Here is a 54,038-nt window from a genome sequence, read left to right on the forward strand (position 1 = left end):
AGATAAGACTCGTGTAGAAACAGTAGGAATGAGAGGCACTTTTGTCTGCAGTCTCCTTGACACAGAATTTGAAATAAGGTGACATCTTCAAGATGGAGGGCTAGGAGGTCCCAACACTTGTATCCCTCACAAAAACAACAAAAATAATAAATGAACAAGTACAAACCAATGTAAATTATTTGGGGAAAGTTCTATTATAATGATGAAGGAGTAGAAACCCTGAAGAGGGCAAAGCAAAAACTGAAGATGTCCATGTAAAAAACCATGGGAATGATTTTACATACATAGCAACATCCTTCAGTTCAGACCAGCTTGGCAGCATTAAGGATCCCTCCATCAGGATCTTCCCCATGGAGACAAAGAGAGCAGGAGAATTCCAAAGAGCATCACCTCTGTAAGCATCTGCAGCCTTTGTTACTGAGGACTTCCATAGTCTTCACCAGCGCTGATTTCATTTGACAGAACTGCCAAGAGTTCCTGATGCTGTGTCTTTCCTGAAGCTGGAAATGTCACTGTGGTGAAACCTGAGCTTGGGGCCCCATCACTCCTGTACCCTGCTTTCCTTGGTTGAGATGTTACAGTGCCTTGCCATCTATGAGACTGGAGCTGCTGCTCTGTGTTCTGGCCCCAGGTTCTAAGTCAGTGCTTTTTTTTGCCATAACTAGGGCCACTCTGCTGTTTCCTTGGCCATCACTCTGTATTCCTGAGGGTTCCTGGGTAGTGCTAGTGGTAAAGAACCCATCTGTCAATGCAGATTATATATAAGAAACTCAGGTTCTATCCCTGAGTCTGGAAGATGCCCTGGGGAAGTCCACGACAACCCACTCCAGTATTCTTGCCTGGAGAGCCCCATGGACAGAAGAGCCTGGTAGGCTACAGTCCATGGGGTCACACATAGTTGTACATGACAGAAACAACTTAGTACAGCACTCTGTATTCTTAATCATGACTTTGACTGGACATACCTAGGCTGAGCTGCTGCTGGTCGACATAGCCTCTCTGTATCCTAAGCCACAGCTTTAATCTATCATGCTGTACCACTGCAGCAACAGCTCCCCATCTAATATTAATATATTAACTACATTGTAATGTGCTTAACAATATAACTATATGCTTGATTTGCATGCTTGCATTTTATATTTGTTAAGGGAAGAAAGGAGAAGAAATGTGTGTTTGCTGTTGTTCAGTCACTCAGTCATATCCGACTCTTTGTGACCAGATGGACTGTGTCATGCCAGGCTTCCCTGTCCTTCACTATCTCTGAGAGTTTGCTCATATTCATGTCCATTGAGCCAGTGATGCCATCTCTTCCTCTGTCGTCCCCTTCTCCTTCTGCCTTCAATCTTTCCCAGCATCAGGGTCTTTTCCGATGATTCAGCTCTTCAGTCAGGTAGCCAAAGTACTGGAGGTTCAGCTTTAGCATCAGTCCTTCCAATGACTATTCAGGATTGATTTCCTTCAGGATTGACCGGTTTGATCTCCATGCAGTCCAAGGGACTCTCAAGAGTCTTCTCCAGAACCACAGTGTGTTTGTATTGTCTTGTATAATTCTTTAGTTATCTTCACCAGTGCTCTTTGGTTGATTATGGTGATTAGAATTGTAGTCTGGGTTTATTTTCTTGAAAACCTGAAAACCTCTGAAAACCTCTCTTTGGCTTTTCCTGTATGTCAGAATTCATAGCAAAGAATTCTTTCTGGGGTGGGGTATAGAGAAATGTATGTATTTTGCCCTCAGTTTTGAAAGATAGCTTTGTTTGACAGAATTTTTGGCTGACAGTTTTGACTTTGAGCACTTTGAACATGACATCCCATTGCCATAGAGCATCCATTGTTTCTGATGAAAAATAAGTAGTATCTTTTTGGAGTTTGCTTTTATGGATGAATAATTTTTCTCAATGCTTCAAGATTTTCTGTCCTTAGCTTTCAACATTTCACTAATGTCTTTATATGGCTCTCCTGTGTTTATCCTACTTGAAATTGGTTGAGCAAATGCAGTGTGTAGATTAATAGTTTTCATCATAATTGGGATGTTTTCAGGCATTATTTTTTGAAGATTTTACTTTACATTTTTCTTCTGGCACTCCCCTTTTTGAGTGTTATTGTTGTTGTATTAGTCACTGAGTCATGTCAGGCTCCTCTGTCCATGGGATGTTCCAGGCAAGAATACTGGAGTTGGTTGCCATTTCCTTCTCCAGGGGGCCTTCCAGAGACTGAACCTATGGCTTCTTTTGTATGTCCTGCATTACAGGCAGATTTTTTCCTACCGAGTCACAGGGTCAACCCCTTGTGTATGTATTGTGCTTAATTATGTTCCACAATTATCTACCCCTCTGTTTATTTTTCTTTACTCTTTTTTTCTCTCTGTTCTTTGGATTATATTGTTGATCTATCTTAAGTTTTCTGGCTTTTTCATCAGTTCTTCAAATCTACTTGTTAAATACCTCCCACCTTAGTGAATTTTTTGTTTCAGATATTTCAATTTTCTACTTCAAAATTTTCATTTGTTACTTCATAAAATATGGTTTCTATCTATTATTTATAGACTCTATTAGGTGGGACATTTTTATTATATGTTTCTTCTTTAAGCATAGTTTCCTGAGGGTAGGTTGTATACTTTCAAGAATGTATCCATTTCTTCTAAATTCTCCACATTGTAGGAATAATACTATTTCCAATAGTTTCTTATGATCATTTATATTTTTTATTTTAGCTTCTTATTTTATATATTTCAGTGTTTTGTCTTTTTTGGTGGTTTCCTTTGGGTCATTGAGCCCATTGAGATTAGCTAATTTTGAAGTTTTTCCTGTTAAAGCCAACCATTAGTACCTCTAACAGGCAGTTTCTTTTGCCTGTTTTTTTCTCCATATAGGTCACATATTCATACTTTTTTATATATATGTTGTGAAGTTATTGTTAAACTTTGCGTTTAGACAATAGAGTGTAGCTACTCTGGATACTGGCCCTTTCCAGCTCCATGTATTGTTACTGGTATTTGTTTAGTGACTACATGGACTATTTTAGTGAAGTCTTTTTCCCCTACTGTGTTAAGGCTCTGACATGGTTTCTTGGAGGGTGCAGCCTCGGGGATATTCACATTACTGGGCAGCAGTGATTTTAGTAGGGTGCTCATTTTAACTGCCTCTTTTCTTACTTTTAGCTTTCACTGATTGCTGGGTGATGAGTAATATTTTCTGATAATATATTGGGAGCATAAATTGCCTCAGAATCTGATCCCAGAAAGTTTAGGCTCTTTTGTGGGCATACTCTTTGAAATCAGCATCTCAGGTGGATTTTTACCTCAGGAAGGCTCTTCAATAGCTGTATCCTTGATAAACTTGTTTGTCAATGGTTTGACCTGTATCTATTATGAGACAACCAGATTTCTTTTAATTGCTTACCAAATTATCTTTCATAGTTTGTTGGCGTTCTTAGATTTGAACTTCCCACAGAAATTTTGAAATAAAGTGAGTTTCTTATGGAATAGCTTAGAGCTCTGTGTTTATGTCCTGAGTCTCCATCTGGTCAAATTCTCTGAACCTTGGCTTCCAGAGCTGGGGAATAATAGTGGCATGCTTCTTTCCGAGTGGCATCCCCACTTTAGCAGTCAGACCATGGCCTCTCTTTTTAGTTTGCCTGTTTCCTCATGGAAACTCCATCCTTTGAATGACCTGGGGAAATGAGTATTTGGAATTTGGTATTCTCAATATGTTGTGCATTAATGGAGCTTCTTCCTATCACTGGGGCTCAGGGAATAAGGGAGATCCCTCTCAGCAACATTTGTCTGAACTTTGCCTCTGTAACACATAACTGTGTGTGTGAGAGAGATATAGAAAGTCAAGCAGCTTGACCCTTCCAAGAAGATACCACGGCACTCAAAAGGGAGCTGTGGGGAGTGAGAACTCCGTGCTCTTTCTGAATCTACCTGGAATAGAGTCTCTCACTCTGAGTAGAGAGGGTGAGAGAGGGAGTAAGTTGAGGTTCAAATGCCACAGGCTATCACTCATTTTGCTGTTAGTGTATTTCTGGAACAAATGTATCTTTATTTGCTGTATGTCTTTAGGATAATTTCTTTAAAAGACACTTTAAATAGTTGTCTTAAAAATATTTTTCACTTGTGATGCTTGTTTCATGTGGGAGCTAGTCTGTGGAACATGCCATACTGCCATTCAGAAATTGGGAGGTTCAAAGTGTTCTTGAAAAGTTTCTCTATATTCTAACGCTTTGACACATTCTGTGTTCTTGTATACATTCAATAAAAGAACAATCAAGGAATTAATAGTAAATTTTAATTCATCAGATAATTTTAATTTAGGAACCAAGAAAATACGTGAAAAGTACAGAAAGAAGCCTGGTTAAAGTTTTAGTCTTGCATTTCTTTTGTTTGTTTTCTGGTATTACTTAAATGCTGCACAGTGATGAAAGCACAAGGCTTACTTGCTAGGGCCTGGGAGTGGGTGAACGGGAAATAACTATCTAAAGGCTATAGAGTTTAAATACTCTGGATCCAGATACAGGTGACAGTTGCACATCATTGTACATTCATTAACTTAACACAGAATTATACAGTTTATTACAGTTAAAAACGTGAATTTCCTGTAACATGAATTTTAACTCAATGGAAAAACACAAATGGCTACCAAGAGTTAGGTCAGAGGCCATGGTTTTGCAGCCCTTAATTTGTACATATATATATTTGCTTGCTTATTTATGTTAGTTGATTTATAATTTTTTGTTAGTTTCACATGTTCAGTAAAACGATTCAGTATTTTTATAGATTATATTTCATTATAGTTTATTATTAGATATTTGGTACAATTCCCCTTGTAAGTGAGTGAAAGTCGCTCAGTCGTGTCTGACTCTTTGTGACCCCGTGGACTACACGGTCCATGGAATTCTTCAGGCTTGAATACTGGAGTGGGGAGCCGTTCTCTTCTTCAGGGGATCTTCCCAACCCAGGGATTAAACCAGGGTCTCCTGCATTGCAGGTGGATTTTTTTACCAGCTGAGCTATCAGGGAAGCCCATAATTCTCCTTGCTATTCGGTAGATACTTGTTTCTTTTATGTAGTTTGTTTTGGTTATACTGTATTCTTAATTTGTCCTTCCCCCTTTCCCAGGTAACCATAAATTTATTATCTATGTCTGTAAGTCTGTTTCTACTTTGTATATAGATTCAATTTGTGTTAATTTTTAGATTCAATGTATAATTTATATCTTACAGTATGTGTCTCTCTCTGACTGATTTATATCACTTAGCACAATATTCTCTAGGCCCATCCATATTGCCACAAATAACATTATTTCATTCTTGCTTATGACTAATATTTCACTGTACACATATCCCACATCTTTCTAAGACAGTCATCTGTTGCTGGGCACTTAAGTGACTTCTGTGTTTTGGCTATTGTACTGCTATGAATATCAGGGTGGATGTATCATTTTGAATTACAGTTTTCTATTTTTTTGGATATATACCTAGGCATGGAATTTCTAGATATTGTGGTAATTCTATTATTACTTTTTAAGGAACCTCTATACTGTTTACCATAATGGTTACTTCAATTTATATTTCCAGCAATAGTATATGAAAGTTCCCTTTCTCCACATCTTCTTCAGCATTTATTATTTATAGACTTTTTGATGTTAGTCGTTCTAAGCAGTGTGAAGTGACACCTCATTGTGGTTTTGATTTCCATTTCTCTGATAATTCAATGTTGAACATCTTGTCATGTGTTGGTTAGACATCCGTATGTCCTCTTTGGAAAAGAAGATCTTTTCTTTGGGTGTTCTGCCCATTTTTTGATTAGGTTCTTTGCTTTTTGATATTGAGTTGTATGAGCTGTTTGTATATTTGGGATGTTAACCCCTTGTATTTTCTTTTTTTCTGCTAAATTTGGTCTTTCTTTGTTCTTTTTTTTTCTTTTCTCTAATTGTTTTGTAAGGTAGGTTACATTTGAAATCTTTCTTGTTTCTTGAGGAAGGCTTGCATCATTATGACCTTCCTTCTTAAAATTGTTTTTGCTACATCCCATAGATTTTGTAGAACTGTGTTTTCATTTTCAATTGCTTGTGGTGTTTTCTTTTTTTTAAATTATTATTGTTGACTAACCAGTAGATTAAAATGTGCTAAATTGTAAGAATTCACAAGTATTCATGACATAAAATATATTTTTCAAAGGTCATATTTCTTTTCAGTGTTCCATATTCAAACTGACTAAAAGTTTTTTTAATATAAATTTATTTACTTTAATTGGAGGTTAATTACTTTACAATATTGTCTTGGTTTTGCCATACAAAACAATTTTTGTTTTCTCATTTATTCTTTGATTTCACTGTTGACCCATTGTTTTCTTTATAAGCATGTTGAATAGTGTTAATGTGTTAATTCTTTCCATCTTTTTCTTTTTTGTAGGGGATTTCTAGTTTCATACCATTGTGATTTAAAAGATGCTTCATATATTTCTAGTTTTTGCATGTCTGAGAAATTCTTTTCTTTCCTTCTTTTCCAAATGATAATCTTGCTGGTCAGAGTATCCTAGGTTTCAGGGTTTTCCCATTCAGGACTTTGTCTATAGTAGCACTCTCTGTATGGCTTGCAAAATTTGTTCCAAGAAATCAGCTGATAGACTTATGAGGGTTCTTTTGAAAATATATTTTTTTTCTTGCTTCCTTAAATTCTGTCTTTATCGTTAACTTTTGCATATTAATTATATGTTTTTTTGTGTCTATTTGGGTTTATTTTGTTTTTTACCCTTTGTGTTTCCTGTGCCTGGAAATCTGTTTCCTTTTCTAGGTTTGGAAAGTTTCCATCCATAATTTTTCAAATACATTTTTGATCCATTTCTCTATCTATTCTTCTTCTACAACCTTTATAATGCATAAATTGGCATGTTTTATATCATCCCCTGGGTCTCCTATTTGCCTTCATTTTTCAAAAATTTCTTTTTCTGTTTGCTGTTCTGATTAAGTCATTTCCATTATTCTGTCTTCCAGATCACTTATTCATTTTTCTGTGTCATTTAGTCAACTATTCATTGCTTCTGGATTGTTCTTTGTCTCAGAAATCGTTCCTTTTTGATCAGTTGAACTTTAAAATGTTTAATTCCTTGTTACAGTGATCTGTGTTTATGTCTATAATTTTTCTTAATTCAGTTAGTATATTTATTACCGCCTTTTTGAACTCAGTGTCTGATAGACAGGTGTCTGTGTTTCTTTCTTTATTCTTTCAGGGGATGTCTCTTGCTCTTCTATTAGGGAATATTTTCTCTAGCTTTCTATTTCACTGAACTTTTTTGTCTCCATGAATTTAGGAGAAATAGTCTTATCATGGTCATGAAATGGCATTTTTATGTGGGAGTGTCCTGGTATAGACTGCCTGTTTCCAGTGTGTTTTTGTTGTGAGCAGTGGTTTAGAAATGAATGTCAGTCACAAGTTTTATCAGTGTGCACTGGGCATTATCACCTTGATAGGGGATGCTGTTGTGGTCAGAGTGTCTAAAGACTGTGCAGGTTGGGAGGCAGGACTTCCTCTCTGCTACATGGCTTTCTGAACTGAACTGAACAGGGCTTTCACTGCCCTGTCAGAGGTAGGGTCTGATCTTTGCTTTTTTGGAGTAGAAGCCCTGGGGTCAGACTCAGTTCAGTCACTCAGTCATGTCCAACTCTTTCTGACCACATGGACTACAGCACCCCACGCCTCCCTGTCCATCACCAACTCCCAGAGCTTGTTCAAACTTATGTCCATCAAGTGGGTAATGCCATCCAACCATCTCATTCTCTATTATCCCCTTCTCCTCTTGCCTTCAATCTTTCCCAGCATCAGTAAATAGTGAGAGTGGGTCTGGTAAGAATTTTACAACCTTGAGACATTCTTTTGATTTACTGTATTTTTTTTTTAAATGATGCAGCAAAGATTGTAATTGGAAGAGTAATAATATCATTTACAGAAATTAGAAAGACTTGAAAAGAAGCAGATTGACCATTCTTCTAGTTGGCCACGACTTTTTTTTTTTTAACTTTGAAGATATTTACTGTAATAACCAGTTGAAAAAGTATATAGCTCCCTTGCTAAGATTAGCAAGGGGGGTGCTCTCTGTCCCCCTTCTGATATCAATGTCAGAAGCTTTCTCTGTCCTTTTTCACTTTAATAAAACTCTGCTACACAAAAGCTCTTGAGTGATCAAGCTTGGTCCCTGATCCCAAAGCTAAACCTTCTTCGGATATCATGAATCCTACATCATTCACCATAAGCTATCATTGTGTTCCTTGCCCTAAGGGTGGGGAGTGCTGAAGCAATGAGGTCCGTGTGCTCACAGATGTCCTATATACAACCTGTGTAGGCATCTGTGGCTCTGCTTACATGCAACTTGAGTTCAATTCGTGTTACTTCCTTTATTGTGGTTGTCCCAGACGTAATGCAAGGCTATGATATGAAGTAGGTGGGGCCACAGTCTTTGGTAGATGGACCATGGTATGCTGGTAGTGGTGACTCTTGAAACACTGCCTAATAAGTGCCAGTATTGACATGACTTCCCACCTGGACCATACCCAAAACCCCCAGATTTCTCTGTATAGTCAGTCTGAGTCTTTTCCCAGCTGATATGTGAAATGAACAGGCCTGGGATGTTTGTGCTGCTTGGATTCAGGAGAATGGCAAAGTGACAGCTGCTGGTGTGGAGCTTCTCCTTACTGTCTGTTAATAAGCCAGCCACTTCTGCACTTTTTGAGAGCAGCACCTAGGCATTTGCAACCCTGATGTTTGTTTCAGTGGTTTCCCAGCAGCCATATTGGACCCCAGGATGGGCTGTCTGATCAGCAGTTCTGCTTGATAGCTCTCCAGGATGAGGGTCCACCTGTGAGGGAGTTCTCTTTTTATTCAGATCTCTCTCAGGGGCTGAGGTTCCAGTTCTATGCCTTTTTTTCTGTCCTACTCGATTACAAGGCTTCCTGGGTAACTCAGCTGGTAAAGAATCTGTCTGGAATGCAGGAGACCCCTGTTTGATTCCTGGGTCAGGAAGTTCCCCTGGAATAGGGATCAGCTACCCACTCCAGTATTTTGGGACTTCCCTGGTGACTGAGATGATAAAGAATCCACCTGCAGTGCAGGAGACCTGGATTCAATCCCTGAGTTCGGAACATCTCCTGGAGGAGGGGATGGCAACCCACTCCAGTATTGTTGCTTGGAGAATTCGCATCGACAGAGGAGCATGGCGGGCCTACAATCCATGGGGTCACAAACAGTAAGACATGACCAAATGACTAAGCACTTGATCACAAGGAAATGTTTCCTGCAGCTATATTTTTATAGGAGTTTTGCCAGTTTCCAGTTAGTTTTCTCTGAATTGTTACACATGAAGATGTATTTTTGATGTGTTTGCAGGGAGAAGGGGTTTGAGATCCTTATACACCATCATCTTGTCAGATTCCAAACCATAAGTTTAATTCCTACATATTTCTCAGGAAATTATCATTTTGTTTTTGTTGTTGTTCAGTCACTAAGTCATGTCTGACTCTTTGCAACCTCATGGACTGCAGCATGCCAGGCTTCCCTGTCCTTTACTATTTCTCAGAGTTTACTCAAATTCATGTCCACTAAGTTGGTGATGCTATCCAACCATCTCATCTTCTACCCCTCCCCCCCTTTTCCTTTTGCCTTCAATCTTTCCCAGCATCAGGGTTTTTTCCAGTGAGTCAGCTCTTTGCATCAGGTGGCCAAAGTATTGAAGCTTTAGCTCAGCATCAATCATTCCAATGAATATTCAAGGTTGATTTCCTTTAGGATTGACTGATTTGATCTTATTGTTATTTACATGTTACATTAAAATATATTAGGTCAATGTGAAGACTAAAGTCATTGTGGAAATTTTCTATGTATTTAAATGAGAATGTGCTTAATTGTTCAGTCGTGTCCAACTCTTTGCAACCCAATGGACTGTAGCCCACCAGGCTCCTCTGTCCGTGGGGATTCTCCAGGCAAGAATACTGGAGTGGGTTGCCATGCCTTCCTCCAGGGGATGTTCCCAACCCAAGGATAGATTCTAGGTCTCCTGCATTGCAGACGGATTCTTTTCCATCTGAGCCACCAGGGAATAGTCAATGCAAATTACATTTTACTATATACAGCAACTATTCAGTTGTATATATTTTTTGTATATATTTGTATGCTGTATAAAATTTACAATATTAATATATTTAGACTTTTAACAACCTATGAAGTAGGTTATACTGTTACTTTATCTGCATTCCATTGATGAGGCAGAAGAGGCATAGGGAGGTTGAGCATCTGGTCCAAATCCATGTAACTCTGTGGTTGTTTCATGGTGACTTATGGATATACTCTGTTTAAACTGCAGTCTCTTAAACAGTATGGTATGGTGGCTCCCCTTTCTGTGTTATAGTTACCTTAAAAATGAAATATTAAGTTTCCCATTAAGATATGTCATAATTGTAATATTATTCAGTTCAGTTCAGTTCAGTTGCTCAGTCGTGTCTGACTCTTTGTGACCCCATGAATCGCAGCACACCAGGCCTCCCTGTCCATCACCAACTCTTGGAGTTCACTCAGACTCACATCCATTGAGTCAGTGATGCCGTCCAGCCATCTCATCCTCTGGCGTCCCCTTTTCCTCCTGCCCCCAATCCCTCCCAGCATCAAAGTCTTTTCCAATGAGTCAACTCTTCGCATGAGGCCTTCATCAAGAGGCTTTTTAGTTCCTCTTCACTTTCTACCATAAGGGTGGTGTCATTTGCATATCTGAGGTTATTGATTATTACAGAAGTATAATTATTGTTCAGTTATATATTAGTGCACAAAAACTGCCCTTAAATGAAAGGACTTAGAACTCATAGTTCTGGGTGTTGCTGGGATCAGCTAAGTGGTTCTTATAGGAAGTTTCTCAGGCAGTTACTGTTTTGTGGTGGCTGGGGTTGTAATCATCTGAACATACCTGGTGATTGGTTTATGAAGACTCAAACTGCTGGGGGGCTGGAACTAGGAGGAATTGTTCAGTTCAGTTCAGTTCACTAGGCTTCCCTGTCCATCACCAACTCCCAGAGTCCACCCAAACCCATGTACATTGTGTCGGTGATGCCATCCAACCATCTCATTTCTCTGTCGTCCCCTTCTCCTTCCGCCCTCAATCTTTCCCAGCATTAGGGTCTTTTCAAATAAGTCAGCTCTCTGCATGAGGTGGCCAAAGTATTGGAGTTTCAGCTTCAACATCAGTCCCTCCAATGAACACCCAGGACTCATCTCCTTTAGGATGGACTGGTTGGATTTCCTTGCAGTCTAAGAGATTTTCAAGGGTCTTCTCCAACCACAGTTCAAAAGCATCAATTCTTTGGCGCTCAGCTTTCTTTATAGTCCAACTCTCACATCCATACATGACTACTGGAAAAACCATAGCCTTGACTAGACAGACCTTTGTTGGCAAAGTAATGTCTCTGCTTTTCAATATGCTGTCTAGGTTGGTCATAACTTTCCTTTCAAGGAGCAAGCATCTTTTAATTTCATGGATGCAATCACCATCTACAGTGATTTTGGAGCCCAGAAAAATAAAGTCAGCCACTGTTTCCACTGTTTTCCCATCTATTTGTGATGAAGTGATGGGACCAGATGCCATGATCTTAGTTTTCTGAATGTTGAGCTTTTATGCATATCTATTTTGTTGTTTAGTCACTCAGTCATATCTGACTCTTTGTGACCCCATGGACTTCAGCATGCCAGGCCTCCCTATCCCTCACTGTCTCCCAAAGTTTGTCCAAGTTCATGTCCATTGCATTGGTGATACCATCCAGCCTTCTCATCCTCTGATGCTGTCTTCTCTTTCTGCCCTCAATCTTTACTAGCATCAGGGACTTTTCCAATAAGTCACATTAGATGACCAAAATTCTGGAGCTTCAACTTCAGCATCAGTCCTTCAAATGAGTATTCAGTGTTGGTTTCTCTTAAGATTAACTGATTTGATGTCCTTGCTGTCCAAGGTGCCCTCAGGAGTCCTCTCCAGCACCACAATTCAAAGTACTGCCTTCTTGATGGTCCAGCTCTCACAACCATATGTGACCACTGGGAAAACCATATGTCTACAAATGGTCTTTAATCACAGAGACTTTCCATATAGTACAGGGCTCCATAGTGAGTAGAGAGATAGAGAGATGATGGAGTGATACACACACAGAAGAAATACAGATACAGAATGTGTTGAATTTTCTAACTGAGCCTTGAAGGTGAAGCCAAAACATTTTTGAGATGGCAGCAAGACTTACTAAACTTCAAAAGAGGAAATTACTTGGTGGGCTGCTGCTGCTGCTAAGTTGTTTCAGTCGTGTCCAACTCTGTGCAACCCCATAGACAGCAGCCCACCAGGCTCCACCCTCTCTGGAATTCTCCAGGTAAGAACACTGGAGTAGGTTGCCATTTCCTTCTCCAATGTATGAAAGCAAAAAGTGAAAGTGAAGTCACTCAGTCATGTCTGACTCTTCAAGACCGCATGGACTGCAGCCTACCAGGCTCCTCCATCCACGGGATTTTCCAGGCAAGAGTACTGGAGTGGGGTGCCATTGCCTTCTCTGACTTGGTGGGAAAGCTGTCAAAATACTTGTCATGTCTCAAAAGGACTACAGATATTTGAAATAAGCCAATAGAGGTCCTCAAGCTCTTGTAAAATTCATTAACTATTGATATTAAAACCACAGTAAAGTCATTAAAATTTTGTGATTTAATTTTTGAAGCTATTTAAATATTGAAGCTATTGTAAATATATGTTGTAATATATTTACTTATAATATTTGAAACATAAAGTAAATATCCTAAAAAAGTCTATCATTTGATATATTGGGTAGTATGTCAGGTTTTTCCAGTCAAATGTTCTGAATGAAACTAATACATTGATTACATCGTATGAACATCTTAGAATTTAATATATGGAATCAATTAATTTTTTTCACTAATTATTTTTTAAACCACAAAATTAATAAATGAAAAAATTATTGTTAAAGGTCAAATAATAAAGAAATATATAGAATAAAAATTTTAATTCTCACCATTGGAAATTAGGTGTATTCTTTAAGATCATTTCTTCTGTGGCATACAAATTTACATATATTTCATTTTATTTTGGAAGAAGAGAGTCATGCTTATTTTTTATAATTTCTGAAACTTGATTTTTATTTAGCAATGTGACATGGCAGTATTTGCCAACATTGCCCATAATCTATTTTCTCTCCTACTATCCCATACTTATGTTGTAGGTGAGTGTGTTCCTTAGCTGAGAGCCATATAAGTGCTACTGGGAATGTTTAGATTATAGTTATGAACATGTGCAAGTCTTTCTGCATGGCAGATTTCTAATGTAGGTGGCAATATCAGCATTGTGTTTAAATTTTCTTAAAAAGGTATTTCCACATTATACTTCCAGAAAAATAGTCCTCCCATACAATTTGTTTTACAAATCATCTATAGCAAAGTAGTTCATTGACTTAAGTTCCACTTCATAAAGAATCAGTGACCATTGACACCTTTTATATGTCACTGGCCAGTTAACTTCTGTGAATTTCCTGTTCATATACTTCATATATTCATATTCATATTGGGCTGGTTGACTTTTCTTTGGAGATTTGTAGTAGTTCTCATTGTACAGTGGACTACCAGTCCTTTTTCTGTTACATGTGTTGCAGGATGGATTTGAGAAAAATTATTTAAACCTATATGTGTGATTGAACAATACTATCTACTATGGCACCATATTAGTTCTGTTTTTCTTTAAAAATGTGTCAATTATTTAGGCAGCTTTCATGGAAAATTCAGTGGTAAATTTTTCTTATAATTCTCCCAGTGTCAGTGTTTTATTTTATTTTTGAAATAAATTATGCCTCAGGTTGATAAATGTTTGCCATATGACATGGACAGTGATCCTCTTGACCAATAAGACAAGTATGCTTTCCTCAGCTGGACCACTTTCATTGTACACTGCTTTCCTGATGTTCAGTTTTCAGGAATGTCTTAAGATTGCTTTCATTTGATTTATCAATTTCCATGAAATTTATGTAATTTTTGTATCCTGCTCATTGTTATTATGTCAGTCATAATGTGCCTAGGTTTATATACATATATATTCGTGTGCATTTTGAGAAAATGAAAATTCAATAAGACCATTTATTATATTATCTTAATATACAGTTGAGACCTACATCCATTATTGAAGGCTGAATATCGATGCGAAAGAGATAAGGTGATTATTTTTAAAGGTGATGAGGAAAAAATAATTAAGTCAAAATATCAAAGATTATCCCAAATATCTCAGTTGTTTTTTTTTTTTTTAAATAGGAAGCAGGTAGCAGAGGCTATATTTATAATTCCACAAACATTCCACTGGGAAATGAGTTAAACTGGATGAAGACAAATGTTACATCATGGCTTTAGGTAAGAAGTAATGGTGAAGCTGGATGCACAGTTAAAAAGCAAGAAGAAGAAGTGTTATTGGTCTCACAAATGAAACAAAAAGGTGAATCAACACAATTCTGATTATTGTACAGTTTCTGTAGCAAGATAAAACTATAAAATTCTGCATCAAAATGAAATTAAAATATTCTGGATATCTACAAAATAACATGGATACTAGGAATAAACTTGTTGCTGTGCACAATATGTGAAACATTGTTATATTCAATAATTTTTTGTATAACATTTGAATTAAAATCAAAATGAATAAAATAAAAATATGAATTTCAATATATAGTCATATAGTTTTATTTTTATTTAACATGACACATTTCTACTCTTAAGCATAGAAAATCCCTTAAAAACTAATTTTGATCTAAGGTGCTAAACTGTGACTAGCCATTTTGTCACAGGAGGATGGGAGCCTTAACTCCTTCCTGTTGGAATTAGCTAGAAGAGTTCCAGCTATGGGGCATATTTGCTTCAGGCCTCACATCCAGCTACTCCCTCTTCTTCTTTCCTGTTTTAAGAAACTTTCGGTAACAAAATAGGTAACATTTTGTGATGACAAACGCAGCAGTTGCCACACATGCTAGCAGGAACCCAATCACATCCAGAGAGTGGTACTGGTACCAGGTGAGATCGTGGGCAGCTGGCCGAAGGTGCTTAGCTCCTTTGTGGCGCATGACAAACTCAATCCAGAAGACTGCTCGGTCAAGGGGCTTCATAGGCTGATCACGTTGAATGCTTGATAACCACATCACATTCTTTTTATATCTGAGGAAAAATCAAATAGACATCAGTTTATAGAATGAACTAGAAAAGATAAGTATGTAACAGTTTCATACAGATGGTAAAATTGAATGCTTCATAGAGTGGAAGAAATACAGATTATTTCCCTCAGAGTTGATTAGACATCACAGCTTATGTAATACAATTTATTAAATGCATAGGATTTCAAGCTATGAAAAAAGAGAAAATTGGAAAGAGAAGCATTTGTAATTTAAAGAATGAATGAATTAAATCCCAAAGGCCAGAAGAGAGAAAGGAAATACGTATTTTGAGTGTTCAAAGTTCAAGCTATCCAGGAAGGAGTTGGTAATAGATTCTGGTGGATAGATTTTAAAATACTATTATAATCCAGAAATAGGAGACCTATCCATGATGAGATTCAGGGACATGTCCAGGCAGTGCTGGTCAGGAGTTAATGTTGACATCATATTAGTGGAGTAATATTTAGAAGTGTGGACGTGAAGTGCCTTGGTTTGAATCTTAATTCTGATTGCCTGCTTTTTTCATTGTCAAATGGAATGTTAGGAATAGCATCTTTTCTGATTATCTGGAGGAATAATACATTTATTCTTAGGGGTATTCTTGGGCTTCCCTCATAGCTCAGTTGGTAAAGAGTCTGCCCTGGTTCGATTCCTGGGTCAAGAAGATCCTCTGGAGAAAGGATAGGCTACCCACTCCAGTATTCTACCCACTCCAGTATTCTTGGGCTTCCCATGTGGCTCAGCTGGTAAAGAATCTGCCTGCAAAGTGGGAGACCTGGATTCGATCCCTGGGTTGAGAAGATCCCCTGAATAAGGGAAAGGCTATAGGGAGCCTGGAGTGTGAAATCAAATGGGCCTTAGGAAGCATTACTATGAACAAAGTTAGTGGAGGTAATAGAATTTCAGCTGAACTATTTCAAATCCTAAAAGATGATGCTGTTAAAGTGCTGCACTCAATATGTCAACAGATTTTGGAAACTCAGCAGTGGCCACAGGACAGAAAAAGTCAGTTTTCTTTCCAATTCCAAAGAAGAGCAATGCCAAAGAATGTTCAAGCTACCATACAGGTGTGCTTATTTCATATATTAGCAAGGTTATAACCAAAATCTTTCAAGCTGGACTTCAGCAATGTGAACCAAAACTTCAAGATGTACAATCTGGGTTTAGAAAAGATAGAGGAAACAGAGATCAAATTGCCAACATTTGCTTGATCATGGAGAAAGCAAGTGAATTCCACCAAAACATCTAGTTCTACTTAATTGACTACGCTAAAGCCTTTGACTGTGTGGATCACAAGAAAATATGCAAAATTCTTAAAGAGATGGGAGTACCAGACTACCTTACCTATCTCCTAAGAAACCTGTATGCAGGTCAAGAAGAAATAGTTAGAACCAGACATGGAAAAATGGACTACTTCAAAATTGGGAAAGGAGTATCTCAAGGCTCTATATTGTCACCCTGCTTTCTTAACTTCTATGCTGAGAACATCACGTGAATTAACAGACTAGATGAATCACAAGCTGGAATCAAGATTGTCAGGAGAAACATCAACAACTTCATATATGCAGATGAGGTTACCACTCTAAGGGCAGAAAGAGAAGAGGAACTAAAGAGCCTCTTGATGAGGGTAAAAGAGAATGAAAAATCTGATTTAAAACTCAGCATTCAAGAAACTAAGATCCATCACTTCAAGTCAAATAGAAGGGGAGAAATTGAAAGCAGTGACTTTAAAAAAGCAGATTTTATTTCCTTGGGCTCCAAATTCACTGTGGATGGTGACTGCAACCACAGAATTAAAAGATGTTTGCTCCTTGGAAGAGAAGCTATGACAAACTTAGACAGCATTTTAAAAAGCAGAGATATCACTTTGCCAACAAAGGTCTGTGTAGTCAAAGCTATGGTTTTCCCAGTAGTCATGTACAAATGTGAGAGTTGGACCATAAAGAAGACTGAAGGCCAAAAAAATTTATGTTTTTGAATTGTGGTGCTTGAGGAGACTCTTGAGAGTCCCTTGGACTGCAAGGAGATCAAGCCAGCCAATCTTAAAGGACATCAACCCTGAATATTCACTGGAAGGACTGATGCTGAAGTTGAAGCTTCAATACTTTGATCACCTGATGTGAAGGGCAGACTCATTAAAGACCCTGATGCTGGGAAAGATTGAAGGCCTGTTCTGTAAAAAAGCACAGTGGAAACACTGTATTTTTGAGAAGAGGGCAGGGATTCAGAAATATTTTTGTAATACAATAGGGAAAGACTATACAGAAGTGCAAAGTGCAAGTGTTAGTTGTTCAGTCATGTCTGACTCTGTGTGACCCCACCAACTGTAGCCCACCAGGCTCCTCTGTCCATGGAATTCTCCAGGCAAGAATATTGGAGTGGGCTGCTATTTACTTCTTCAGGGGATCTTCCTGACTCAGGGATTGAACCCAGGTCTCATATAAACCTTGCATTGCAAGCAGATTCTTTATTTTCTGAGCTACCTGGAAAGTCCTAATGTAATGGGAATTTGAGACGAATTATGTCACTGTGATTTACTAAAATTAAACCGTCTTAGAAGAATTTAAAACATTTGTGGATTTTACATGCTGAAAGAAAGTATGCAGATGAGTCCTCATAGCATTCATGGTTCCCTACTTTAGCTTTGTTCTCAATTCTTCCTCTTCATCCTTGTTACCTTTGAGGGATTCTTCACAATCTAATAAGTTCTTTCAAAATTTATCCACCATCCTTGAGCCTTTGACAAACCTTTTCCCTACAACCATGGAAAAAACTTAAGGTGACACAATAGGCTATTGTTGACTGTTTTCAAAACATTGAGCAAGTCTTACTCCTCTGTTTTTATGTGACAACCCCTTCCTGCCTCCCATGTCTTCCCAAGAGAACACCTCTAGAAATAGTATATAGTAATATGTATACACATGTACATATACATATATATATATACTCACGAAGGATTATTAATGACTTCATTCAATGCATTAAGCAAATCTCTTGTTGACATTGTTTCCAAGTCCAAACTGACAGCTGCTCCCTTGGCCTTCATATGAGCGATGTTATCAGGTTGATCAGCAAACAAAGGAATGCCCACCATAGGGATCCCATGGTAGATGGCCTCGTAAATGCCATTGGTTCCACCATGAGTTAAAAAGGCTTTGGTTTTTGGATGACCTAGGATTGAATGAATTTTAGTAAAATTATTAATTGAGTCTTAGAAATAAAATGAGTACTAGAAGGCACTGAAAGAAACAGTGTATTTTAGATAGATGATTATACACAGGAAACTTCATTTAAATTGCTATCGGAACTCTTAGCAAGAATCCACTAATTCTGCTGGAGAGGTTAAGTGAAGGCTTCTTAAAAGAAGAGCTTTGTCACTTGAACTTCATAAATTCAAGATTGGCAGGTAAACAAATTGAAAGAACATTCTGGGTAAAAGAAACCACATCAACATCAATCACATCAAAACAAACAAACAGGGAGGGCATGTCAGAAATATAGTCTATAAAGAAATTCTGAAGACATTTAGTTTGATAGAAAGGGTGTCAAGTGCAAAGGAAGGGTAATACTAGTGGTACTGGAATCCAAGGAAGGAAAATCTGTATTTTATCATAAAATGTGTAATTTTTCAAGAAAAATATTGTGATAAAAATTAAGTTATTTGTTTAATAGGAACAGACTCACAGATTTAGAGAATGAATTCATTCTTATCAGGGATGGGGTGGGGAGGGCCAGACGGGGTTTTGGATTGACAGGTACACACTTCTATATTTAAAATAGGTAACCAAAAAGACTCTACTATAAAACAAGATTATATATAAGAGAACTACTGGTAATAAAAGATGAACTGTTATGTTTTCAGTTCAATTCAGTCCCTCAATTGTGTCCAACTCTGTGACCCCATGAATCACAGCACGCCAGACCTCCCTGTCCATCACCAACTCCCGGAGTTCACTCAAACTCGTCCATCGAGTTGGTGATGTCATCCAGCCATCTTATCCTCTGTCGTTCCCTTCTCCTCCTGCCCCCAATCCCTCCCAACATCAGAGTCTTTTCCAATGAGTCAACTCTTCGCATGAGGTGACCAAGGTATTGGAGTTTCAGCTTCAGCATCAGTCCTTCCAACGAACACCCAGGACTGATCTCCTTTAGGATGGACTGGTTGGATCTCCTTGCAGTCCAAGGGATGCTCAAGAGTCTTCTCCAACACCACAGTTCAAAAGCATCAATTCTTTGGGGCTCAGCTTTCTTCACAGTCCAACTCTCATATCCATACATGACCACTGGAAAAACCATAGCCTTGACTAGACGGACTGTTGTTGACAAAGTAATATCTCTGCTTTTCGATGTGTTATCTAGGTTGGTCATAACTTTCCTTCCAAGGAGTAAGCATCTTTTAATTTCATGGCTGCAATCACCATCTGCAGTGCTTTCGGAGCCCAAAAAAATAGTCTGACACTGTTTCCACTGTTTCCCCATCTATTTCCCATGAAGTGATGGGACCAGATGCCATGATCTCATTTTCTGCATGTTGAGCTTTAAGACAACTTTTTCACTCTCCTCTTTCACTTTCATCAAGAGGCTTTTTAGTCCTTCTTCACTTTCTGCCATAAGGGTGGTGTCATCTGCATATCTGAGGTTATTGATATTTCTCCCAGCAATCTTGTTTCCAGCTTGTGCTTCTTCCAGCCCAGCATTTCTCATGATGTACTCTGCATATAAGTTAAATAAGCAGGGTGACAATATACAGCCTTGACGTATGCCTTTTCCTATTTGGAACCAGTCTGTTGTTCCATGTCCAGTTCTAACTGTTGCTTCCTGACCTGCATATAGGTTTCTCAAGAGGCAGGTCAGTTGGTCTGGTATTCCCATCTCTTTCAGAATTTTCCACAGTTTATTGTGATCCACACAGTCAAAGGCTTTGGTATAGTCAATAAAGAAGAAATAGATGTTTTTTTATGGAACTCTCTTGCTTTTTCCATGATCCAGCGGATGTTGGCAATTTGATCTCTTGTTCCTCTGCCTTTTCTAAAACCAGCTTGAACATCAGGAAGTTCACGGTTCACGTATTGCTGAAGCCTGGCTTGGAGAATTTTAAGCATTACTTTACTAGCATGTGAGATGGTAGGTGTTGTGAGAGGGCTTCAGAGGGCAGACACACTGAAACCATAATCACAGAAAACTAGCCAATCTGATCACACAGACAACAGCCTTGTCTAACTCAATGAAATTAAGCCATTCTGTGTGGGGCCACCCAAGACGGGAGGGTCATGGTGGAGAGGTCTGACAGAATGTGGTCCACTGGAAAAGGGAATGGCAAACCACTTCAGTATTCTTGCCTTGGGAACCCCATGAATGGTATGAAAAGGCAAAATGATAGGATACTGAAAGGGGAACTCCCCAGGTCGGTAGGTGCCCAATATGCTACTGGAGATCAGTAGAGAAATAACTCCAGAAAGAATGAAGGGATGGAGCCAAAGCAAAAACAATACCCAGTTGTGGATGTGACTGGTGATAGAAGCAAGGTCTGATGCTATAAAGAGCAATATTGCAGAGGAACCTGGAATGTCAGGTCCATGAATCAAGGCAAATTGGAAGTGGTTAAACAGGAGATGGCAAGAGTGAACGTCGACATTCTAGGAATCAGCGAACTAAAATGGACTGGAATGGGTGAATTTAACTCAGATGACCATTATATCTACTACTGTGGGCAAGAATCCCTTAGAAGAAATGGAGTAGCCATCATGGTCAACAAAAGAGTCCAAAATGCAGTACTTTGATGCAATCTCAAAAATGACAGAATGGTCTCTGTTCATTTCCAAGGCAAACCATTCAATATCACAGTAATCCAAGTCTATGCCCCAACCAGTAACACTGAAGAAGCTGAAGTTGAACGGTTCTATGAAGACCTACAAGACCTTTTAGAACTAACACCCCAAAAGGTGTCCTTTTCATTATAGGGGACTGGAATGTAAAAGTAGCAAGTCAAGAAACACCTGGAGTAACAGGCAAATTTGGCTTTGGAGTACAGAATGAAGCAGGGCAAAGGCTAATAGATTTCTGCCAAGAGAATGCACTGGTCATAGCACACACCCTCTTCCAACAACACAAGAGAAGACTCTACACATGGACATCACCAGATGGTCAACATCGAAATCAGATTGATTATATTCTTTGCAGCCAAAGATGGAGAAGCTCTATACAGTCAGGAAAAACAAGAGTGGGAGCTGACTGTGGCTCAGATCATGAACTCCTTATTGCCAAATTCAGACTTAAATTGAAGAAAGTAGGGAAAACCACTAGACCATTCAGGTATGACCTAAATCAAATCCCTTGTGATTATGCAGTGGAAGTGAGAAATAGATTTAAGGGACTAGATCTGATAGAGTGCCTGATGAACTATGGATGAAGGTTTGTGACATTGTACAGGAGACAGGGATCAAGACCATCCCCATGGAAAAGTAAGCAAAATAGCAAAATGGCTGTCTGAGGTGGCCTTACAAATAGCTGTGAAAAGAAGAGAAGTGAAAAGCAAAGGAGAAAAGGAAAGATATAAGCATCTGAATGTAAGTTCCAAAGAATAGCCAGGAGAGATAAGAAAGCCATCCTCAGCGATCAATGCAAAGAAATGAGGAAAACAACAGAATGGGAAAGACTAGGGATCTCTTCAAGAAAATTAGAGATACCAAGGGAGCATTTAATACAAAGATGGGCTCAATAAAGGTCAGAAATGGTATGGACCTAACAGAAGCAGAAGATATTAAGAAGAGATGGCAAGAATACACAGAAGAACTGTACAAAAAAGAGCTTCATGACCCAGATAATCACAATGGTGTGATCACTGACCTAGAACCAGACATCCTGGAATGTGAAGTCAAGTGGGCCTTAAAAAGCATCACTACGAAGAAAGCTAGTGGAGGTGATGGAATTCCAGTTGAGCTATTTCAAATCCTGAAAGATGATGTTGTGAAAGTGCTGCACTCAATATGCCAGCAAATTTGGAAAAGTCAGCAGTGGCCACAGGACTGGAAAAGGTCAGTTTTCATTCCAATCCCAAAGAAAGGCAATGGCAAAGAATATTATGTTTTAGTAACATTTAAAATATCCTAATAGAGCAGACAAGTGTAAAGAAAGAGTTCAGAGACAGAACAACAGTCCACAAAGTTATTTACAAGTTCACTGTCAGAAGCAATTACAGTTAAAATAAAGGTTTTTCATTTGGGCCCTAAAAAATGTATTGTGTATAATGACATGAGAATTTTTTCATTTTCTTTTTTTTTTTTTTTCACCTAAGGCTGGAAATAACAATGAGGAAGTAACTTTTTCTTTTTGAGTTTTTCAATAATAAATACTCAATAAATTTGTTTTGTGTTGAAGTACTATCGGTCTGCTCCTCTGTTATTCTTGTTTTCAATACTTGTTCTATCAAGTCTCACCAAGAAGGTCATTCTGGGGGATCCAGTCATACAGCCGAGTATTGGGTCCTAAGGTGTCTGGTTTTTTGCCACTGTATCTCCATAACACCTGTTAGAGTAAAGTAAATACCTTATTCCATAACTTAAATTTCACAGTTTTAGCATTAGAATTTTGTACAGGTTTAAAGATATCTAGATAAATGTCTTGTGTATGACAATAAGGAAATAAGGATCAGAGATTTTAAGTAAAAACTACTAATGCATTGGCCTGAACAGGAACACACACATTTTACATACTTAATTGTTATGTTAAATAAGTATGGCTGGCAATCAGATTTCACACATGATGCCACAGACAAATAAGATTTTCCTTGACAAATTTAACTAAGAAATTTTTAGGTGGTCTTGATTCTATGGTGAAAATATTAGTGGCAAATTACTAATAATCTACATGTTTATTTTGAGATAAGTTGGAACTATCATAATAGTTTATTTTTCTTGCAGGATATATTTGTAATCAGATCTTTTACATTATTTAAGAGACCCATTAAATAGTTGACACTTTTAAATTACTATATGTACCTTTTGTGGAATCTGGGCAAGGGCTGATGCAATTGTATTGGCTCTTTCTTCTGTCATGTTAGTGATCATTGACCCCAAAGTAAACACCACGATACCATTTTCTCCAGAGCTCTGGACAAACTCTTCTATTTCCTATAAAAAATAATTAGCTCCATCACAAAAGAGCAACAACATAGCAAACATTACTTAAAGGATGCCTACAAACAGCTAAAGAGAGAAATCTAATTTTTCAAAGAATTATAAGAGTAGTGGCTTTATAAAAAGTGTAGTAAAATACACGTAAGATAAATTTGCCATCTTAATCACTCCTAAATGATTCAGTCAAGTCAAGTCAAGTGTTAGTCAAGTGTTAATCACTCAGTCATGTCTGACTGTGACCCCATGGGCTGTATCCCACCAGGTTCCTCTGTCCATGGAATTCTCCAGGCAAGAATATTGAAGTGGGTTGCCATTTCATTCTCCAGGGGGATCTTCCTGACCCAGGGATTGAACCCAGGTCTCCTTCATTGCAGGCAGATTCTTTATCAGATGAGCTACCAGGGAATCCCTTATGGTTCAGTAGTGTTAAGTATATTCATGTTGTGCAACCAGTCTCCAGAAGTCTTCATCTTGAAAGACTGGAAATCTGATCCCACTAAGAAACGCCATTTTCCTCTTTCTCCAGCCTCTGGCAAACTTCAGTCCTCTCTATGTTTCTACAAATTTGTTTAGTCTAGATACCTCATATAAGTTGAATTATTTAGTATTTGACTTTTTGGACTGTCTTATTTCATTTAAAGTTCACCCATGGTGTGCCATGTGTCATATTTCCTTTTAGTGGCTGAATAATGTTTTATTGTTTGTGAATACCACATTTTGTTTATGGATTTATCTGCTGATGGACACGAGTTGCTTCAGTCCTTTGGCTCTAGTGGATAGTGCTTTCATGCGCATGGTGTGCAAATATCTCATTGGGATCCTCATTTCAATTCTTTTTGGATATATGCCCAGAAGAGGAATTGCTGGATCATTCGGTCATTTATTTTTTGAGGAAACTCCGTAATGTTTTAAGTAACTGGTTTTTTTTTTTTTTCACCAGACCTAATTTTCGAGGTCCTTTGGAAGGAGATGTGTCATATGAGGTCAGTTATTTCTATTGTGTGTATTTGTGCACTTGTGTGTATGTACAAGTGAGAAATGAGATAGAGCCAGTACACAGTAGTGATGAGGTGTGCTTAGTCACTTCAGTTGTGTCTGACTCTGCAATTCTATGGACTGTAGCCCACCAGGCTCCTCTGTCCATGGGGATTCCCCAGGCCAGAATACTGGAGTGGTTTGCCATACCCTCCTCCAAAGGATATTCCCAACCCAGGGATTGAACTCAGGTCTCCAGCATTGCAGGTGGATTTTTTACCATCTTAGCCACCAGTGATGAGGAGATACTGTTAAACAATTGCTGTTTAGACTAAGACTACTGTTAGACTCAAACTCTTCATCTATAATGTTGTTAATTACCAACATAAATTCTTGGAAGAAAGATACATTCCAGGATTTTTCTCACTCTTATTTTTTATTATAGTTCTACTAAATTGTCTTTTTCCAGGCAGAATTATTTTAGCATAGTCATTCATATTTCATTTCCATGGCTATTAGCACTGAAAAAAAATTATGATTAGATTTATTTTATGTCTGTCATTCTATACCTCTATAATCCTTGTTCCTTATCTTAAACTTTGTCACAATTTTCCTGACTCTCTCTATATATTACTTATCAGTGACAGTGAGGAGTCTGGTATTGTAGTTTGAAGTTTCTGTGAAACAGTCTGATGAGGACTATTTATAATCCAACAGTTTCATACTATGAGATCTTTTATAACCCAGATGTGTACTTGTGTACTCACATATTTGAATAACCTTATCGCTGGTTTTGTCTACATATGACATCCTTTGCCATGAACTCATTTTGTGTAATTGATGTCATAGTAGGATGTGCTATGTGCAACAGCTTTGAGGGACCATCATCATCATCACCTTACTGAGTTTCCCAGTGAGCACCTTTCCCACAGTGCGAGAAGTGCCTCAGGGCTTTCTGCAGCAGAGATGTGGTCACTTTTTGAGTAGTCCACATCAAACTAAACACAGCTCCTGGAGAAGCTGTATTTACTTAGAATTGTTTCCTAATTATTTTGTCACTTTTTCCTTCATACTTTTCCAAGTAAAAAATCATTACTCTGTACACTAAAATAATTCCACATCATTCGGTGCACTTTATTATAAAAAAAAAAAATGTAGAGGCAAAATTTTCCAGGATATTTGGTCAAAATCATATATTCATTTTTTAAATTTCTCTTTTCTGTTTCAAACTCATTATTCTTTTCTTTCTGGAAAACAATGACCCAACTCTTTCACCATAAAATATTTATTGTCTGAGTATAACTATTGTCATTAAACTTCTTTTAAAAAGTATTTTTTACAAAAAGAATAAGATTTTTTTCAAACTTTAACCTTGCTGACTATATTGTGTAGTACATTCTTTGAAAGTATAATGTCATCCTGATATCAGTTTCAATATTAAGTTTACTGAACTTTCCTATGATTTAACATGGTCCATTCAGGTATTGTGTGTATTTCCAGGGACCTGTATTCAGGTCCTGTTACCTGTATTCATTGTTTTGTCTCATTCTCTTACTACCCAAAGCTGCTTATCTTTTCCATGGAAAATGGATCCCTATCATATTATTGGAGAAGTTCCTTTATTTAATGATCAATTACTGCTATGGACTGTTTATTCTCACTTTTTGACATCTTTATGAAAATAATATGACTTCATGGTGAAAAAGTATTAAAAATACAAAAAAATTATAAAAATAAAGATGTACTCACTTTCACTGTCAAGAAATAGTTTAAAATTCATATGCTCTCTTTAAAGACAAAAAAGATTTTTTACATTTTACATAAAACATATTAATGTGTATAATATATTGATTTGATGCATTTATATATTGTAATAGAATCATCATTTTCATGATATTTTGTGCCTCTATCATGCTGCATAATTATCATTTCTATGATTGGAATAATTAATTAAGATGTAGTCTCTTAGCAAATTTGATAATTATAATCTAATATTGTTGTCTATATTCACTGTTCTCTATCTTAGATCTTCAGGATTTATTTTTCTATGAGAGGCAAGTTTGCACTCTTGAAAGACATCTCTCCTATTCTCCTACCCCACAGATCCTGGAACCATTGTATTAATATTACTCTCTGTTTTTAAAAGTTTGAATTTTTTTAAATTTAAATTTATTTATTTTTAATTAGAGGCAAATTACTTTACAATATTGTATTGGTTTTGCCATACATCAACATGAATCTGCTACGGGTGTACACGTGTTCCCAATCCTGAACCCCCCTCCCACCTGCCTCCCCATACCATCCTTCTGGGTCATCCCAGTGCACCAGCCCCAAGCATCAAGATTCCACATATAAGGGATATCATATAGTATTTGGATCTCTCTGTCTTTTCAAAAAATAAACAAAAATACCAAACTTTAGCTAGACTAACAAAAGAAAGAAAAAAACTCATATAAATAAAATTAGAAATGAAAGTGGAGACATTGCAGCTGTTATTACAACTACATAGGCTCTTAAGAAATTATTGTGTAGAATTATATACCAACAAATTACATTACCAAGAAGAATGAATAAATTTCTAGAAACACATAGTCTATCAAGACTGAATTAGGAAGAACTAGAAAATCTTGACAGCCATAATAGCTAAAGATATTCACTTAGTTTCAAGACCCTCCCAAAGGAGGACCTCAATAGCTTCACTGACAAATTAGATGAAATATTAAAAAAAAAATTAATGCCAGTTCTTCAAAAACTCTTCCAAAAAATTAAAGAGAAGGAACACTTCTGAAACTCATTCTACAAGACCAGTATTACCTTTATACCAAATCAATAAGGATATGAATATAGATGTAAAAATTCTCATCCAAATATCTGCAAGTCAAATTCAAGAACACATCGAAAGGATTACATACGGTGACCAGATGAGATTTATTCCTGGGATGCAAAGGATGGCTCAATGTACCCAAATCAATTAATGTAATATATTCCATTAATAAAATGAAATTTAAAATAATTTGTCCATGCTAATTGATATAGAATAATATTTGACAAGATGCAACATTCTTTCCTGATAAAAACCCTCAACACTGTGACTATGGATGGAAGATATTTCAACATAAGTCATATATAACAAACTCAAAGTTAGCATCATGTTTAATAGTGAAAATTTGAAAGCTTTTCCTCTAATATCAGGAACAAGACAAGGATGCCCACTCTCACACTCATTACATATATTATAGTATTAGAAGTCCTGGCTAGAGTAACTAGGCAAGACAAAGAAATAAGACATCCAAGTCAGGAAGGAAGAATTAAAACCATTTCTTTTGCAAATAATATATATATATATATATATATATATATATATATATATATATATATACACATACATATATTTTAATACAGAAAATCCCAGAGATTCAGCCAAAAATCTGAACTAATTGTCAACTTCAGTAAAGTTGTGGGATAGAAAATTAGCATAAGGAAATTAGGTGTATTAGAGTTCACATTATAAGGACTTCCCTGGAGGTCCAGTGATTAAGAATCCATCCACCAATGCAATGTACATGGATTTGATCCCTCATCTGGGAACTAAGACCCCATATGCCACAAGGCCTTTAAGTTCATGCACCAAAATGACTGAGCCTTCAAGCACAATGTACTTAAATACCACTGAATATTATATGCTTTTAGCAATTTTGTTAAATGTGATGTTTGAAACATATTTTAATTTGCATTTCCATGATTAACAGTGAGGTTGAAAAAATGTCAGTTGGATTTCTAATAATAATAATGAAACGTCTGAAAAAAACCTATCCCATTCACAATTGGATCAAAAACTAGAAAATAACTAGAAATAAGTTTAACCAATGAGGTGAAAGATCTGTATAGTGATAACTATAAGACTTTGTAGAAAGAAATAGAATAAAGCACAAATAAATTGAAATTTATCTTGTGTTCATGATCTCAAGAGGTAATATTTTAAAAATATTGACACTACCCAAAGCCAAAGGCATCATACCTCACAATTTCAAATAGTACAAAACTATGATTTTTAAAATAATATGGCACAGGGATAAAAAAGACAAATAGATCAGTGGAACAGAATACAGGTTCCAGAATTAAAACCCTGCATTTATAGGGAAAGCCTTGACAAAATTCAACATTCATTTATGATAAAAACACTCCAAAAAGCAGGCATAGAAGGAACATGCCTCAACATAATGAAAACCATATATTATAAACACACAGCAAACATTATCCTCAATGGTTAAAAATTTAAAGCATTTCCCCTAAAATAAGGAACAAGACAAGGGTGCCCAGTCTCACCACTACTATTCAACATAGTTTTGGAAGTCCTAGCCATAGCAATCAGAGAAGAAAAAGAAATGAATCCAGATTGAAAAAGAAGTAAAACTCTCACTGTTTACAGATGACATGATCCTCTACATAGAAAACCCTAAAGACTCCACCAGAAGATTACTAGAGCTAATTAATGAATATAGTAAAGTTGCAGGATATAAAATTAATATGCAGAAATCCCTTGCATTCCTATACACTAACAATGAGAGAACAGAAAGAAAATTAAGGAAACAATTCCATTCACCATTGCAATGAAAAGAATAAAATACTTAGGAATAAATCTATCTAAAGAAACAAAAGACCTATATATAGGAGACTAAAAAACACTGGTGAAAGAAGTCAAAGATGACAAAAATAGATGGAGAAATATACCATGTTCATGGATCAGAAGAATCAATATAGTGAAAATTAGTATACTATCTCAAAGCAGTTTATAGATTTAATGCAGTCCCTTTAAAGCTACTAAGAGTATTTTTCACAGAAATAGAACAAATAATTTCATAATTTGTATGCCCCAAATAGCCAAAGCAATCTTGAGAAAGAAGAATGGAACTGGAGGAATCAACCTGCCTGATTTCAAACTATACTACAAAGCTACAGTCATCAAGACAGTATGGTACTGGCACAAAGACAGAAATATAGACCAATGGAACAAAATAGAAAGCCCAGAGATAAATCCACATACCTATGGACACCATATCTTTGATAAAGGAAGCAAGAATATACAATGGAGAAAAGACAATCTCTTTAACAAGTGGTGCTCAGAAACGGGTCAACCACTTGTAAAAGAATGAAACTAGAACATTTTCTAACACCATACACAAAAATAAATTCAAAATGGATTAAAGATCTAAACATAAGACTCGAAACTATAAAACTCCTAGAGGAAAACTTAGGCAAAACACTCTCTGACATAAATCACAGCAGGATCCTCTATGACCCATGTCCCAGAGTAATGGAAATAAAAGCAAAAATAAACAAATGGGACCTAATTAAACTTAAAAGCTTTTGCACAACAAAGGAAACTATAAGCAAGGTGAAAAGACAGCCTTCAGAATGGGAGAAAATTATAGCAAATAAAGCAACTGACAAAGAATTAACCTCAAAAATATACAAGTAGCTCCTACAGCTCAATTCCAGAAAAGGAAATGACCCAATCAATAAATGGGACAAAGAACTAAAGAGACATTTCTCCAAAGAAGACATACAGTTGGCTAACAAACACATGAAAAAATGCTCAACATTACTCATTATCAGAGAAATGCAAATCAAAACCACAGTGAGGTACCATCTCATGCTGGTCAGAATGGCTGCTATCAGAAAGTTTACAAACAATAAATGCTGGAGAGGGTGTGGAGAAAAGGGAACCCTCTTACTGTTGGTGGGAATGCATATTAGTACAGCTACTATAGAGAACAGTGTGGAGAGTCTTTAAAAAACTGGAAATAGAACTGCCATATGACCCAGCAATCCCACTGCTGGGCATACACACCAAAGAAACGAGAATTGAAAGAGACACATGTACCCCAATGTTCATCGCAGCACTGTTTACTATAGCTAGGACATGGAAGCAACCTAGATGTCCATCAGCAGGTGAATGGATAAGAAAGCTGTGGTACATATACACAATGGAATATTATTCAGCTATTGAAAAGAATGCATTTGAATCAGTTCTAATGAGGTGGATGAAACTGGAGCCTATTATACAGAGTGAAGTAAGTCAGAAAGAAAAACACCAGTACAGTATATTATCACATATATATGGAATTTAGAAAGATGGTAACTATGTGCGAGACAGCAAAAGAGACACAGATGACACAGCAAAAGAGAACAGACTTTTAGACTTTGTGGGAGAAGGTGAGGGTGGGATGATTTGAGAGAATAGCATTGATTCATGTATATTACCATATGTGAGATAGACCACCAGTCCAAGTTTGATGCATGAAACAGGGCACTCAAAGCTGTGCACTGGGACAACCCTGAGGGATGGGATGGGGAGGTAGGTAGAAGGGGGATTCAGAATGGGGGACACATGTACATCCATGGCTGATTCATGTCAATGTATGGCAAAACCCACTACAATATTGTAAAGTAATTAGTCTCCAATTACAATAAATAAATAAATTAATTAATTAAAAAACCCCTGCATTTATAGTCAACTAATATTCAACAGAGGAGGTAAGAGCATTCAATGAGGAAACTGGATAAATACATGTGAAAAAGTGAAATGAGACCCCTTTATTACACCTGTCACAAAAATCAACTCCAAATGAATCAGACTTAAAATAAGGCCAAACACTATAACACTCCTAAAAGTAAACATAGGGAGAAAGCTCCTTGACATTGGTTTTGAAAATATTTTCTTTGGATATGACACCAAAATCATGACAAAAGAAAAAATCAACAAGTAGAACTACATGAAACTTCTAAGCTTCTCCACCGTAAAAGAAACAACCGACCAGATAAAAATATACATAGAGAATGGAAGAAAATTTTTACAAACCACATATTGAAGGGCTAATATCATATATATATATATATATATATTTATACATAATATGTATAAATATATATTATATACATGTGCTGTGCTTAGTTGCTTAGTTGTGTTTGATTCTTTGCGACCCCATGGACTGTAGCTGGCCATGCTCCTCTGTCCATGGAGATTTTCCAGGCAAGAATACTGTAGTGGGTTGCCATGTCCTCCTGCATGGGATCTTACCCACCCAGGGATTGAACCCTGGTCTCCCACATTATAGGCAGACTCTTTACCATCTGAGCCACCAGGGAAGCCCATATTATATAAACTTCTAGCAGGTGTGAGGTGATAGCTCATTGTAGTTTTGATTTGAATTTCCTTGATAATTAGTGATGTTGAGCATCTTTTCACATACTTAATGGCCATTTAGATGTCTTCTTTGGAAAACTATTTTCTTTTTTTCTCCATTATTTAAATTTTTCTTTTATGTTGTATGATTTACATATATATATATAGATATATACACATACATATAGATATATATAGATTTTCCTGACCCAGGGATCGAACCAGGATCTCCTGCATTGCAAGTAAATTCTTTACCATCTGAGCCATCAGGGAAACCATATATATACCTATGAGTTACATTTATATGTAACTCACCCAAACACAACAAGAAAAATTTAGTTAAATAATGGGGAAACAAATAAAATAGACAATTTTCCAAAGAAGACATCTAAATGGCCATTAGGTATATGAAAAGATGCTCAACATCACTAATTATCAAGGAAATTCAAATCAAAACTACAATGAACTATCACCTCATACCTGTTAGAAGTTTACCACCACGAGGAGAAAACCGTTGGTGAGAACGTGGAAAAAAGTGAATGCTTGTACATTGTCAGTATAAATGTAAATTTATTAAGACACCATGGAAAACAAAATGAAAGGTTGTAAAAAAAAATTAAAAATAGGTCTACTATATGATCTGGACTGGATGCAAAAGTAGGAAGTCAAGAAACACCTGGAGTAACAGGCAAATTTGGCCTTGGAATATGGAATGCAGCAGGGCAAATGCTAATAGAGTTTTGCCAAGAGAAAACACTGGTCATAGCAAACACCCTCTTCCAATAACACAAAAGAAGACTCTACACATGGACATCACCAGATGGTCAACACCAAAATCAGATTGATTATATTCTTTGCAGCCAAAGACGGAGAAGCTCTATACAGTCAGGAAAACAAGACTGGGAGCTGACTGTGGCTCAGATCATGAACTCCTTATTACCAAATTCAGACTTAAATTGAAGAAAGTAGGGAAAACCACTAGACCATTCAGGTATGACCTAAATCAAATCCCTTGTGATTATGCAGTGGAAGTGAGAAATAGATTTAAGGGACTAGATCTGATAGATAGAGTGCTTGATGAACAAAGGACGGAGGTTCGTGACATTGTAGGAGACAGGGATCAAGACCATCCCCATGGAAAAGAAATGCAAAAAAGCAAAATGCCTGTCTGGGGAGGCCTTACAAATAGCTGTGAAAAGAAGAGAAGTGAAAAGCAAAGTAGAAAAGGAAAGATATAAGCATCTGAATGCAGAGTTCCAAAGAATAGCAAGAAGAGATAAGAAAGCCTTCCTTAGTGATCAATGCAAAGAAATTAGTGATCAGTGCAAAGAAATAGAGGAAAACAACAGAATGAGAAAGACTAGAGATCTCTTCAAGAAAATTAAAGATACCAAGGGAACATTTCATGCAAAGATGGGCTTGATAAAGGACAGAAATGGTATGGACCTAACAGAAGCAGAAGATATCAAGAAGAGGTGGCAAGAATACACAGAAGAACCGTACAAAAAAGATCTTCACGACCAAGATAATCACGATGGTATGATCACTCACGTAGAGCCAGACATCCTGGAATGTGAGGTCAAGTGGGCCTCAGAAAGCATCACTACAAACAAAGTTAGTGGAGGTGATGGAATTCCAGTTGAGCTATTTCAAATCCTGAAAGATGATGCTGTGAAAGTGCTGCACTCAATATGCCATCAAATTTTGAAAAGTCAGCAGTGGCCACAGGACTGGAAAAGGTCAGTTTTTATTTCAATCCCAAAGAAAGGCAATGTGAAAGAATGCTCAAACTACCACACAATTGCACTCATCTCACACGCTAGTAAAGTCATGCTCAAAATTCTCCAAGCCAGGCTTGAGCAATACATGAACCATGAACTTCCAAATGTTCCAGCTGGTTTTAGAAAAGGCAGAGAAACCAGAGATCAAATTGCCAACATCCGCTGGATCATTGAAAAAGCAAGAAAGTTCCAGAAAAACATCTATTTCTGTTTTATTGACTATGCGAAAGACTTTGACTGTGTGGATCACAATAAACTGGAAAATTCTGAAAGAGATGGGAATACCAGACCACCTGACGTGCCTCTTGAGAAACCTGTATGCAGGTCAGGAAGCAACAGTTAGAACTGGACATGGAACAAGAGACTGGTTCCAAATAGGAATAGGAGTACGTCAAGGCTGTGCATTGTCACCCTGCTTATTTAACTTAAATGCAGAGTACATCATGAGAAATGCTGGACTGGAAGAAGCACAAGCTGGAATCAAGATTGCTGGGACAAATATCAATAACCTCAGCTATGCAGATGACACCACCCTTATGGCAGAAAGTGAAGAGGAACTCAAAAGCCTCTTGATGAAAATGAAAGAGGAGAGTGAAAAAGATGGCTTAAAGCTCAACATTCAGAAAACGAAGATCATGGCATCCGGTCCCATCACTTCATGGGAAGTATATGGGGAAACAGGGGAAACAGTGTCAGACTTTATTTTTGGGGGCTTCAAAATCACTGCAGATGGTCACTACAGCCATGAAGTTAACAGACACTTACTCCTTGGAAGAAAAGTTATGACCAACCTAGACAGCATATTGTAAAGCAGAGACATTACTTTGCCAACAAAGGTCCGTCTAGTCAAGGCTATGGTTTTTCCAGTAGTCATGTATGGATATGAGAGTTGGACTGTGAAGAAAGCTGAATGCTGAAGAATTGATGCTTCTGAACTATGGTGTTGGAGAAGACTCTTGAAGGTCCCTTAGACTGCAAGGAGATCCAACCAGTCCATTCTGAAGGAGATAAGCCCTGGGATTTCTTTGGAAGGAATGATGCTAAAGCTGAAACTCCAGTACTTTGGCCACCTCATGCGAAGAGTTGACTCATTGGAAAAGACTCTGATGCTGGGAGGGATTGGGAGTAGGAGGAATAGGGGACGACAGAGGATGAGATGGCTGGATGGCATCACCTACTCGATGGACCTGAGTCTGGGTGAACTCCGGGAGTTGGTGATGGACAGGGATGCCTGGCGTGCTGTGATTCATGGGGTCGCAAAGAGTCAGACATGACTGAGTGACTGAACTGATCTGATATGATCTGGTAATTCCAATTTTTGGTGCATATTCTGAAAAGATGAAAACAGGATATCAAAGAGATATATATGCTCCCATGTTTGTGAAAGTCAGCTCAGTCATGTCTGATTGTTTGCCATCCCCTGGACTGTACAGTTCATGGAATTTTCCAGGTCAGAAAACTAGAATGGGTATCAATTCCCTTCTCCAGGAGATTTTCCCAACCCAGGAATTGATCCGAGGTCTTCTGTATTGCAGGCGGATTCTTTAGCAGCTGAGCTACCAGGGAAGCCCAAGTTTATCATACCATTATTCACAGTAGCCAAGGGAAAGAAGCAAGTATCTGTCAACGAATGAATACACATAAAAGATGTATATTCAAAATACACATAAAAGATGTGTATTCAAAATACACATAAAAGATGTGTATTCAAAATACACATATACACACACAGAATGAAATGTTTTTCATCCATGAGAAAGAAGGAAATCCTGCCATTTTTGACAACATGGATGGGCTTTTAGAGCTTTATGCTAAAACTTGTGTTTTCATTCGAATTTTATTCCATTCCTATAATTAAATACACATTGTGACATATATTTTGAAAGTTGCAATTTTAACTTATATTTTTATCCTACAAGAAAACCGTGATCTTATCATATCTATACTTTCCAACTAAACCTCATACTATAGCTGATTTAGTGTAATTCAGTATTGTTTGATAAAATGATTGATATGGTATGATGTGTATACTATAATTTATTTAATTATTGCTTAATTTTGGATATTTAAATTACATCTAGTGTTGCATTTTATGAATTACTGCCCAAAATATTGTTCTGTACATCTTTATTTTTCTCTGTATGGTCTCATGGATGTATACTATGAAATAAAAAGCTGTATGCATTTAAAAAATTCTTGATGCATTTTTCCAAATGTTTTAATTCTTTAAACAAGAAAGAAGGAACATACGTATAACCTACGGCTGATTCACGTTGATGTTTGGCAGAAACCAACACAATTCTGTAAAGCAATTATCCTTCAATTAAAAATTAAATAAATTTAAAATGAAAAGATCATACATCAAGTCAAGTGGGCTTTATAAAAAAGAATTACAGACATTTTCTGAAAATCTAATAATGAATGGAAAAGTTAGGAGTTTGATGGAATAGTTTCTTTATATAATGAAATCTTCACAATCATTGACTTGAATTTAAATCTTGTTTTCAACCTAATAACAACAGCTACTATTAGTTAGTTATTATTATCCTATTCTTCTCTTTTTCTTTTTTCTTATTCCCCTCCTCCTTCCCTCCCCTCCTACTAACACTATCACTACTATACTCTGTCATTATCTATATATTATATATCTATATATTATATATCACTATATAACAGTATCACTGCTACTACTATAACACTAACACTATTCCTGAAATTTCAATGGGAAAATCTTTAAAAAAAATTAGGATTAGATAGCACAGAACTTCACTAATCTCATCTCAGTCTTTGAATACTATGAAAGTTGCAAATTATTGGCAATTCACAGAGAGACTGAGTTTTATTTTCAAAAATAATATCAATTTAATTTTTTCACCAGCAAGGGGAAGACAAAAGGAACTCTTAAGAGATCACAAAGTAGTTAGCTACAGATTGCTTTCTTCCTATTTATGTCTTAAGTCAAGTTAAACGAGATCATATAAATTTAAAACAGATTAGATTCTTGCTTACCTTCATAAGGAATTCTTTGTAATTTTAAAGTATGGGAAGTTTCCAGATTCAAGAGATGCAAATTATTTGCTCTTTAGGGTCTGTGCAGAATTTATGGTTCTTCTACATGCAGTTTATATTTTTCCAGTGCTCATTCTCTTAGACAGCTATGATGTTGAAATGCACATTCCTAAAGGGATCTTTACTGAGCTTTTCTTTAGCGTAGGTGTAGACACAAAATAGTTGTCCTAATAAACTTAGTGATCTTTTTTAATCTGTAAATTGTAAAACCCTGGGACTGCAAATGAAGATTGGTTTAAATGTTGATGTTAAAGCTAGGAAGTGCTGAATTTAACTGTAAAAACTGTTAAGTCATACATTTATATTGTTGAAGAATGGTCTCTATTAGCTAGAGCGCTGGTGAAGAGCTGCAATCCTTTGAAAAGAATTTTAGCATTTCATCTTAGTTATCTGATAGCCAAACCTTAAAAAAATTCTTAACATTAAAAACTTTTAAATTAAATGTTTTAAATTATATTTTAACTTAAATTTTCTTAAATGCATTATTATTTAATTACTTTTATTTTTTAATTAAAAAACTTTACTTTTAAACAACTCCTTGGGATATATACTTTCTAGGACTTTCCTAGATTATATTGATATAGTCTTGATGTATTGGAAAACCAGTTTCCATTAGTTTAGAGATTAGATCCAAGTGGCTGGTACACACTGGGTTATTGACAGTATGGAATAGCAACAAAATGAAATTGATTACAGTAGTTAATATTTCTTTTGACTCACTGAATAAGTGCCAGAGGCATTTGTTTTATACTAACAAATATTTTCCCCCACAACAATATGAAGTTGATTCTATTATTATAAGAGTTAGTGTGGTCATATCTCTATGAATATCATAGTCTAGTTTTGCATTATTGTTGCCTGTAATTCACAACAAACTGCTAAATGGTGTCCCTTTCCACTCTTGCCCCTTTATAAGGCAACTCAGTGACTAAATCCTGTGTGTGATTTTTTTTGGTAATGTGATCATCTCTCTCCTTCTCTTTACTCTTTTAGTTTTCTTCCTAATGCTCCTACTAGATGCTTCAGTTCAGTTCAGCAACTCAGTCATGACCGACTCTTTGTGACCCCATGGACTGCAGCACGCCAGGCCTCCCTGTCCATCAGCAACTCCCGGAGTCCACTCAAATCCATGTCCATTGAGTCGGTGATGCCATCCAACCATCTCATCCTCTGCCGTCTGCTTCTCCTCCTGCCCTCAATCTTTCCCAGCAGCAGGGTCTTTTCCAATGAGTCAGCTCTCCGCATCAGGTGGCCAAAGTATTGGAGTTTCAGCTTCAACATCAGTCCTTCCAAAGAATATTCAGGACTGATTTCCTTCAGGATGGACTGGTTGGATCTCCCTGCTGTCCAAGGGACTCTCAAGAGTCTTCTCCAACACCATAGTTCAAAAGCATCAATTCTTCAGCACTCAGCTTTCTTTATAGTCCAACTCTCACATCCATACATGACCACTGGAAAAACCATAGCCTTGACTAGACAGACCTTTGTTGGCAAAGTAATGTCTCTGCTTTTCAATATGCTGTCTAGGTTGGTCATAACTTTTCTTCCAAGAAGTAAGCATCTTTTAATTTCATGGCTTCAGTCACCATCTGCAGTGATTTTGGAGCTCCCCCAAAATAAAGTCAGGCACTGTTTCCACTGTTTTCCCATCTATTTGCCATGAAGTGATGGGACCAGATGCCATGATCTTCATTTTCTGAATGTTGAACTTTAAGCCAACTTTTTCACTCTCCTCTTTGACTTTCATCAAGAGGCTCTTTAGTTCTTCACTTTCTGCCATAAGGGTGGTGTCATCTGCATATCTGAGGTTATTGATACTTGTCCCAGCAATCTTGATTCCAGCTTGTGCTTCATCCAGCCCAGCATTTCTCATGATGTACTCTGCATATAAGTTAAATAAGCAGGGTGACAATATAGAGCTTTGATGTACTCCTTTTCCTATCTGGAACCAGTCTGTTGTTTCTTGGTTAGTTCAGTTCAGTTCAGTCATTCAGTCGTGTCCGACTCTTTGCGACCCCATGAATTGCCTCTAACTCACCTCTCTGACATTATCATCTGTCTCTTTACTCAGTCTCTTCACATTTAAACTAAATTTGGACTTCTTTGGTACTGTTATTACCATACTATCAGCTTTCCTTTTGAGTCTTCCTCCACACCTGCCCTATGCCTTCTACTTATTCCCGAACATCCTTCAGATCTCAATGTTAATATCAGTGCTTCAGAGACACTTTCTATAATTCATGATGGCTGTTTCCTTATTATTGTCATCTTCCCTTATTATAACAATTTTCACACAATTTTTATTACTTATTGGTATTCTATGTTTCCAGTAGAGTGGCAGGTGGCAGAAACTATCTACACCATTTCTCTGCATATTAACACTTGCTTCTAGAATATGTTAGTCATTTTAAAAATTATTCTTTTTATTTTATAATTCTTCTAAATATCATTCTTTACTATGTGCTGAATAATGAAGGTCATATTTTTACTGCCATATTCTCAAATTCTCCCACTGTCCCACTTTATTCTGTATTGATACTGAAATTTAGATACTTGTGTTGCTATAGAAATAAATATATGAGTTTCTAATTGGCAAGTCACATTATCTAGCATCCCACATCTCTCTTATTGTAACTGAACATTATAAATAAAGAATGTAGGATTATTCTTATAAAAAATGCAATGTAAACAAAATAAAATAAACAGGAATAGGTAACCTTAGGCAGGGGTTTGGCAGGTTTGCAGTGAAGGCCTCCAACAAATTCAAAATTTGGTAGTAATGGGTGAGGAAATTGAAAATCCCAGTAGGTTCGAATGAGCCACATTTCAGCTTTTCCCATTGTCTCTGATAATGTAGTCTGTCTTCCTACAATGAAAAGCAAAAACAACAAGAGTTAGATGAAATGATAATATTGTCATGTGAATACATTAGCTAATTTTTTGAAAGGAGCTTGGAATGATATAGTCAAAGATATTTGAAAGTGTCTGTATTCTGGTAAAGCAAATAAACATGTATGTGTATAGTACATGACTTCCCTGGTGGCTCAGTGGTAAAGAATCCATCTGTCAATGGAATAGTCACGGGTTCAACCCCTGGGTTGGGAAAATACCCTGGAGAACGAAATGGCAACCCACTCAAGTATTCTTGCTTGGGGAATCCCATGGATGGAGGAGCCTGGCATGCTGCAGTCCATGGGGTTGCAAACAGTTGGACCCAACTTAATGACTAAACAACAACAGTGGCATATAATATCATATTGTATCATTTCATATCATGTCACACTATATAATACAGCATAACATAATACAGAAGCTGAGGTATACAAATAGAAAACAAATTCTAAATGCTACCTAGATACTTGTGCTAGAGATATTTGTGTATTTCACTCCATCTGTCTTCTTTTATTGAGACATTTTGTGAGGTTTCTAGTGACTTTTTTACATTAAAAAAGGAAGTTCAGTCATATGGATATATAACTGCTTGGAAAGTATCTAAGTGCTTCAAATTTGTGGTTTATGACTTCCTGGAGTGTCTGGACAAGTAATGGGCAACAGGTTTATACCTTATTCTATAGTTTAATATTTTTATATATTTACTAGATAATTTTATATTTTCATTTTGTAGTTTCACTTATGAGACAAAGTTTTGTGACTTTATACAAATTCATTTTCCAAGGCACTAGGAAAGTTAGGACTTCACACTACCAATTAAAAACATGACTTACCTAGTACTTCACTGTAAAATTGATTCCATTTCTTCTCATTAAATGTCTGGAACCAAAAGTCAAAATAAAGTACATATATCATATTTTTTACCCTCTCCATGAATGTCATTTGATCACTTAATTCTGACATAATAACAGGTACATAGGATGGTGGAAATGAAAGGCCCCCACTATATTTTTCAATTGAAAAACCAGGAGAGAAACGGAGGCTGTACACTAAAGGTACTTTAAGTATCTCAGCTAGCAGTTCACCACAGGGTCCAATGGCATCTGCAAGAAGGACATCAAACCTTGATTCCTGTAGTTTTGTTATAAGTTTCTTGTTTGAAACAACTTCTTTACACATCTTCATGGACACATCAGAATATTTCCAAAATAAACTTTGCACTGCTGAAAAATATGACAAAAATGAATCTTTTTCCATATATGTCCACTTCTCAAGCAAATCCTTGAAGATATACTCAAAATCACCTTTAGTTAAAGATACAGGGAAATTCTCAAATTTGATACCAAACTCTTTTCTGGTATTAATCAAAATGGAAGCTGAAGATGTCATAACAGTCACCTCATGACCCCTTGAGACCAGTTCATCGAGAATTGTCTTTATATTTATCCAATGACTATATTCCACTGGCCACACCAGCACCTTTCCGCAATTTCCAGAGTTGAAGTAGCAAGTCAGCTGTAGCAGCATTAGAAATGAGAGCTGTTTCATAGACATCATATTCATACACAGAACTTTTCAAAAATGACTGCATCCTTTTGTCATCGTTCATGTTTATATCCAAGGAGAAATTGATCAGGATGTTAAATTATAACTCCTGTGCCTCTAGTAGTGACTTTATATGAGCAGTCAGCAGTTGTGGAAAGCAAGTGAAATGGTAAAGTGTAGAATAGTTCATGTTTATACAATGTGTTTAATATTGTTTTCTCAATGCTGTCACCCATCCAAAAAGCAAAGACTTTGCACATGCAGATCAATTATATTGTGTAAGAGAGAAGACGAGAGTAAAAACAAAAGCAAGTGAGAATTTCTCCTATCTGCAGTCTCCTTGACATGGGATTAGAGAGAAGGATACAGCAACAAGATGGAAACTTAGGAATTTCTGACACTTGTATCCCTTACAAAAACAAAAAAAGCAATAAATGAACACTTACAAACTAATGTAATTTACTTTGGGAAAGTTCTGGACTACAGTGAAGAAGTTTCAGAAGCTCTGCAGATTGCAAAACCTGAGGATGACTGTGCAGAAAAGCTTGGAAAGATTTTACCTTCATTACCCTATCCTCTAGTTCAGAGGAACTTGGAACCAGCAGAGATTCCTTCAAAGGGATTTCACCCCATGGGGAAAAGGACAGCAAGAGAATCCTAGTAAGTCTCACCATCATAGACTTGTGGAGATTTTAGCTACTGAGGACTTCCACAGTCTTCACCAGCACTGATTCCATTTGACAGAACTGCCCAGAGTCCTTCCTTTTGGATCTTTCCTGAGGCTGGAAATGTCACTGTGGTGAGACCTGACCTTGAGGCCCCATCACTTCTGTACCCTGCTTGCCATGGATGAGTTGTCATAGTGCTTTGACTTCTACGAGACTGGAACTGTTGATCTGTGCCCTGCCCCCTGGTACTAAGTTAGTGCTTTGTATGGCCATAACTAGGGCAATGCTGCTATTTCTTTGGACCTAACACTGTATTCCTAGTTGTGGCTTTGACTGGCCATTACCTAGGTTGAGCTGCTGCTATTTTACACACCATTTCTTGGTCCTAAGTCAGAATGGTTTTAGCCTATCATTGCTTGGGTTAAGTGCTGCTTAAAACTCAACATTAAAAAAACTAAGGTCATGGCATCTGGTCCCATAACTTCATGGCAAATGGGGAAAAATAGAAACAGTGGCAGATGTTTAATTTCTTGGGCTCAAAAATCACTGTGGATGGTGACTGTAGCCATGAAATTAAAAGACACTTGCTCCTTGGAAAAAAAATTATGACAGACCTAGACAGCATATTCCAAAACAGAGATATCACTTTGCCGACAAAAGTCCAGAAAGTCAAAGCTATGGTTTTTCCAGTCGTCATGTGCAGATGTGAGAGTTGGACCATAAAGAAGGCTGAGTGCCTTCAAATAGATGCTTTCAAATTATGGTGCTAGAGAAGACTCTTGAGATCCCTTGAATAGCAAGGAGATCAAACCAGTCAATCCTAAAGACAATCAACCCTGAATATTCATTGGAAGGACTGATGCTGAAGCTGAATCAATATTTTGGCCACCTGAGATGAAGAGCCGACTCATTAGAAAAGAGCCTGATTCTGGGAAAGATTGAGGGCAGGATGAGAAGAGGGTGACAGAGTATGAGATGGTTGGATGGCATTCTCAATTCAATAGACATAAGTTTGACCAAACTCTGGGAAATAGTGAAGGATAGAGAAACCTGGCATGTTGCTTGCTGTTCACTGGATTGCATAGTTATTGGACATGACTGAGTGAGTGAACAGCAAAAACAAACTGCTGCTACTCTGTTCTTCACCCTGGGTCCTAGTCAGGGTTCTGATCCACAATTACTATGGCGACACTGCTGGGGCTCTGCACCCCACACCGTGGATTTGACCTGTGGCTTTAACAGGCCATCACCAGGAACACGTTGCTGCTGCTCTGAGACTTTCACTAGGGCCAGAATTGGAATCTTGGCCCATCATCCCCAGGCTTTGCTGCTATAGAACCTTGGACCCCAAGGACCTAAGCCATTGTTGAACCCTGTCATCCCAGGGCCTATAACACCACTGACTCCCCCAAATATATTATCTATATGTCAAATGCTTAGGACTAGAGTTATATAATGGAGAAGGCAATGGCAACCCACTCCAGTACCCTTGCCTGGAAAATCCCATGGGCAGAGGAGCCTGGCAGGCTGCAGTCCATGGGGTTGCGAAGAGCCAGATATGACTGAGCGACTTCACTTTCACTTTTCACTTTCATGCATTGGAGAAGGAAATGGCAGCCCACTCCAGTGTTCTTGACTGGAGAATCCCAGGGATGGTGGAGCCTGGTGGGCTGCCGTTTTTGGGGTCGCACAGAGTCGGACACGACTGAAGGGACTTAGCAGCAGCAGCAGAGTTATATACATTTTTTATATGCTTGCGTTTTATGTTTATTAAGAGAAGGAAGGAGACGATATATGCATTTACACTGTCTTGTATCTTCATCAGCACATTTGCTTTAACGTGGAGATTAGAATTGCAATCTAGGTTTACTTTCTTCAGTTTGAAGAATTCCCTTCAGTTTTTCCTATAGGGCAGATTTCCCAGAAATGATTTTTTTTGGTAGGACAATGTGGGGGGAGAGATATATCTATCTTTTACTCTCCTTTTTGAGAGGTAGTTTGCTTGCCTGGAGAATCCCATGGACAGAGGAGCCTGGTGGGCTACAGTCCACGGGGTCGCAAAGAGTCGGACATGACTGAGTGAGCACCTTAACTTGCTTGATACAGAACTTTTGGTTGACAGTTTTGTCTTTCAGCACTTTGAGTATGTCATCCCACTACGAGAGAACATCCAATGTTTATTTTTTTATAATGATATCATTGGGGTCTATTTTACTTTCATTTTCTTTATCTTTCTAAAATTTTTTTTTGTCTTTAATATAAAGTTTAATTTGGATTGTTTTTTCTAACAGCTTTATCCAAAAGTAATCCAATAAAGAAACAGTTTTGGAAGACTAAAAAGATCTATTATGTTAAATGCAGCTATAAATTCTTTATAGATTGTTAGTTGATTTTATTATTTATTTTTTTAAATTTTATTTTATTTTTAAACTTTACATAATTGTATTAGTTTTGCCAAACATCAAAATGAATCCATCACAGGTATACATGTGTTCCCCATCCTGAACCCTCCTCCCTCCTCCCTCCCCATACCATCCCTCTGGGTCGTCCCAGTGCACTAGCCCCAAGCATCCAGTATCGTGCATCGAACCTGGACTGGCATCTCGTTTCATACATGATATTTTACATGTTTCAATGCCATTCTCCCAAATCTTCCCACCCTCTCCCTCTCCCACAGAGTCCACAAGACTGCTCTATACATCAGTGTCTCTTTTGCTGTCTCATACACAGGGTTATTGTTATCATCTTTCTAAATTCCATATATATGCGTTAGTGTACTGTATTGGTGTTTTTCCTTCTGGCTTACTTCACTCTGTATGAAGCTATTTTTATTTATTCATTTTTGCCCTCACTGGGCCTCCTTTGTTTTTTTTGCTTCAGGCTTTCTCTAGTTGCGGCTAGTGGGGGTTCCTCTTCATTTTAGTGTGTATGCTTCTCATTGTGCCAACTTCTCTTATTGCAGACACAGGCTCTAGGGGTATGGGCTTCAGTAGTTGCAGTACTCAGGCTCAGTACTTGTGGCGTGTGGGCTCTAGTGTGCCACCAGGGAAGTCCTCCATCGTTTTTTTTTTTAAACTTTTTATTTTATATTGGAGTGTGACTGATTAACAATGTTGTAATAATTGCAGGTGGACGGCGAAGGGACAGAGCCATACATACGCATGTATCCATTCTCCCCCAGACTCCTCTCCATTCAGGCTGCCACATAACATTGAGCAGAGTTCCCTGTGCTCTACAGTAAGACCTTGTTGGTTATCCATTTTAGGTATAGGAATGTATACATGTTGATCCCAAACTCCCTATATCTTCCCTCTGTTCTTTCCCCCTGGCAACTATATGTTTGTTCTCTAATTCTGTGAGTCTGTTTTCTAAATAAGTTCATTTGTATAATTTCTTTTTAGATTCCACATATAAGGGATGTCATATGATATTTATCCTTCTTTGTCTGATTTCACTTTGTCATACTTCACTCAGAATGACAATCTCTAGTTCCATCTGTCCATATAGCTGCAAATGGCATTATTTCATTCTTTTTAATGGCTGAGTAATAGTCCATTGTATATATGTACCATATTTTCTTAAATTTTCTTCTATCAGTGGACATTTAGGTTGCTTCCACGTCTTGGCTATTGTAAACAGTGTGAGCATCATTGTTTCTGATGAGATATAAATAGTGTCTTATTGGTGTTCACAAGTATGGATAAATTTCTTTTAGTGCTTGAACATTTTCTGTCTTCAGTTTTCAACATTTCACTGGTGTCTGTGTATGGCTCTCTCTGTTTATCCTACTTGGAATTGGTTGAAAAATTGGGATAGGTAGATAATATATTCATCATATTTGGGATATTTTCAGGCATTATTTTTTAAAATACTGTTCTATGCACTCCCATTTTGTGTATGTTAACAAACACTTCATAGACATTTAAAAAATGGGAAAATGTGATCTGCATCAGGGAAAAAGCAGGCAATATGATCTGCCTATGAGAACCAATGACGGGCTCTAACACAGAAAAACTTCAAAGTAGTTTTGAAGAAATTTTGAATGGCACTCCTATTTTGTGTATGTTACTGTGCTTAATTATGTGCCACAGATTTCAATACTTCTGCTCCTTTTTCTTCATTCATTTTTCCCATTGTTCCTTGGATTTTATTATCTTATTGATTGATATTCAAGTTTGTAGGCTTTTTAAAAATCAACTTTTTCAAAGCTATTGTTGACATTCTCTAGTGAACTTTTTATTTCATATATTTTAATTTTCAACTTCATAATTTCCATTTTTTAATTTTGTAAATTATGAATTCTATCTTTTGTTTAAAGACTATCAGATGGAACATGGTCATTATAACTTTTTTACTTTTTAAGCGTGGTTTCCTTAAAGTAGATGAGTAGTTCCAATAATTAATCCATTTCTTCTAAGTTGACCAGTTTGTTGAAACATAACAATAGTCTCTTACAGTCATTTATATTTTTATTTTAGTTTCTATATAATTTATTCAAAGTCTTGTTTTTTTGAAATTTTCCCTTAAGTTATTGAATCCATTGACAATAGCTATTTTGAAAATTTTCCCTGTTAGAGCCAATTATCATTTCCCATCACAGGCAGATACTATTGCCTGTTCTTTTCCATATTAAGGTCATATTTTTCTATTTCTTTATATGTCTTGTGAAGTGTTTGTTAAAAAACTGTAACTTTTAGATAATAGAGAACTCTGAATACTAGTCCTCTACAGTTCCAGATACTGTTACTATTATTTTTTTAGTGACTGAATAGACTATTTCAGTGAAGTTTATTTTTCCAACAGTGTAAAGGCTCTGATATGCCTACATGGAGGGTGCAGCTTTGGCATAATAACATTCCCTGGGATAATAGTGGTTTTACTAGGGCACTCCTTCTGCCTCTTTTCTTACTGTGAGCCTTCACCATCTGACTCATTGGAAAAGACCCTGATGCTTGGAAAGTTTGAAGGCGGGAGGAGAAGGGGACAACAGAGGATGAGATGGTTGGTTGGCATCACTGACTTGATGGACATGAGTTTGAGCAAGCTCTGGGAGTTGGTGATGGACAGGGAAGCCTGGTGTGCTGTGGTTCATGGGGTTGCACTGTTGGGCATGACTGAGCAACTGAACTGACTGAGTCTTCACCATTTGTTGAAGGATTATGCTATAGTTTTTTTTTTTTTTTTAAGTAATACTTGGTAGTATAAATAGCTCCAGCATCTGATTCCAAGGGTTCAGGGTGTTTGAAAGGGAAACTTTTGGAAGTCAGTATCTGAGGTATGTTCTGAACTCAGGAGTGCTCTTCTTAGCTGTGTTTTTCTCTAGTTTTCTCTAATAAATTTGCTTTCCAATGGTTTAGCTTGTATCTACCATGAAGCAGGTGTGGAGCAAGGCAAAGGCTTGCAGAGTTTTGTCTAGAGAATGCATTGGTCATAGCAAACACCCTCTTCCAACAACACAAGAGATGACTCTACACATGGACATCACCAGATGGTCAATCCTGAAATCAGATTGGTTATATTCTTTGCAGCCAATGATGGAGAAGCTCTATACAGTCAGCAAAAACAAGATTGGGAGCTGACTGTGGCTCATATCATGAGCTCCTTATTGCAGAATTAAGACTTAAATTGAAGAAACGGAAAATCACTAGGCCACCAGGTATGACCTAAGTCAAATCGTTTATGATTATACAGTGGAAGTAATAAATAGACTCAAGGGATTAGATCTGATAGAGTGCCTGAAGAACTACGGATGGAGTTTCATAACATTGTACAGGAGGCAGTGACTAAAACCATCCCAAAGAAAAAGGAATGCAAGGAGGCAAAATGGTTGTCTGAGTAGGCCTTAAAAATAGCTGAGTAAAAACAGAAGCAAAAGACAAAGGAGAAAGGAAAAGATGTACCCATCTGAAAGCAGAGCTCCAAAGAATAGCAAGGAGAGATAAGACAGCCTTCTTAAGTGAACAATGCAGATAAATAGAGGAAAACAATAGAATTGGAAAGACTAGAGATCTCTTCAACAAAATTAGAGCTACCAAGGGAACATTTCATGCAAAGATGGGCACAATAAAGGACAGAAATGGTAAGGACCTAACAGAAGCAGAAGAGATTAAGAAGATGTGGCAAGAGTACAGAAAAGGTCTTAATGATCCAGATAACCACAATGGTGTGGTCTTTCACCTAGAGTCAGACATTCCAAGTGTGAAGTCAAGCAGGCCTGACAAAGCATTATTATGAACAAAGCTAGGGCTATTTAAAATCCTTTGGAAGGAGGTTATCTTCATTACCAGACCTTCCTTGTAGCTCAGATGGTAAAGAATCTGCCTGCAATGCAGGAGACCTGGGTTTGATCCCTGGGTCAAGAAGATCCTCTGGAGAAGGGAATGGCATTCCACTCCAGGATTCTTGCCTGGAGAATCCCATGGATGGAGGAGCCTGACGGGCTACAGTTCATGGGGTCCCAAAGAGTCGGACACAATTGAGCGACTAACACACACACACATCTTGATTACCTTCACCATAGTTTGGCCTCAGGTCAAACAACAGGGAGGAAGCACAGCCCATCCAGAAAATTGGATTAAAGATTTACTGAACACAGCCCTGCCCATCCGAACAAGACCCAGTTTCCCCTCAGTCAATCTCTCCCATAAGGAAGCTTCCATAAGCCTCTTATCCTTCTCCAACAGAGGGCAGGCAGAATGAAACCCACAGTCACTGAAAACTAACCAAACTGCTCACATGAATCACAGCCTTGTCTAATTCAGTGAAACTATGAGCTGTGCTGTGTAGGGCCACCCAAGATGGACGGGTCATGGTGGAGAGTTCTGACAAAATATGGCCCATAGGAAAAGGGAATGGAAAACCACTTCAGTATTCTTGCCTTGAGAACCCCAGGAAACTATGAAAGCCAAAAAGGTAGGACACTGAAAGATGAACTCCCAAGGTCAGTAGGTGCCCAATATGCTACTGGAGATCAGTGGAGAAATAACTCCAGAAAGAATGAAGAGACAGATCCAAAGCAAAAACAACACCCAGTTGTGGATGTGACTGGTGATGGAAGTAAAGTCCAACGCTGTAAAGAGCAATATTGCATAGGAACCTGCAATGTCAGGTCCATGAATCAAGGCAAATTGGAAGTGGTCAAACAGGAGATGGAAAGAGTGAATGTTGACATTTTAGGAATTAGTGAACTAAAATGGACTGGAATGGGTGAATTTAACTCAGATGACCATTATATCTACTACTGTGGGCAAGAATCCCTTAGAAGAAATGGAGTAGCCATCACAGTCAACAAAAGAGTCTGAATTGCAGTACTTGGATGCAATCTCAAAAACGACAGTAAGATCTCTGTTCATTTCCAAGGCAAACCAATCAATACCATGATAATCCAAGTCTATGCCCCAACAGGTAATGCTAAAGAAGCTGAAATTGAATGGTTCTATGAAGACCTGCAAGACCTTCTAGAACTAACACCTGAAAAAGATGTCCTTTTTATCATAGAGGACTGGAATGCAAAAGTAGGAAGTCAAGAAACACCTGGAGTAACAGGGACATTTGGCCTTGGAGTACAGAATGAAGCAGGGCAAAGGCTAATAGAATTTTCCTGAGAGAACACACTGGTCATAGCAAACACCCTCTTCCAACAAAACAAGAGAAACTCAACATATGGGCATCACCAGATGATTAATACTGAAATCGGATTGATTATATTCTTTGCAGCTAAAGATGGAGAAACTTTATACTGTCGGCAAAAACAAGATCAGGATCTGACTATGGCTCAGACCATGAACTCCTTATTTCCAAATTCAGACTTAAATTGAAGACAGTAGGGAAAATCACTAGACCATTCAGGTATGACCTAAATCAAATCCCTTATGAATACACAGGGGAAGTGACAAATGGATTCAAGGGATTAGGTCTGATAGAATGCCTGAAGAACTATAGGTGGAGGTTCATGACATTGTGCAGTAGACAGGTATGAAGACCATCCTCAAGAAAAAGAAATGCAAAAAACAAAATAGTTGTCTGAGAAGACTTACAGATAGCTGAGAAAAGAAGAGAAGCAAAAGGCAAAGGAGTAAAGGAAATATATACACATTTGAATGCAGAATTCCAAAGAATAGCAAGGAGAGATAAGAAAGCCTTCCTTGGTGATCAGTGCAAATAAATAGAGGAAAACAACAGAATGGGAAAGACTAGAGATCTCTAAAGAAAATTGGAGATACCAAGGGACATTTCATGCAAAGATGGGCTCGATAAAGGACAGAAATGGTATGGACCTAACAGAAGCAGAAGATATTAAGAAGAGGTGGCAAGAATACACGGAAGAACTGTAGAAAAAAGGTCTTCATGACCCAGATAATCATGATGGTGTGATCACTTACCTAGAGCCAGACATCCTGGAATGTGAAGTCAAGTGGGTCTTAGAAAGCATCACTACGAACAAAGCTAGTGGAGGTGATGGAGTTCCAGTTGAGCTATATCAAACCCTAAAAGCTGATGCTGTGAAAAAGCTGCACTTAATATGCCAGCAAATATGGAAAACTCAGCAGTGGCCACAGGACTGGAAAAGGTCAGTTTTCATTACAATCCCAAAGAAAGGCAATGCCAAAGAATGTTCAAGCTACCTCACAATTGTACTCTTCTCACATGCTAGTAAAATAATGCTCAAAATTTTCCAAGCCAGGCTTTAACAGTAGGTGAACCATGACCTTCCAGTTGTTCAAGCTGCAGTTAGAAAAAGCAGAGGAACCAGAGATCAAATAGCCAACATTGGTCGGATCATCGAAAAAGCAAGAGCTCCAGAAAAACATCTACTTATGCTTTATTTATACACCAAAGCTTTTGTCTGTGTGGATCACAACAAACTGGAAAATTCTGAAAAAGAAGGGAATACCAGACCACCTGACCTGCCTCCTGAGAAATCTGTATACAGGTCAAGAAGCAACAGTTAGAAGGATATGGATCAACAGACTGGTTTCAAATTGGGAAAGGATTACATCAAGGCTGTATATTGTCACCCTGCTTATTTAACTTATATGCAGAGTACGTTATGCGAAATACTGGGCTGGATGAACCAAAGCTGGAATCAAGATTGCCGGGAGAAGTATCAATAAACTCATATATGCAGATGACACCTCCCTTATGGCAAAAAGTGAAGAAGAACTAAAGAGCCTCTTGGTGAAAGTCAAAGAGGATAGTGAAACAGTTGGCTTAAAACTCAGCATTCAGGAAACGAAGATCATGGCGTTCAGTCCCATCACTTCATGGCAAATAGATGGGGAAACAATGGAAACAGTGAGAGACTTTTTTTGAGGAGGCTCCAAAATCACTGCAGATGGTGACTGTAGCCATGAAATTAAAAGGCACTTGCTCCTTGGAAGAAAAGCTATGACCAACATAGACAGCATATTGAAAAGCAGGGACATTACTTTGCAACAAAAGTCTGTCTAGTCAAAACTATGGTTTTTCCAGTAGTCATGTATGGATGTGAGAGTTGGACTCTAAAGAAAGCTGAGCACTGAAGAATTGATGCTTTTGAAATGTGGTGTTGGAGAAGACTCTTGAGAGTCCCTTGGACTGCAAGGGGATCATGCCAGTCATCCTGAAGGAAATCAGTCCTGTATATTCTTTGGAAGGACTGATGCTGAAGTTGAAACTTCAATACTTTGGCCACCTGATGTGAAGAAAGGACTCATTAGAAAATACCCTGATCCTGAGAATGTTTGAAGGTAGGAGGAGAAGGGGATGACGGAGGATGAGATGGTTGGTTGGTATTACCGAGTTGACGGCCATGAGTTTGAGCAAGCCCTAGGAGTCGGTGATGCACAGGGAGGCCTGGCATGTTGCCGTCCCTGAGGTTGCAGAGTCAGACACAACTGAGTGACTGAACTGAACTGATTTCAAATCTTGAAATAGGACGCTCCCAAAGTGCTGTACTCAATATGTCAGTGAATTTGGAAAACTCAGCAGTGGCCACAGGACTGGAACAGGTCAATTTTCATTCCAATCCGAAAGAAGGGTAATGCAAAGGAATGTTTCAACTCTCATACAATTGCACTCATTTTACTTGCTAACAAGATAAGGCTCAAAATCCTTAAAGCTAGGCTTCGACAATGCATGAACTGAGAACTTCCAGATGTACATGGTAGATTTAGAAAAATCAGAGCAACCAGAGATAAAATTGCCAGCATTCATTGGATCATAGAAAGAGCAAGAGAATTCCAGAAAAAAAAATCTACTTCAACTTCTTTGGCTATACCAAGGCCTTTAACTGTGTGGATCACAAGAAACTGTGGAAAATTGTTTAAGAGAGGTAAAGACCAGACCATCTTACTTGCCTCCTGGTAATTCTTTATGCATATCAAGAAGCAATAGTTAGAACCAGACATGGAACCATGGACTGGTTCAAAATTGGGAAAGGAGTACGTCAAGGCTTTACACTGTCACCCTGTTTTTATTTTTATTTTTTTTTAAACTTATATGCAGAGTACATCATGTGAAATGCCAGACTGGAAGAATCAGAAGCTGGAATCAAGATTGCCAGGGGAAATATTAGCAATCTCAGATATGCAGTTGTTACTATCCTAATGATAGAATGTGAAGAGGAACTAAAGAGGTTCTAGATGAAGGTGAGAGAGGAGAGTAAAAAAGTTGGCTTAGCACTCAGCATTCTGAAAACTAAGATCATGGCATTCAGTCCCATCACTTCATGGAAAACAGATGGGAAAAAATGGAAAGAGTGTCAAATTTTATTTTCTTTCTTTTTTTCAAAAATTTATTTAATTGGAGGCTAATTACATATTGTAGTGATTTTTACCATACATTGGTATGAATCAGCCATGGGTGTACATGTGTTCCCCATCCTGAACTCCCTACCACCTTCCTCCCCATCCCATCCCTCAGGGTTGTCCCAGTGCACCTGCTTTGAGTGCCCTGTTTCATACATCGAACTTGTGAAAGGTTGTTGTTGAATCACGCGAATACACGGGGATTCTTGGCCCCCGGAGGAGAAGAATTCAATCCGGGGCCAGAGACGAGGCTTGATCGCTCAGAGCTTTTGTGCAATAAAGTTTTATTAAAGTATAAAGGAGATAGAAAAGGCTTCTGATATAGGCATCAGAAGGGGGCAGAAAGAGTACCCCCTTGCTAGTGTTAGCAATGAAATTATATACTCGCCAATGAATCCAAAGAATGTCTGGAGGTTGTAAAGACCTCACCAGACCTACTCCCATAATTTACATTTTAAGATAACAGAATTAGCCAGAAGGTTTAATCCAGAGACTGTCCTCAGGCAGGATACATTATTGTTATATAATCCTAAGGAATGTAGAGAAGGAAAAAAAGTTTGTCCTTTCTTCCTCCTTGAGAATTCCAGACCCCTCTCTCCTTTGGGACCCCTAGACTCCTTATCAACCTGCCTAGGAAATGACTCTCTCACTTGGACTGGTTATCTATTTCACATATGGTGATATACATGATTCAATGCTATTCTCTCAAATCATCCTACCCTTGCCTTTTCCTACAGAGTCCAAAAGTCTGTTCTTTACATCTGTGTCTCTTTTTATATCTCGCATATAGGGTCATCATTACCATCTTTCTAAATTCCATATATATGCGTTAGTATACTGTATTGGTGTTTTTCTTTCTGACTTACTCTGTATAATAGGCTCCAGTTTCATCCATCTCATTAGAATTGATTCAAATGCATTCTTTTTAATAGCTGAGTAATATTCCATTGTGTATATGTACCACAGCTTTCTTATCCATTCACCTGCCGATGGACATCTAGGTTGCTTCCATGTCCTGGCTATTGTAAACACTGCTGCGATGAACATTGGGGTACACGTGTCTCTTTCAATTCTGGTTTCCTCAGTGTGTATGCCCAGCAGTGGGATTGCTGGGTCGTATGGCAGTTCTACTTCCAGTTTTTTAAAGACTCTCCACAGTGTTCTCCATAGTGGCCATACTAGTTTGCATTCCCACCAACAGTGTAAGAGGGTTCCCTTTTTTCCACCCCCTCTCCAGCATTTATTGTTTGTAGACTTTTTGATAGCAGCCATTCTGACTGGCGTGAAATGGAACCTCACTATGGTTTTCATTTGCATTTCCTGGATAATGAGTGATGTTAAGCATCTTTTCATGTATTTGTTAGCCAACTATGTCTTCTTTGGATAAATGTCTGTTTAGTTCTTTGTCCCATTTATTGATTGGGTCATTTATTTTTCTGAAATTGAGCTGCAGGAGCTGCTTGTATATTTTTGAGGTTAATTCTTTGTCAGTTGCTTCATTTGCTATAATTTTCTCCCATTCTGAAGGCTTGCTTATAGTTTCCATCGTTGTTCAAAAGCTTTTAAGTTTAATTAGGTCCTATTTGTTTATTTTTGCTTTTATTTCCATTACTCTGGGAGGTGGGTCATAGAGGATCCTGCTGTGATTTATGTCAGAGAGTGTTTTGCCTATGTTTTCCTCTAGGAGTTTTATAGTTTCTGGTCTTACATTTAGCTCTTTAATCCATTTTTGTGTGTGGTGTTAGAAAGTGTTCTAGTTTCATTCTTTTACAAGTGGTTAACCAGTTTTCC

The 54,038-nt window shown here is 37.6% G+C and overlaps 1 protein-coding gene across 1 annotated transcript; it reads right to left on the reverse strand.

The window, feature by feature from the left end:
* Positions 1-14,137: 14,137 nt before the first annotated feature.
* Positions 14,138-40,836, reverse strand: LOC615303 (UDP-glucuronosyltransferase 2B4). Its single transcript, XM_002688321.7, has 6 exons — positions 40,081-40,836; positions 39,073-39,221; positions 23,207-23,338; positions 22,646-22,733; positions 18,161-18,380; positions 14,138-15,213 (listed from the first exon to the last, which is right to left on the reverse strand). The coding sequence occupies exons 1-6, from the start codon at positions 40,808-40,810 to the stop codon at positions 14,937-14,939; spliced, it is 1,596 nt and encodes a 531-aa protein (XP_002688367.1). The 5' UTR covers positions 40,811-40,836; the 3' UTR covers positions 14,138-14,936.
* Positions 40,837-54,038: the final 13,202 nt, after the last annotated feature.

This window comes from Bos taurus, chromosome 6, assembly GCF_002263795.3.
Source record: "Bos taurus isolate L1 Dominette 01449 registration number 42190680 breed Hereford chromosome 6, ARS-UCD2.0, whole genome shotgun sequence".
Lineage (NCBI taxonomy): Eukaryota > Metazoa > Chordata > Mammalia > Artiodactyla > Bovidae > Bos > Bos taurus.

Coding starts and splice junctions, on each gene's coding strand:
- LOC615303 (XM_002688321.7), bottom strand. CDS start 40,810: ATGAATATGATGTCTATGAAACAGCTCTCATTTCTAATGCTGCTACAG. Junction 23,339..39,072: donor CTGCCAAACCCCTGCCTAAG/GTTACCTATTCC, acceptor TATTTTTTATAG/GAAATAGAAGAGTTTGTCCA. Junction 22,734..23,206: donor TTGCCCAGATTCCACAAAAG/GTACATATAGTA, acceptor TTACTCTAACAG/GTGTTATGGAGATACAGTGG.